This window comes from Rhyacophila brunnea, unplaced genomic scaffold (assembly GCF_057557595.1).
Source record: "Rhyacophila brunnea isolate RB1 unplaced genomic scaffold, BYU_Rbru_1.0 scaffold_20, whole genome shotgun sequence".
Taxonomy (NCBI): Eukaryota; Metazoa; Arthropoda; class Insecta; order Trichoptera; family Rhyacophilidae; genus Rhyacophila; species Rhyacophila brunnea.
Genome location: NW_028232860.1, coordinates 33,754,781 through 33,826,869, shown reverse-complemented (window position 1 = coordinate 33,826,869; position 72,089 = coordinate 33,754,781). Strand labels below are relative to the sequence as shown.

Genomic DNA, 72,089 nt, shown 5'->3' with positions numbered 1-72,089 from the left:
CTCGATATTAATAATGATTATTTGAATGAGGATAAGGTACGCTGCAAACACGACGAATACCGGTATTAATATCGGTATTCAATAAGAAATACCGGTATTGAAATCCCCACGTTTAATAAATGTTCACGCAAATGCTTTGAAAATACCATAAAATCTCCATTTTGACCTACTTTGGGTAGGTGGGCTGAAGATAAAATAATATATATAAAAAGCGTCGCCTTTTTAATAATCGTAGGAAGATTCAGATAGAAATCCATTATTTTTACGTCTTGTTGTTTGAGTTCAGTTTGTGACTGTACAATAAGTAGGTTTACGCTATGGGAAGATTTTTCTGATAATATGCACCTAGATTATTTTGTTGCGTATTTTTTTCTACCCTTTAGATTTCGCATGTCCAACGAGCGATTGATTTTGGTCAATCGTACCATATTCAAATAAGAATTGAATTGTTCAAATGTAAAAAGCGTGGATATTCAGTTCAGGCGATAAAATAATTTGATAACATTGAGATTTTGAAGGGGAAGCACTTACCATTGATATAATTCTGTGGGCGAAAGGAAGAAGGCGATAAGTCTTAAAAATCGAAAAATAAAATGGCAAATGAACCATAATACACAATGCACAAATGAGAAAAAGGATAAGTCAAATCAACACCTCTGAATTACTAAATTACGTATATATAATTACAACATAAAAATAACTTTTTATATACCTACAACGTTTTTAAATTTTCTGTTGAATCATATAAACTTGACTTGACTAGCTTAAACGATCAAAAAAATTGTATTTAATAGAAATATTGAGCAAATATAGAATACTGAAATGCAGTGGCGAAGGCTCCATACTAAGCGATTATTTAAAGCGTACCTTCTATTTTCAAGTCTTTAATTTAAATAAATAAATATCTATATTGTCTAGGACTAGGTAATACGAGTATAATAAAAATATTGGGAGAGAGTGAAATATCTATCGTCAGAATTTAGAGGTAGAGCGTTTAATTTAGTCAAGTTTCGAATAAAAAATAAATGACGGAACGTCACAGACGTGAGTGCTATATTTAGGATTATGTTGAACATAATCCTCGCCGGTTTTTCTACCGCGAGTCCGTCGCCAACTTCATACATGTCTGCATATTTGTTCCAGACTTGTAAGCGCTACAGGACAAGCTTACACTCTATGTTGATTTGTTTATTGTCGATGACTATCTTTTTAAGCAAATAATAAATAATAAGGATGATTCAAAAAAAAAAATACCATTGTGTCCGATCACATATAATTTATAAATTGTTATTAAAAATAAATATTGTACTTCGTGATTATTATTTAGGTTACTTCAGTCATAGACAAACATAACATGCTGTTCACAAATCACAGTTCATGTCATATTGGCATTTCAAAGACGGTGATAAAGTCTTATTTTATACTACAAAATTCAGTGTATTATTACTGTGTTTTGAATTGGATAAATTATCTCATATTGTACCGAAATCATTCGTCAGTGCTTTAAATATATTTAATTTTAAAAGCATTTAATATTTTTATTTAATAGTCTTCTGTTCCGATTGAAGTCGAAAATTGTTGTGCGATCATTCCCGAGTTTGACGTTTCTTCAAAATCAAAAATTATCAAAGCTTGACTTTCCAAGGGTTCAGTTAGATTTGAATACAGCAAAAAAACTTATAGGTATTAGACATTTTCACAACAATTTATATGATAATTATTTGTTTTTAACTGGCAGTTATACATTAAACAAACTTCTTTGTTCGCCATGCGTATTGTTTGCTAACGAAAAGTCTGCGTGAAATTCTACTGCCATAAGTGATTTAAATAAATTGATAAATTCAGCGGTGAAACCTATGACCAGTATGTCGTCATTAGTGTGCACCTATTCATCAGTAGTAATATCGTAAGTATTATCTTCTTATTTCCCGTAAGTTACCTAACAAGTGTGTTCTTTTTCTCTGGTCTTCAAAGCTTACCTCTTTTCAAAAGTCACCCTTCGCCACTGCTGAAATGTCATTTTGACATTTCATAACTGGATAAACAACCACCGGACAAATAAGAATACGACCTAATAAAAACGTTGTAAAAAATTGGAGTTCCCATACAAATTGGTCTGAAAATTAATCTTCTTTTCACTCTCCTGAGAAGTAGTGATTTGAGACTTAACGCCTATTTACTTTCGCACACAGATATTATCTCCTTAATCAGCTTAGGTGGAAGTCGTTTTAAAATTAACTACGAGAAGACTAAGCATGTCAAAGAAATCTTTTATTAAAAATATGATTATAAAAAGGGATTCGATAAAACCCACCAGCGATGATGAGATATTATTCCTTGAAATAAATCTATAATGGGTACTTACAATGAATCCTTCTTAAGACATACTCTAGAAGAGAGAACCCATGTATCAGATAATAAAACTCCACCACAACGTGATAACTTTGGTTCTGAAATAAAATAAGTAAATTGGAATATCATAAAAATATCTATGGAAAGGGAAAAACTGCTCAAGTTGGTTCAACCAGCTGTTGGGCCCATTGGACCGTCCCTGCTCACCACAAGGTTCATACTATAATTTTGCCTTCCCGACACTCTTAACTGAACGTCATGTAAATTCATTAAAAACACATCTAAGTGCATGGCTAGCTCAGTCTTGGCTTACTGCTCCTGAGACATTTCCAGCCATAAAAAATGATGCATTACACCAGCGGTCACCAACCGAGAATTTTGGTGGTCCGCAGAGTAATTTGAATATAATATCCACAATTTTCGTATTTATTAAAAAGTTTCAGTATATTTTTATAATATTTTTCGATAAAATCGATAATTGTAATTTGGTCATTAAAGAAAAAGAAAGCCAAGTGGAAATATAAAAAAAACGAAAAATAAAAAAACACAATCATCAGTAATTGCGCAATCTTAACATTTATCTTAAATTATAATATAATTAATATTTTCACAAAAAATGGGGTTTTGTCTCACTTGTGAAAATTGCGCAATTATTGGTGTTTGCATTTTATTTTTATTTTTCGGGATATCGGCCTTCGGCATTCCGGCCATTCGGGATTTCAGCGTTCGGGATTTCGGTATTCGGGATTTAGGCTTTCGGGATTTCGGCCATTCGGGATTTCAGCATTTGGGATTTCGGCCTTCGGGATTCCGGCCTTCGGGATTTCGACCCAAACCCATCTTTAATCAATTAGCTTTACATTAATGAAACAGCTGATTATAGTTAGACCGTATAACCAGTAATATGGGCAGATGCTCTCCTGCTTCTGATTTATTATCTTGCACTGGAAAAAGATGCGATTATTTTTTTTGAATTAATGTTGCTATCGCTTGCAGCGTGTAGCATGTTACAATTAGGGAATCCAATCCCGAGCCAAAATTCTGATCCCGGGATTTCGGGATTGTCATTTTTTCCATTGTTAATATAAAAATTTTATATTTACAAATAACATTGAAATCAATCGAAATCAATCAATGAAATAGGTCACGAATAAATCTAGTATAATTTATACTATTTAAGACATGTATTGTTAATATTGTATACTGGATTGTATATTGTATAGTTTAATGGAGTAAATAATATTGCAATATAAATAATAATGTGAATTTAATATGAGATTGCTGTTTCTGATAGCAAAGACTTAATGAATGGGTTAGCGAGATTTAAAATAGTAAAGCAAATCAGTGTACTTATGGCCTTTCCGTTTCATAAATCTAATTAGTCAGCCAAAATGAAACTGCCATAAAACGTATGAGATCATGGTGGAATTACTTTGTTAACAGTGCGAAGCATTTCTTTTCCCAAACTTCCTCATTTTTATTAATTTATGTGAAAAAATAAAATGAATCGGCAACTTACACATGGGTATAAATCAAATTTCATTCAAACTCAGTTTATTTCTAATGTAGTTATTTGATATTAAAAGTATTTTTTTCTGTTATATTTTCGTTTTTATTTTATTTTCCATAAAAATTGATAAAAAAAATCAATCCCGAAAGTTTAGGGATTACGTATATCAATCCCGGGAGTCATAGGTATCGAAAATAGCTCGGGATTCCGGGATTGGAATCCCTAGTTACAATCAACATCCTATTGACGAACTGTGATATCGTCTAGTGGTTCTCATGTGCACACTGCGGGATTTATAGTGTAGTGATATCTAACTATTCAAATACCTACATGTAGGTTAATGGTATCTATTATTGACATAACCAAAGAGAAAAATAAATTGCTTACTGTTATAAAGGAGTTTGACCAGCCAGGGAAAAGCTCTCATTCCTCCTTCTGAGTAGCTTTCATTAGGGACTGTCCTTCCGCAAGTTCTAGGCAGTCCATCTGAGTCAAGATCTTCTAATAACGAATAAATAGTTGAACCTGGAAATATAAATAAGTGAAGAAGTGAAAAGTAAATCCCCGGTGGCGATGATGATTTTATTCATTGTGTATTTTACTAGTGGTCGTGAAACCTATTATAGTACGTGTTGGTAATTTTAAATATAGCAACATTAAGCTCTTTTTTATAACTGTCATCTTAGGTAGCTTTTTGACGTTTTGTTATAATGTGCGTATACATCTTCTTCTTTAACCTTGTCACGTTCTAGCATTGGGTCATACGGCAAATAAAAGTTCGCGCCACTTCCCTTTGTCCGTCGCCAACTCTCGCGCTACCCGCCATGTCAGACCTGCTGCAGCAGGTAGTTCACTTTTGAAGCACCGCTGCAGGGAGGCAGGGGAGGCAGGGCTGGCCACGGAGATGGAACCATCTGGGCTGTGCTACAAGCATACGAAGTGTCGCACCCTCCTGCGACATCCGAAACACATGTACCGATATTATGATATAATTGTCCATTGGTGAATTTAAATAAGTAAGTATCAAGTAAACATATTAAAAATATGACTCATGCACACATACTCATGTCATCTTGCGATAACTGCTAGTATAAATGTGTCAGAAAGAGTAGGCACATTATTTAAGATGAAGATGTGACGTTGCACTTAACTCGACTATTTGCTGGAAATTCGTCAAGGGAATATTAACTTGGCTTGCCATTTATTCATTGCGACTGTATTCATCATAGAAGATGTATTGCGTGGAATAACAAGATGGTGAGAAGATCTGTCACAGAGAAGAAGTGGCGGAAGATTAGCAGGCGACAGAGATTCTTCAAGGCACCGCATAGTACCCATAGAGAAGAAGACGATTTGTCCAAATTCCCTCCCGTGTCCTTAAAAATTTATTTATCTCCCGGGCACATTTAATTTAGTGCAAAATCGACCGCCACATATCAACACCAACCATTAGACCTAATTACAAACCATTAAACAATATAATAATACACGGTAACCGCATAGGAGTGAACAAGTAAACCATATATAACATAGAAAGTTTACGAGTGAGTGACCTGCGACCAAGAGTGCTTCAAAAGTTCAAGAAGACTACGTCTGCTCACTAGACCCTAAAGGTTAGTGCCTGGCGTCCCGCAGTCCTCAACTTATACCCAGTCTACGTCAAAATATACAGTCCATTAAAAAATATCGCCACAAAACCGAACAACTCACTTTGGTAACTGGACAATGTTTCTTCTATAAATACTACAAGCAATACAATAATTATTATAGCATTACTTCTGTGAAGGTTGTTGAGCATTATAATTATAAATGATGAACAATGTCACTATAAGTATATTTGTAACTGTTAGATGAGGGTTTGTTTTGTTGAATTATAGTGCACCTACATATTTATATACATTGGGTAATTATTACTGCATTAAGATTTTAATATATGGAAACAATTGATTGGAAATACTTTAAAACAGTTAAAATTTAAATTTTCTATAAAGAATATAAATTACGTATGGTCGTATTAATTTTTTTAACTTAATTTATCAAGTATAAACATTATAAGTATAAATTTCCGATATGAAATCGTAAGAATTGCTATGAAAAAATCGCATTAATCATTAATAATCAGATAGCTATCCCTATTATCATTATTGTTAAGATCATTAAGGCCATTGGACCCGTTTTTTCCTGTCTTCTCAGAATCGTGGAAATGGCAAGGACGTTTAACACGAATTGACACATAATAAACACTTTATTTATTTAAAATCTAATAAATGATATTCAAATAAAACTTTTTGTGTCATTAAAATTTTCTGATTCGCTTTACTTTTTAAAATAAATGACAAATAGTCGGTCCTGTTTTCGAAATTGGCCAAAACGACTGTCACGCCACAGTGAATTTTTGAACTTAATAATAGTTTTGCAGGTATATATTGTATGAAAGAAATGGGTAAAATAATAAATTTGATTGATTAACCCACGTACTTTTTTTAATATCAGAAAAATAAATATTTTAAAGCCATTTTAGTTTGAGTATACATCAGCCAATTTTGAATGATTTTTTCTCACAAAATAATATATACTGCACAATAAAAATATTTTTTTATTATCAAGTAATACTATAAATAATAATTAACAATGAAAAAATAAATAAAACCCTATAAATTCGGTACAATTAGTGACGCTATATTACCAAAACACGTCGTACGTTTTCATGTATTTATCCTATTTTCAGACAATTTAGAAATATAATTATTTTGCAAAATTAACAAAAAGAGACCATTTGATCGATTAATCTATATAATTTTTCTAATTTCTCATTTCTAACCTTAGTACGCTTCTGAATTTCAACGGGTGATGACGTCTTTTTTTTCCAAAATTTTATCCGTCGCGAACAGTATTTTAACTCATAGAAAAATGACCTTTACTCGCATTGCAGTAACAATCAAATTGGCAAGACCACATGACGTAGACCAGGTGTTATAATTTGTGTTGACAAATCAAACATCATAAAATATCACTGAATGTCAAACTGAGAAAAATGTAGTTATATATACTAATGGTTTTATAAATGCGTTTAAAAATTAATAAACGTAAAAAATCTTAACACCACTCCACAGTTATGTACCGAAATATGACTATATTCTGAAACATTAGAGCGAGAGGTTTAAAAGAATACTATTTTATGTAACAAAAATACTTTATGCAGTCATCAAATGTTTAAAATAACTATAAAGGATAATAAGGCTTCAAAATTATATAAATAGTTTATCTACAACGTTTAAGGAGTGTCCAGGATCATGGTTTGAAAATACAATAAAAACTCAATTTTGACATTCGACGAGCATGTCCCCCCTTAAAAAAAAATGTGCTACATATTTATTATTTTAATCGTGTTTTTTCAATTATTCTGCTAACGCCTTCAGTTTTACCAACAGGACGTTTATTAACGATGTATTATTAGGTATTTATTTTGTTTTAAAAAAGTTTTCCATAAACTTTTAAAATTATTCTTTTTGACCCTACAACCCAACATATTAATCATTGAGTAAGAAAGTGATATCGATATAAATACTTGCTATCAGCTAAAATTAATAAATATTGTATGAAAATGAAAATAAAATATACCTACTTATGGGTAAAACTGAATTTATACCTAACTAAAATTAAAAGTCCAAATTAAAACCCACAAGCTTAATTTATTATATTATTTAACAAAATCTGAGACTATAAATAATATTAATTAGGTACCTACAAATAGTTTTAAAAATATCATTGGTCAAAATTCACAGTAGGTACACATTTACATGTACTTCAATATGCATTATATTATTAAATTTGATATAAATAAAACGGATTTCAAGTTACACACAATTATATTTTTTTTTAAAAATCGATGTTTTTTAAAATAAATATAAAAATATTAAAACTATGAATTAGTCAAAAATCTCTTCATGACATTAAAAGAAACTAAATATTTCTAAGAAATATGACCATAAAATAATATGTAATAATAAGATGGAATTTTTAACAAATTCACATTCTTTTTAAATATTTTTTTTTTAATTTTCTTAGTTACTAAGCGCAATGTTAGTCTGGCGGCTGGTGGAAAGGATGGCTGTGTCATCTGCGTACAACAGCGCCAGTGTGCAGTTGGCGGGGTTCGCCATATCACTTATGTAATGATTGAAGAGCGTGGGTCCGGATATCCGACCTTGAAGACTCCGGGCCAAAAAATACCGTAATATTTTCGAAAGTTTGTCAAATGATTTCCTCTTACTCCGCACCCCGAGGTAAAAAAATCCCCTTTGAGCAATATTTTAAAAGACAGTACCAATTCTCCCGCGAAAGTGGAACATACCTAGGACCACGCGCTCGGCGTGGTCCGGCTGGCTCTTTTCAACGCGAAATGCAAAGCTACGCTTGTCTCAATATTATAAATCAGTGAATCCCTTTATTTTATTTTGTTAATAATAATTCATATAACCACCCTTAAAGCGAACCGCGGACTTAATAAAGTGATTCAGTGTTAATACCGGTAATGTGCCCAAAAAAAATAATTAACCCCAGTGTCAGTGTCGAATAAATTAAAAGTAGTAAAACAATGGCTACGGAATAATAATTTGCCTTCTCTATTGTAACCAATAATGTAACGATAATGATAGTTCTCCCCGTATGTTTAATTATCTAACCTCTATAATACTACACCTCTATAATTTAAAAAATAAACCTAGCTCTGCGCGGAGCTTTCAACTCGAAAATCTGTGTTATCAATATATCTATCTGTACCTGTTATAAAATGAGTAAAATGAACCCCTGAAGTGCGATGTCTCCTCAACCCGCCAGAATACCAGGACCTGAACAGAATCATCACACGTGAGTTCATCGTCTTCCCTCGGTATTAGTATGCAGTAGGTAAATATTATTACAATCGATGATTAAATGATATTTAATAAGTCTTAAGATTGAAAATCGGCAATGAACATACCTAATATAATTTTACAAATTATACGACCGCACATAATTTATATTCTTCATAGAAAATTTAAATTTCAACTGTTTCAAAGTATTTCAAATCGATTGTTTCCACATATCGAATTCCTAGTGCAGTAAAAATTTACCAATGTTTAAAAATAGGTACACTATAATTCAGCAAGGCAAACCCTCGTATGACAGTCACAGTAATATACTTATAGTAGGTACCTAACTTAATAGTTTGTTAAGTTTAACTGAATTTTTTTACTTATTGATTGTGATTTATACGATGGTCAACAACCTTTACATAAGTAATGCAATAGTAACTATTGTATTGCTTGTTGTATTTATCGGAGAAGCATTGTCGGCTGACAAAAGTAAGTTATTCTTTTTTAAACGTAGCGATACTTTTTAATGGACTGTATATTTGGATGTTGAGTGTGTATGGGTGAAGTGGACTGCGGGACACAAGCACTTACCTTAAAGGCATAGTGAGCAGACGCAGTCTTCCTGAACTCTTGAAGTAATCTTGATCACGGGTCAATCACTCGCATACATTTATGCTATATATTTGAGTTACTTATTCACTCGCATGGGGTTTACCGTGTATCATTATGTTGGTTATTGGTTGATGTTGATCTGGGTCAATTTTTCACTAAATTAAATTTGGAAGGACACGAGTGGGAATTTGTACATACTATTATCGAAAAACAAATCGTCTTCTTCTCTATGAAGGCTATGCAATATGCGATGCCTTGAAGAATCTCTGTTACTTGCCGAGTTCTCGCCACCTTTTACCACAGATCTTGTAATTCCACGCAATGCGCCTTACACATTATACCTTAATAAAAAGCAGGCCAAATTAATTTTTTGTTGAAGAATGTCCAGCTAATGGTCAAGCTAAGTCCAACACCGCATCTTCATCTTAAATGTGCCTACCTACTCGTCCTAACAAATTTGTACTAGTATTCGCCACGAGCGATTGAGAAGAGGTATTTCGTAGAATTTCATCATATTTCTTTCACTTCTCTATCCATTCTCATCCATTCCACGCTGAATTATAATATGTCAAAAAATCGGTTGAGTGCGTCTGAGACATATTATTACTATCAAGAGCCATTTATTTATTTAGAGTCTCGGGATGATCGACTAGTTTATCCTGTGTTAAAGTTTCTGTTTTTGAAGTTATACTTCTTTTGGAACGTCGGGTGGAGTTAAGAGCTGCGCGCGCACACCGTTACAGTAGTGGAAATGAAGTCAGCCGCTTCGAGGTACGAGTATACCAACATACCAATATTTTGTTGTAAGAACTCAAATGAAGTTTCAAATTCATAGTGTATTCTTCAAGATACACACTGTACGAATAAAACCCAACAATTGGAAAAAACAATGTTTCGCACTTTTAACAGTAATTCTCATACGTTTTACGGTAGTTTCATATTTGGCTGACTAATTAGATTTATGAAGCGGAAAGGCCATAAGTACACCACGAATTTCTTTACTATTAAATCTCGCTAACCCATTCATTAAGTCTTTGCTATCAGAAACAGCAATCTCATATTAAATTCACATTATTATTTATATTACAATATTATTTACTCCATTAAACTTATGTATTTTCCGGATTGAAAGTACACAATATAATAAAAATGTCTTAAATAGTATAAATTATACTAAATATATTTTTGACCGATTTTATCAATGTTATTTGTAAATATAAAAAAAATATATTAATTATGGAAAAAATGCCAATCCCGGGAATGTCAAATTGTTATCCCGAAATCCCGGGATCAAAATTTTGGCTCGGGATTGGATTCCCTACTCGTGACAGCCTATCGATGTCTATTAATTCATTGCCAGTACCATAAAAATAAATCCATTATTTTCCATAGACAAATATTTTTGAAGTTATACTTCTTTTGGGACGTTTGGTAGGGAGTGAAATAATTGAGAGCTGCGCGTGCACACCGTTATGCCGGCGCTCAATTGGCGAGCCAAAAGTCCAAGAACAATAAATCGTCCGATGTGTCTATGCTGTCAATGATGATCTGATACTGATCAACGAACGAATACAAAAGTGGAGCTGTGAAATGTAAAAAAATGCGATTATTGTAATGTCCCGAGAATCTTAATATTTTGTGTTATTTATATGTAGACTTGCATGAAATAATATAACAATGAAAACGACACAAATTTCACGTTTTCTTTTATGAATTTCATAAATACAATTATTAATAAAAAAATAATTGATAAATCTCTCATTTTCTAATAAATATGTAAATTAACAAAAAAATCAATTGTTGTTTTAATTTAATAAAACGAAATTTTTTTGTGGTACTTATTCCACTTTTAATCAATAAATTAGGACCGGTTTCGTCCGCCTCAGAGAGACATTTTCAACTGAATACATTTTTTGTAAACAATATTTATCAAACAAAATCCTAAGCGCTAAAAATTAAGTACTACAAAAAATGCGTTTAATTAAATTAAAACAATAATACAAGCAGTTCCATCATAAATTGACAGTTAACAAAATAAAAGAAATTAAAATAATCAACAATAAAACATTTTTTTTTGTTTTGCTATTTTTGTTTTGTTACGCCAAATAAGTATAACTTCTAACGCGCGTACATACTGATACCGAGAAGAATGGGTGGAGAACTCACATGTATGCTGGCAGCGTTCTTCACGAGTATCACCTTGATTGAGGGTCGTGTGGGCATCAGGACATATAATTCAAGATAAAACACGTCTTTGATTTGACAATTTCCCTGCGCAGGGACGTTTAATTACATTAACTTTCCAGACATTGGTTGGGTTACATTATTAATTACACTTAAAGGAGTCTTAGATTAAGCTATGGCACAGTCACTATGTGGGAGCACGTGTTTGAACACATTGGCCAAACGGGCGCGAAAACGTTTTTGTCGAGGACGCGGCGCGTGGTTTTGAGGTGGTTATAGGGATTATTAATAACACAATGATGGGAAAAGAGATTCACTGATTCACAACATCGAGAAAAGCGCTGTATTTTTGCGTCAAGGAACACCGCCCGGCTATGCCGAGCGCGTAGCCCGTGGCCCGCGGTACTTTCCTCCTTCGCCGGACAATCTCCACTGTCTCCTTTTCACTCACTAGGGAATTGATTAACTTTCGTTGGGTTTTTGCGCGAGTCACCGATTGGTATTACAACGATTACGGGTTATTGACGATTGATTTAAAAATGGACCGGGGACGTCGTTAATTGCGCGGGGGGGCGCGCCTCGCGCCCGCCCGTGAAACTTATTTCATGTTATCGCTTTCGTAGGTAAGTCCGGACTGTGTGCAAAACTATTTTTTCCAAAGGACGCTTCCCCCTCGCGGGGGGGGGGGGGGGTAAGGGGAAGTCGCTTGACAAACTCAACGATACAAATTACGGTGCATTCGCTTGCTGTGTACCTAGGGCAGGCCTTCTGAGAATTCCTCGGCTCCTGTCGCCAGCGAGAGATTTGCCCCGCATCGTCCTGGCCAAAGCGCTTCGCAATAACATTATTTCGTAAATCAGAGGAGGTAAACCCTAATTCAAGGGCGTATGATTAGGTTGTGGATATGTGATTTGAAACTGCGGACCGGGGGTTTTTTCCATCTGGTGACAATACGTAGGTACACACAACGATTTTTTATGTCGTTTAATGAAGTTTTTATGATGAAAAATATCTACTTACTATTTTGTGAAATCTGTGACTGCCAGAATGTATAATATATAATAACCAGTTATAAACAAAAGAGCTTAAAATTTAAATGTTTTAATTTGCCAATACGTAGTAGATTTCACCACACTGCCTGAGTGAACTGAAATGAATGGTATCATCATCGTCACCTGAGATTTATTTTCTCTTTGTATGTGATTTAATTTACTTATACATATTTCCAGTTAGAGTTATTAAACCGTTAGTCGAAAGGCTTGCCGTAGATGGACTACCTCGCGATTGCGGTAAGAGAGCCCTTAATGCAAGCTTCGCAGGAGGAGTGGCACTTTTTCCCTGGCTGGTCAATAATGCTGGTCAATCTGGTTTATAAAAGTAAGTTATTTTTCTTCATTCCGTCTTAGATCTTGTCAATAATTAATAGATACAACCAACCTACCTGTATTTGAATAGAATACCTGTATTTGATTCGATAGAGGAGTTGACCCGAAAGTTTTTAGTTTAAAGTGTCAGCAGTACGAGACGTCAGGGTGCATAAGGGGCTGTGTTTTGAGATGACTCAGATTCTTACAGGTCACGTAGTCATGCGAGCATATCTGCACCGGTTTAAAATAACATCTGATGGAAAGTGTCCATGCGACTACGGAAGCGACCAGGACGTCCTACATTATTTACTCCTAGATTGTCCAATTTTTAGCAAGGAGCGGCACAACCTGAACTTTTTATTACAGATAGCAGATGCGGACATTCGAGACCTTCCGGGGACCATGGCAAACGAGGCTGGAAGAGATGCACTTTTTAATTTCTATGATGATTCATGCCTTTCAAATCCCAGTGATTGCAGTCATATAATGCATATATATGCTCAGAATATCAGTCCTATGTGACATTTCCTTTACCACGGGAAAAACTCGGCTATAAATCGCAGTTCTCAGTTTCCAATGAATACGACAAAATATTCATCAGAATCACCACCGCCTTGCGCTACAAAGAATTTTCCAGGGTTTTTGCAAGGAGGTTTCATAGGCCCTGGCCGAATTCAAATTAGTAATACCCGATGCGGGTAGAAGAATAGTTTTCAATTAGGCATATTTCTCAGCCGGCACAATTTTCATTTGACTAGCATCAAGTAGAGTAGTTTGCGTGCCAAAGTCCTGAAAGAAACTCGATAGCAAATGCGAGGTATCCATAAAGGCATCTAGGAAAAAAGTATACACCGGTTGGCTTTAACAACAGGTAAGCCTGGTTGAAATTTTATTGAGGCATCCGCAACACGTGGCCGAGCCTGGTTCATTGTCGCCTTCCGCTCCATGGGTCGCTCTCATCCGTCGCAAACATCTGTTCTCGAAACTCAGTATACTCAGGAAGCTCAGTCGTAAGACCCAGCTTCCCAATTCAAATAACAAGCTCTCTGGCAGGTAAATTAATACATGTTCACAAATAGCATTATCCATCAAGAAGTGCTGAAAGAGCAGGCAAAATCATTTATTACAACAAGGTTATAAGACCCTCGATTTATATGAATATTTGATTATAATGATATTTGCTTTTTTTTCAGACCCAAAGATAACGCGTTGTGGTGGAGTTTTACTGACTGATGAATGGGTTCTCAGTTCAGAAGCATGTCTTAATAGAGATTTATTGTAAGTATTGTAGACTTATTTCGAGGAATCATAATAAATGTCATCATCTCTGATGGAATCTCTTCGATTCCTTTTTCCAGGGTCCAAAGTATTAAGTAATTTATCTTTTAATGTGCATTCTATAGATTAGATAAAAATATTAGGGAACAATACCCGGGGTTAATAGGAAATGTAAACAACTCCTGAGTTTTTGCACGGATAATTTTTTCACTCTTAGATACTGCAAAATGCGTGCAATTTTTGATGAGGAATTCTCTATTTCGGTTAATTAAATTGTTACCTCTATTGATAATTTTTAAATAGTCTTGCTCTATGTACCATGAAGAGGTACATTTTTGTAATCATTCGTCATGTCATCGTCTTTTGAGGTTCATCCTTTAAATTGATTTTCTAATGTCCGATCAATATGTTCTGAAGTCTCATTTACATCTCTTTCCTGTTACACTTTCCTGTATACCTTTGGTAGCCTTGCCTTTGACGGTTCTCGTAGTATAGTACATAAGGCTCTCGCCTTTGATCCGGGGGCCCCGAGTTTGTATTAATATTAATGGAATGAAGCAACAAGATAATTTGAAACCAGCGGCACTCTATTTCAACTTCCTACCAATAAGAAAAACAAATAATTTGGATAGTTCGATGAAACAAAGAAACACTTTTATTTATTTTATTAAGCTGATTCTAAATCACCATACCAGAGCTAGTCGAAGAATCTAGGTTATCACAAGTTTTGTTTTTGTTTTGTTGCGCCAAAGAAGTATATAACTACTAACGCGCGTACATAAGTACACAGGCCGATTTTTTGTTCAGCAAAATACTGAAGGTGGACAAAATTCAAATTCAAAGTCATGTAAATACGGCTATCTTAGGAGATTTTTTTCAATTATCTACGACAGCCTAACTAGGTATATACCTTCAACATGCACCGTTCACTACTGCCTCAGGTGCAGGACTGGTGTAAATAATAATGCCCGGTGGTCGTGTTTGCGGCGTGCTTTAACCTCATTCACATAAATTATTATTAATAGCGAGTTTTCTCCTACTCTAGGCAAGCAGTAATGTTGGGTTAGTACGATACCAGTGACGATTGGGATCGTGTGACGATAGAATTTGTTCACAAAGGCCAAAGGATACATGTAGGGAATAAAATCATAAACTCAGAATTCGGAATAGGGGTTATCAAGCTTAACTACGCTGCTAGATTTACAAGTAAGTTTTATTTTATCATGTCGTGGTGTTGAGTTAATGCGTGCCAATCAATGGTTGGTAAGTCGACATTTTAGGTATTTTGAGTTAATGATCTATTATAATTATGTACGAAGTTAAATATGTATGCCATATTATTGATAACTGCTGATTTTTCAATATGTGGTCAGGGAAAAGTTTGTAAGTCGATATTTACCAATATATTTCGGTTCAGTCAATAAACCTTTAACGAATATGTACAGCAAAAGAACACTTGCGGTATTTTTACATGAAACTAGGTGTGAAAATATACCATTTTGATTCAAAAAATGTTATGTCCAAAGTGTTGTTATCTAATAAATGCTTTTTTAATTAAAATGCATTTTGCCATCTCTTGAAACATACATTACTAGATTCACTACAGTGGATAAATTGAATTATTATTACATAGTTTACTTAACTTTTTTGAATTAACTACACTGACAACGGGACCATGATGATAAGACTTGGCGTTTTTCTTCCTTGGATGCACAGTAATACAAATATGTAAAATCTTGTCCGCCAAAGATTAGTCAAATGACCGTTTTTAATAAATAACCTTATGTGTTTAATTCTTAGGTATTGTAGAGTATTTTTAACATACTAAAATAATAGAATACACTCCAATCTATTAAAAAACCTTACTGCAATTAAATTTAGAAGAAGACTAGTTTTATAGAAGAAGTCAAACTTTAAAATAACCATAACTCCATAACATGTTTTTGACGACTTGTTCAGATAAATAAACACATACCAAAAATTTGGTGTGTAAAAGTAAAAAAACTCGCTATTTTACTTGGACTATACGATGACTATAATAAATTATGATTAATATAAATAAATGATTATTCACATGTATAAATATTTTCAGTGTGTTGCCACAGTATTTCATTATAAATGATTCCTAGTGCCTACAACTCAATAATTATTCAAGTGAATTTATTTCGGAATTTAAAAAAATGGCTAAAAATACACGTACCTAATATATTTATTTTACCTTGCAAAATCATGGGGTTCCACGGATATCCATTTGAGAACCACTACTGTATAATGTGAGCGATAGGTATGGGTGCCCGTTTTAGGATTTGGGGGGTATGACCGTGAATACAAGAGTTTACTTTTAATAACTTTACTATTGCAGCATGGGTGAATCAAATTTGCTTACCAATCAAGGAAGACAGGATTGTCTCTGGGCGTCGAGGCCAAGTGGGTGGCTGGAGTTACCTTGACAAAAACAAGCAACTATACAATGCGGGACTGAAGACTTCTGAAATGGTTGTCGTAAATAGCACAGAATGCGGCTTGATTTTGAACAAGACAATACCGTCTCACCATTTCTGTGCGAAACCAGTTAAGAGTTACACTCCGTCTGTTGGAATGCCTGGAGGACCTTTAATGATGGTAAGTGATAAATCTCTGTTTCATCAGTGATCCGTCTAATGCTCAACGGACAGCGCATGAAATCTGTTTTGTCTTGTTTTGCAGGCATCGTAGCGTTCGTAAGAAAATAGTGGATAGTACTGTTATGCATACAATCAATAAGTAGATAACAGATTCTAATTAGAGAAACCGCAACTTCCTCTGATAACAATAGCATCCTCTTTCATATCGATAATATTGTTAATTTAAATATTGATTCAATTATTCTAATTAATTCCAGAAAACCACAAACAATAATATAATGTTATTTGTGTTGATAATTAGAAGTTTCTAGAATATTATTTCTTTCCATACATATATTATGAACAATTGCACACGTAATGAATTTTTTAGTTCTCCTTAACCATTGTACCTCTTGTATTGTAAGCTGGCTTTCTGTCAGTTGTAATATTTGTATTACTGTAATTCTTCTCCGTTTAAAAAATCAAACATCTATCAAAACTTCTTCTCTTTCAATTTGATATCTCCTGTGAAGTTTTCCGCTCTCTTTTCGCTATTCCTGACAAAACAAAAGAGACTTTAACAAAGTCCTATTTTCATAGTCCTCTGTATAATAATAAAATAGCAAATAATACCTTTACAAGTATAAAGACTATTTAAATTCGTAATTACGAAATCTAAAAGAACTAGTGAAAGTGATAATCTATTTTACTTAAATTACTCCGTTTTTTGGGGACGTAACAGTACGCTCGCCTTAAAATCTGTAGGTCGCGTGTTTAGTGATGTAAACGTACGACGTACTGACTAAGCAGAAATAAGGCTCGTTTCAGACGGGACACCGGTGTCGCGCTCAATGTAATATAGGAGGCCTTTGTATTCGAATAAAGAGGCCTTTTTATTATGTTTTTGAATGCCCCAGAGCAAATGAGTCAACGCATAATTTCGCGTTATAAATTAGATGATAAAACTGGCTTCGGTGATAAAAACCAGTGTATCGGCGGCTTGAGAATATAGCGGCTGACGGAAAAGTGTACCGGACACGCGTTGACTCATTAGCTGTGGGGCGTTTATAAACATAATACAAAGGCCCCTTTATTCGAATACAAAGGCCTACTTATTATATTCTTAATGCCTCGATTTTGCAAGAACTGCGTATCTCCATCCTCACCGCTGTGCCTTGTTTTGCGTTCATTTGGATATACTGTGCGCCATTCGAAAGCTACGAATGGTTTTGTTGTTCTGGAAAATATGCTTAGCATAAAAGCCTTGATTGAATACCAATGACTAAGAGTAACTAAGTGAAGGAATTTAGAGAAAAAACCGATAGCATCCATTACAAGGTTTGCGACAGGGAAAGCAGGAGAAGACTGATCCACGCGTCATGTGTTACGACGAGGAAGAGAATAAATGTATGACTGGTTTGACTTGTAGGCATCCTTTTTATTTGAATAATCAATTCGGTTAAAGTCGTTAAAGGATATGTATCTACTGCTGGATCACAATTATTGAATATGGTTCCGATCTCGAGTAGGTAATTTAACCGAAATACGTGGCAATGAAAAGTACTAAGGCATGCGGAAATAATTAAAATATTTACAAGATAAAAAGAACTTTTTATATACGTTTTTAAATTTTCTGTTAAATCATATTATAAACTTGACTTGACTAGCTTAAACGATCAAAATTTGTACTTGATAGAAATACTGAATAATGAAATGTCAATTCATAATGATTTCCATAGTATGGCGTATATATTATTTAATAATTTAGTTGCTAGGACCCCCCTAGCAACTAATAATGGTATCGAAATAACTTTTTATTCAAAACAGAATTAACTAAAAATGAATTCAATTCTACTTAAAGATAGAAGTATTTAAAAATGCATTGGCACCGTGTTCTGATATATTCTAAAAGTTTTAAATGTCTAGCTAGTCGAGAAGTTAGTTAAAAATCGATTGCAAGATTTGTACCGGACAAACAACCACCGGACAAATAAGAATACGACCTAACAAAAACGTTGTAAAAAAAAACGTTGTAAAATATATTCTGTTCTTTGTGTGATCATTTAAATATTATAAATTAACAATAATTACACATAAACACAATATAAATTGCGCGACAATTAGTCGGAAATATTCTGAAAAACTGGTAGGTAACGACGAGAGTTTCTTGTTAATATGTTTCAATGTCGGTATATATACATATATATATTATCTACAGAATTATTCTCCGTAATTTGGCGCCAATAGTTTTGATACAATTTATTTACAAAAATGATTATTGGACGGTTAATTTCATATATTCTGACGTTTTAGCAATCCACTTATTTAATCAATGAATATTAATCATGTGGCAGTATGTATAAAAATTAAATTGCACGATAATCATATTATTCAATACTGAATGATATATTAAAAAAAACGAAAAATGCCGGATTAGAATTGAAAAACCATAGTATTAAAAAAAATCAAAAGAAAATGGACCGAGTCGGACTAGAGCTCAATAACATTAAAAACGTTTGCATATTTTGGATTCGATTTTAATTTAGTGTTCTTTTGTTTGACCTTTACTCCTATTAGAATTATTCAGAATTATACAATATATTATACAGATATTTTAAAATTAAAAAAATAATTACCTCTTATTATTCTTTAAATATCGAAGATAAATATAACCACGAAGCGACCCTGTGCGAAGCCGGGTACTTCAGCTAGTGGAATATAAAGTGAATAAATTCAAATGTTGATAATGTATGGGTATCTTCAAAATATGTTCATATCTCGTGAATTAAATTCACAAATAACTAAAAATACTTGCTTTAATCCCAATTTTGGTATTTCTTGGCCAAAGATGTAACAGCAAATTTCACACTATTTAGAAAATTATAATATCCTTTCTTAAAATTTCAGTAGATCTATTTATTATTATTAACAATTTAATTGGGTACTGATCGATTTTAGATAATTTCAATTAATTACAAGTTATTATATTATTAATTGAATTTCCATTTTATATTTTTTTGAATTCGCAATCAGACTGTTTTGTCCATGGCCGCCATAAGGGGGCGGGGCTCTAGCCTAGGGGCCCGGGCTTAGGAGGGCCCGGCGTGGCGGGTCGACCACATAAGTGAGATAAACACACATCTTAAATATGCCCTAATAGTAAAAAAAGTCGCTATTTTAGTTCGGGATTATTACCATTTTAAAATATAAGTATCGTCATGAGATTGTGTGTTGATATTCGACAACTTCATAATTAGATGTGTTAAAAATGGCTAAAATGTGGATAAAAATGGATTTTTTATTGACCTCGAACACCATTTAAAAAACGCCACTGTAGAGCGTCAGACTGCCTTTAACCTTCGTAATAGGTAGGGGGGGGGGCGCCAAATGTTATGTCTGTTATTAACTAATATATGATTTATAAACTAATAATAAAAATATGTTAACGGTCCGCGACATTTTTCTCATATTTTTACCGGTCCAAAGCTAGAAGAAGATTGAGAAAACTGAGTCTAGAGCAGTGGTTCTCACGTGAAATTTAACTGTGGCCGCACAATTGACATTTACATTTCGATGGAAACGTCTGGTGGCCGCACCAAATTTCACTTTTGTTGTGATTAAAGCAAAATTATGTTTACAAAAAAAAAATGGATCAATTTATTTATAGACAAGTACATTTAATAAAAGACATTTCAACGTTTTAATTTCTACATATCTATTTATTTAAAAATATTGCAAATGGAAATTCGCCAATACTCATTTTTTCCAATGCGAGCCGCATGGCGCTTCTAAGTTTACATTTCTGTCAACTGGCTTCGATATTTGTTTTGTATGAAGTGCATTACACTGAATGATCTTTCACAGTATACAGTAATAGTAAAAATCGACGATATTAATAAAGCAATTGTTGCCAATTCTGTGAATTGACTTGATTCTTGGTCAATGTATAATTTCGACCATATCTGGTCCTACATCTAAACAAATGCGTGAAATTGTGTACCGGCAGAAATTTCGTTAAGTCAGAGGGCTGCACATGAGAACCACTGGTCTAGAGCATGCCGTTTTAAAAGCGTTTGATTTCCGAATAAACTTTTATGGTATAGCCGAGTCGTAGTCGAAGTATTAGTCAAATAAATAATTTATCGAATCTTTGCCATTTCATCCATAAGTAGATCGATAGGCTATCTTTTCAACGCGTTCTGTAACCTGTAGTTCTATATGGCAGTGCTCCGCAACCGGTGTGCCGTGAAAGATGCTAGGTGTGCCGAGGTGCATTGATTAAAAAAACACAAATAATTTTGTATTTTATTATACAATACTTACTTAATAGCCAAATTTACGTACATGGCTGGTAATATATTTTAGCACCTGCATGGACTTGATAAAACAATGCAAGGTTAGAATGAAAATATATTGACGTGGTCTGATAAATTAAAAGGAGTTAAGACGAGGATATCTACAAATGTACCAAAGAACCTATCAGACCACCATTGAAAACAAGTAAAAGATTTTGGATCCGTCTCAAAAACATTTAACTTTTCTGCAAAAGAAATTTCATCATTACTTTCATATAATCAATACGACTGGGCTCGAAACTCTTTGGCAACCAATGCCAAAAATTCTATAGAAGCGCTTTCACTATTAATTTGAGAGGAATAGGTTGAATTGAGAAAACGCTAAAACTGAACTTCAACGATGTTCCATTGGCTATTTTCTGGATTTCAGTTAATAAAGAATATCCTCGGATTTCCGATAAGGCTATCGCAGTTCAGTTCCCATTTTCTACGACATATCTAGGTGAGAAAAGTTTTTCAACTCAAGCTATAATTAAAAATTCTTAAACGAGGACTTTGTGTTGCTCTTATCAAGTCAAAATAAATAAAACTTTTACCTTCATTGAAACAAGCTCAGTTAATTACCTAGTTATTATATTGATAATACAAATACATGGAAATTTGTAGTTCTTCGTCGTGTGTTATGTTGTTTGTACCTATATATAATTAGGTATTTATCAAATAAAAAACATAAATTAATGTAATTTTTGTGCATGGCCCCCGCAAGGGGGGGCTGACAGGGCTCTAGCCTGGAGACTCAGGCTCGGAGGAGGCGGCGTGGCAGATCAACCAGATAAGTGAGATACAAATAATTGCTCTAATAGTAAAAAAAATCACCTGCGGCGCTATTTTACAACGCTGGTATTAATATTTTAAAACATGTGATTGTAGGATAAAATTTATTATTATTATGTCAATACTCCTACTACTAACATGATAACTAACCATAATTCAAGTGAATGTGTTAATAAATACAAAAAATCACATACAATCAATACCATTAATTTTACCTCGAACAACATTTGAAAAAACGCCATTTTAGAGTATGTGGGGTCCATGTTTTGGTGTATAAATTGTTTTACGTGTAGTGTGCCGCAGAATTTTGAGAGGACCTTTAGTGTGCCGTGGGTGAGAAAAGGTTGCGGAGTACTGCTATATGGTATCGCACGTTAAGAAGGCACAAAGTTCTCGACTTTTGAAAGCTTAAGAAAAGCGATGACGTTTCCACGCATCAATATTAGGGTGCACTGACGTGACCAAACACTTAAGTAATTCGCATGGTTTGAATATGACGTATTCCGGATACCGTCAAAAGGTGCAATACTTCACACCCTTTTGGCACAGTTCTAACGATTCCGTTGTTGGCCCTGTCGCTTTCTGCAGCGGTGCCACGAAAAATTTTAAGCGCTGTAGATTCACATGTCTGGAGATATGGGACCTGGCGATATGGATAGACCAAGGAATGTGCTGAAACATGACCAAATGAACTTATTTGTATGTAAATATATATATACCAGTGTCCAGCGAGTAAATGTGCCTAATACATATTTATGTTTTTTAATATTGCAGCACTGGACTGGCGACAGATATTATGTGTCAGGATTGATGGTGGAAGAGGCTTTAGAGTGTGATAATAGAAAACCGATGATCTTCGCAGACATAAGACTGAGTCGCCTTTGGGTGATGAGTGTCGTCGAAGGTCCTATTTATGAAAGTAGTGTTCGCGGTTAAATTAGGTTTGCTCCATCTGGAAATTTAAAAAAAATTGAGCCACTTTGGCACTATTGTATGCGCAAATCCATATCCTGTAAATAGATAGGTACTATTTTTAATGTTATAATTATTACACAACCAGACTTGCAGTTTCTAACGATCGTCGTGAGTAGGGATTCCAATCCCGGGATCTCGAACTATTTTTGATACCTATGAATCCAGGGATTGATAAACATAATCCCGAAACTTTCGGGATTGATTTTTTTATCAATTTTTATGGAAAATAAAATAAAAACGAAAATATAACAGAAAAAATACTTTTAATAACAAATAACTACATTAGAAATAAACTGAGTTTGAATGAAGTTTGATTTATACCCATGTGTAAGTTGCCGATTCATTTTATTTTTTCATATAAATTAATAAAAATGAGAAAGAAAGATTGGGAAAAAATAATGCTTCGCACTATTAACAAAGTTATTCCACCATGATCTCATACGTTTTACGGCAGTTTCATATTTGACTGACTAATTAGATTTATGAAGCGGAAGTACACCATGATTTGCTTTACTATTTTAAATCTCGCCAACCCATTCATTATGTCTTTACTATCAGAAACAGCAATCTCATATTAAATTCATATTATTATTTATATTACAATATTATTTACTCCATTAAACTTATGTATTTCCAAGATTGAGCGTATACAATATTAACAATAAATGTTTTAAATAGTATAAATTATTATACTAGATTTATTTTTGGCCGATTTTATCAATGTTATTTGTAAATATAAAATTATTATATTAACAATGGAAAAAATGCCAATCCCGGGACCAGTCCCGGGATTGTCAAATTGTAATCCCTAAATCCCGGGATCAGAATTTTGACTCGGGATTGGATTCCCTAGTCGTGAGCAATCGGATAGCAATTAGATGATAATATGACGTTGTGACGTTGGATTTCTAGTGTCAAATTAAATATTATAAGTAAAATCAATATTGATATAATATAATACTATTCGGCTTGATGGCTATACTAAAGGTTATCGTCCCGATCATTTTTAATCAATTACGATTTATTTATTTAAATATTTAAGATATTATTGTCAATGTGAAAAGCAACAAATCTAAAATATACGCCTACGATGGCCGAGCGGTTACCGCAATAGTAGGGATTGCAATAACGGTATTTCAAAACCAGTATCTTAGTATTTGTCGATACCGAAATACCGGTTTTAAAAATCAGACTACCCTGATATATCAGGTATTGAAAGTGGAAACAAATGTATAAATAACATAAAGAGTTCAACAAGACTGTAAACTTTTGTCGAATTACGCGAAGATTAATTTACTTCAATTGCAATTCGATGTGTTTTGTGACTCTCACTTGTTTCTATGATTTATTCAGTATCCATGTTGCTGAAGATTTTCCAAGCTATATTGTTCAATTGAGAATGCAACGTCCCTAATATCCTGAATTATAGTCAGTATTAAATAAAAAACAGACAAACAGAAATAATTAATTTTTTTTTTCAAAAAATGTCTCGACCTTCCATCTACTGAATAGAATTTTCTTGTCACTAAAATAAAAAGTTACACCAATCAAAAACCTGTGAAAAGTACTAATAATGATTTTAACATCACTTTTGATCATTTGAGATATTTTTTTTTTTATAAAAAGCTTCAAATTAGGTACTTAAATTTACAGATCCGTACACTACGGGAGCGAAAAATAAAATAATAAATTTTAGGGCGTTCCTCATTTGCGATTAGCTGCACTGGAGCGGATTGTTAGTTCACAGTTTTACTACGTGAACAAGAAGTTCTTATTTGACAGGAGTTAGTTAAACTTGTGGCATTCTATGATATATTAACATTTGGTAATTGTGATCTTTGACGTCACAATTACAAAATTAAAGGATTATTATATAATCAAGTAAAGTAGAATAGTACTCCGAATTACTTTAGAAATCTCGCAACTGACAACTATAATTTGAATATTAAAAAAAGGGAATCACACGGCTGGAGGCTCGCGCAATCCATGGTTTAGGATGTACATAATTAATTTCTGGACGCCACACGATCTTCGACCGTGAAGGATAATAAATATTTAAACAGTGTGGAATATAGAATTGGGAACAATAAATAAAAGAGCGATTTATATACTTGACAGAAACTTTATTATCACAAAGACAATAATTTAGAATACATTAAAAAGTTATTAAGCGGCTCGATACTGAAATTTGAAATACTAACTTTAAATACAAACAGCTAAGTTTGAAAAGAAACATTGGAAGAATGGTGAATAAAATAATAGTTTTAAAATACCCAAAACGGAACACGACTGTACTAGACGACAGACAGAATCAAAAAGCCATTTATCTACTCTCACACCACGCGACCTGACAATGTCTCCGGAAATTCCAACAGCGCCAAATTAGTCCACACGACTCGCGAAGACAGCTCGTTCAAAGCCAAGTCGGTGTGAACAGTTGAATTAATTAATATTGTAGGTGATGTTTATTTTAAACATATAATTAACATATATCATTAATGTTTGTGAAACGACGCACCGAGGCACATAATGCTTTCATTCGGCACCATCACATTTATCTCCATTAAGCCCTAAATCCACTAGCTATAAGATGTAATAAATATGTTGTTACATCTTATAGCTAAGTACATATTATTACCATTTTTATAAAATTCAATTCATACTTTGTTTACTATCTTACTTCCATGCCTTGTGGTGCCAGCCTCGACACACAAGACACAGGACATCTGAAATAAACCGTCTGACAGCTGACCAAGGAATTCGACTACATGTTTTGTTAAGCCGTTTTATTTGTGAGACCAGGATTATGTTTATAACTCTCAAAAGCTAGTAATTTATGTGCAAAGGTTGAAGACCATGTGCTAGAGTGTGTCATTACCAAATAAGCAATACCGCGCAAAAGTGATAAGTTACAATCAGACCATGGAGCCAGCCTCAACAGCATAAAAGGTCAGTACCTGGCATCCTATGAACACCCCCCTCTAGCATCCAAATCATTCCGTCACAATTTACAGTCCACTGATAAGTCATTTTGCAGGCCCCGTGTTTTTTTCCGAAACCCAAATATCAAATTATTTACAATCTATAATTATTCTACCTACGGATTATGTCATGATAAAACAATTATCCAATTCTCGTTGGATTTAAGGACGAAAGTTCGATATTAAAAAAACATCCTGAGCAGTAGAGCAATTAGCCAATTGTTGCATCGCAAACAAATCGACTTAGGTCATACAAGAAAATAAATTCGCAGATTTGTAAACTACAAAACAGATTTATTACAGTTTCTCGGACAGGACAAAAGAAACCTCAATATTAAACAATTTTACCACCTAAACTAACATTGAGAATATACTCCCATTAACATTTTTTTGTTTTATTTAAATCAATACTTATGTCTTAATAAAACACAAATCTAAAGAATGTAACATTACTACTTATATATCATGTTTATTTTGAATATTATAAAATTAACAAATTAATACTTTATGTTCTCAAAACAAATAATTTCCTATGTTTTATCTCCTTCCACCATGTTTGCCGAATTTTGAGAACGCTGATAGTTATAGTAGATACTAATATCACCCTCAATAATGTAGTTGACTAGCTCAGTAGTTTATGGGTATAATATCAAAAATTAAAATTAATTGTTTATTTGTTTGGAATTTTTATTTGAATATTGTAGTGTTATAAATGATAGTTAATGTTCGTTGTAAATTATTAATTATATCAGTGGTTCCCAAAGTTGACTGGGCTCCGACCCATCTAACAAAAATTTTCAATCTTGGGACCCACCTCTTAGCTGTCTTAGAGAAAAGAGTGCATGAATATTGGTAATGCTCAGATTCCCTAGTGGCGAGTCGTGAAACTCTTATTTGTTCCAATTGAAATAAAAAAAATATTTTTTATAAGTGTTACCAATATGAATGAAAGACTGTTGAAATAAGAAACACAACTTAAATAAAAAAAATATTACTTAAATACCTACACCTGCAAGGTTTGTTTACAAAGTTATTTCAATGGGAAGGATGTATTTGTTTCTTATTTTTCTTCATTATAGTTTTAGCATCAACTTCAACTTTAGTTACTTTTAATCGCAGTGAGTTTGATATATCAAATTTATTTCGGTATTTAGTTTTAATGTTAACCATAGCCGAAAATCCGACCTCACATAGATATGAGGTAGTAAAGAGGAGGAAGATTTTCATAGCTTCATTGAACAGGCAAGGATAATTATCAGCAACTGAGAGCCAGAATTTCGTTAACTGTTTACGATTGAAACTATTTTTCAGTGACGTATCTTCTGATAAATCAATGAGTTCTTCACATGCTTTTATTGGCATAATAGTTGGTAAGTCGTCTTGAAATGGGTTACAAATCCAACGCAACGAATCAAGCCATCTGTAGTGCATTGGCAATTCAAATTATTATTATTTTATCACAATATTTTTCGTAACTTAAGTTTATTTCAATTTTTTAGAATTATAAATAGCTGAATGAAATATCAAATTTATCACTTTCTATTTTTTTAAATTCATGTTTACAGTGGCGAGGGCCCACTCAATATTCGCTCGCGACCCATAGTTTGGGAAACCATGTAATAAATGATAGTTAATGTTCGTTGTAAATTATTAATTATATCATAGATGAAAATTACGTACACACTAACTTATATTAAACTTACTTAGTTTAACTTATTATCAATTAACTTATTTCACTAGCTTAGTTACGCCTCTCAATTTATTTTATTTTAGGCGTTTATTTGTTTTTTTTTTGTTTGTTTATTTTATCGGACAATTTTAAAGTTATTATTTTGTATCTCGATGCCGTATCAGTTATGACCTTTTTTATAATGAAACTAAAATTTCGAATTATTAAATAACTTTCACGTTGATAACAATCGCGGAGTAACGGTATTCTCGATCTTGACGAAGAACCCGGACTCAATTAATTTCGTTAAGAGGCCATCCAGAGAGGCTAAGCACCTGTATGGCCCCTAAATTTTAGAACCAGACTCCGAACGTGCTTTCAAGTTGACAGAATATTCCAGACTGCCTCTCACACCCCGGCCTCTTATCTTACATACTCCTGGGACGAGATTTCGTCATACATGGCGTCTTAGCCAAATTAAAACATTACATATCTAATGTGTGTGAATCAATAGTCCACGTGCTCGAAGATTAGTAAATCACAACATTTCTACACCTACTTAATATTAAAAGGGTTATATACTTTAATCTTATAACTAAACATAGTTATATACATAATGCAACTTATTTTATTCTAATTGTTTAATTTCATTAATCATCATTCATACTTTGTTCGGTTATCTATCGTATTTATGAAATCAGGCCTGTGCTTACGACTAATAATAAAGTAATTGGGACTATTGGGAGAAGCCCAATAATCAGGGATGTAACAACCGCCCCTTCTTCTTTTAGACGCAAGCGTCCGCCTGACTTCAACGTCCACACACCTTATTCCTTGATTAACCGTCAATACAAAATATCATAGTGAAATTATGACATAAATTTTACATATTAATTGGACGGTAATTGGATGCAGTAACCAGTTATCCACCAAAATGGAGTTTTGAGTTACAAGCATTTGAAGTTAAAATGTACACCATTTAGTCAAGATAATGAATAGAGTTATATTTTGTTTTGTAAATTATTACTTGAAAATGTACCTTGTGATTGTATAAAGACTTTTTTAATAATATGATCCGCTGTTTATAATTTATTAGGTAAATGGTTATTGAAAAATTGTAATCGTTCGAAAAAAAAATATATTAGTTTTGTTGTATTCCACCATGCACCAAAAGTGTGACTTAACTGATTTTCCATTAACATATCAATTATTTACGAATTTGGTTTTGCTTATTAAAAAAACAATATGAATATAGAATATGTATTACAAAATTATGTGTTTAATACAATATAGTAAGAATAACTGAATAAACTAAGTACTATTCTAAATAAAATATTACTACAGTAAGAGTGATAATAAAAAAGGAAGCAGTAAAAATAAATGTAAATGTTATGCGTTAACCGATGAATAAAACTTAAAATTAGTGTCAAAATATGAATTCTATTCGATTTCAAAATCTAAAGATAATCCCAACCCTTCTACATCATCAGTATAATCAGCATCGTCATTATTGAGGAATTGGTAGAAGGGTTTGGCATCTTTGAGTACAAAGCTCAGTATTTTTTTTAGATCAGTTATTTTTTCTGCTGATAATTTTTCGATTTAATGTATAATTTTGATGTGCCTCCAAAACTAAGAACGGTATCTTCAACAAAATTGACAATATTATCAATATTATCATCTACTGATAATACTCGTACAACACTATTTTCTTCAATCATTGCCGAGCTGGTAATGTCTCTTCTATTTTTCAAAGGCATTTCATTTCTTGCCATATCAATCATGAGTTTGCCTCTATTCATATTGGAAATAAGGGAAAAAATATATTACCAAGAATAATCCCCATTTACATATAAATAAAATTATTTTTATAGAAAAATTTCTTATAATACACTTATAAATTGTTAAAGACAATATGTTTATTTTTAAGGCAATATTTATGTATCAACCAAATATTTCAATAAATCATTTTGCAACTACCTGTTAAGCACCAAATAAAATGAAAAACATGAATCACATTTCGCAATAATCAGTTAAGCAACTGATTATGCACCATAAAAGTGGGAACATAAATTTTGCAATAATTAGTTTATTGAAGGCTGAAAGTGGCACATCCTAAAAAACCCTTTTTTATTATTCAATTCAGCTTATCTTAGCCTTGTATTTCCACTGTAACTTATAAAACAATAGGAATTATAATGAATTTAAGTAAGTGGGGCGACGATAACTAGGCAGATATTGTAAGAAAATGCAAAAAATGACAACGTTTAACATCTCAGTTTCACAACAGCAGCCATGTTATTTGGTGGATGACTGTTTACTGCAAAATGGATTTGTTTATTAATGTATACACACATTTTTAAAAGTCTCATATATGGCAATACAGTCCGAATTTGACCACGATCTTTTTTGCAAAACGTAGAAAGCATATTCATATTGTCGTTGAAACGAAAAACGCAAAAACACAAAAGTGTCGCTTAACTGATTACTGCATAACACTGTCCAATTATTAGTTATAAAAAATCTAGTTCTGGAATTTCTAGCCTATTTATCAATCCCCAATCCCGACATGTCATCAGGAGGACTGGTTATATGTTTTGTTAAGCCAGCTATCATGTGATCAGGTGACTTGTCTAACCATCTGAATTGAATATGTAGGCACCAACAATAGGCCAATGTGGGGATGGCAAGCTAATTTGTCCCCCTGTCTACGGATTCGACGTACACCCTGACCACACCACCATATGCCTTATTCCCTGATAATCCGTCCGGTACATATTATAATAATTAAAGCTGAGTCTACAGGAGAGAAATCTTTGCCGCCGCCGGGTTGAAGAGAGGTTGTGTGGCACAAGTATGAACCCCTGTCTATGGACACCGGATCAGAGCTTTCGACCCCCTGGACAGAAAGAACCTAAGAAAATACATTTGTATGCCTATTGATCGTGCCAAGTTCGTGGCAGCGAGGGATGGCTCTGCATTGAGAGATCATCCCCCTCAAGGTTGGGGAGCGATCGACAGGAGGTTTTTGTTTCACCCCTTTTCGGTCCGTGAACCAAGAAGTCGGACGACCTACCATTTCGGCCCGCACACACAATCGATACCTACGATTGAGACGGTGTCTACAGGAGAGAAATGTTTTCTGCCGCCCGGTCGAAGAGAGATTGGGTGGCCTAGAGATGGGCCTCTGTCTATGGACACTGGAACGGAGCTTCCAACCTACCTGGACATCAGCTAAAGAAATACATATGTTATATCTATCCTAAACCTATCATAAAAGAATACACATTTACTATTCTCTTCAGTGTAACGTCATCTTCTAGTTTACTTCCTGTCTATTCGAATTCAATTTTTAATGATAATTTTACTCTTCTGTAGTCCACGTAAATATCGTATTACGATATATCACGTGGGTCCGTATTAAATCTTTATATCTATTAGAATAAAAAGAAATAATTTAAAAAAATCATTTTTATTATTTTTCCTTGTCTCGTCTCCTTAATTTATTTGATTCTGACAATATGTCAGAATCGAAGGCGATAGAAGGTCGCATTTCTGCAGTACGATGCTTCTTTGTCTAGTACTTCGAGGTGTCATTATCCGCAGATATTTAACAATGCCCGAATTTATTTAGACTCTTTTTCCCACTGGTCCAATAAATGCGCGTCTTTTTCGGCGTCACTACCTTTGCTACCAAGGCGTTATAGTGGCGACTCAATGGCTTCGGGCCCCGTTAGAGTTATGGCCCCCACATCCTGAAGCGGGGATCTTTGGGGATCCCCAGGCTAGGATCTTTGGCGGGCCCCCCTTGTGGAGGCCATGGTTGGAGTAGTGAACGAGCTTCTCTTGAAGGCGTCGGACGCAATTTTTCGACCACCGAGAGCCACTTTAGGGTCAGATGTAGAGGCAACTTCTGACTATATATCTATTTTCCTCTTCCTCTTCGTCGGGGCAACGCTTTAAGTGCATCTCAGGTATTGTACGACACTTCCAAAGAGACGGCACGACCCCAGACTCCCCATGACACGGCGATGGAGTTGAAAGTAATCAGCTTTCAGACTTTATCAAGCCAGGTATCACAAGTCATCCGGCTGCACTGCTCCTTCGCCTGTCTGATATATATCCGTACGTCGAGAGTTCCGTTGGTAACTTTGAGAGTTGGTTGCGGCCGTTGTTGCTTTATCTCAATTCGCGTGTACGCACAAAATACATTGAATTCACTATTCGACAAATATTATGTCGGTTCATACATTGCCCAGCAACTAGGCAATAGTTTTAACATTTTTTGGCGATTTTATCGGCAACTACAATTTTTGATGCTCGTTTACGGGCCCCTTTTGATATTAGATAAATCGAAAAACAATGCTGCAAGAATGCATGGGCAATAAATGGAAAGTTTCGGCAACGTAGTCTACTATTTTCGTGTTTTAGGAAACTATAAACGGCAACACAATTGTCGTATCATTTTATCGACGTAAAAAGTTTACGAGCACTTTTACGATTTAATATCGGTAATTATTATCATTGTTGATTTTATAAGTTATACGACCGTACGTAATTTATATTCTTCATAGAAAATTTAAATTTCATCTGTTTTAAAGTATTTCAAATCAATTGTTTCCACATAATAAAATCTTAACCAAGTAATAATTTGCCAATGTATATAAATTGGTACACTACTTTTTAACAAGGCAAACCCTCGTATTTCAGGGACAAATATACTGCTTATAGTGACTAAGTAGTTGGTTAAATTAAACTACTTTGCATTATTATATTGTTAATCATTTATATAATGTTCAACAACCTTCACAGAAGTAATGCAATAATTATTATTGTATTGCTTGTTGTATTTATCGGAGAAGCATTGTCGCTTACAAAAAGTGAGTTATTCTTTTTTAATCATGGCGATATTTTTTAATTAACTGTATATTTTGACTTTGAATTTGGTGCCTTTTATAACTTCTTATGTTTGTCAAACGATTGTCCGCATGGTGTAAAATTCAGTTATAGTAGACGTTTTGTAAGTATTGCAGATATAAACATTAGGTACTCCTCGTTTTTGTGCATACAAAGTGAAATTTGACCTTAATATTTATCCTTCTGGAAGACTGCTGAGTAAAGGTAAAATTATTTTATAAATTTTATTGAAAACTATGATATCGCGAGTTTTCATCAGCTGGAGTGGAGACTACTATTGTTCAATCGCTGATCTCTTGCCAAGAGATGAAGATACAGCTTATATTCATCCGGTATCTCTGGCAATGGTGGCAGGATCTGAACGGCCGCTAGTGACAACAAATGTTTCCATTGGCGCGAGTAGGTAGTTGGCTGTAAAAATTTCTGTGTTCCTCTTAGGGTAAAAGAAAAACATTTATCAGAGGCGGATGACACCGATAAACATGAATATGAAGAGATATGTCCGATATCTTGGTTGAAAGTCACGGTATCTTGGATTTAACGGCTTTCATGCGGTTGTTTCGTGTGAGGCGGTCTGTAACAAAGACTGTGGTGATTTTACCAGCTAGAACCGAGTTATCGGAAATGATTCTTATGTAACATTGTACTGAACATCTTTTTGTATCCTCAGAATTGTCGGAAGTCATTTTCATTGAGTTTTATCGCTTCTGCAAGCTTCTCCATGCCAGTGAGGATTTTCAGCTCTGGATTTTGGCATTCTTTGGCGAGTCGACTTGCTATTTTTTTTGATTGCAGCAGGTTAGCGGTGACCATTTTGGGATCGGTCGGGTACAAACCGATGTGAATTGGCCGGGTCTGTTAGGGGCTGGCGGAAAAAAGGTTGTCGGAGGTAGGTATGTTTGACAGAATTATTATTAGGCGGCGAAACATTTCTTATAATATTTGCGATTCTATTATTGTCAGGCTGTATGTTGATGATTCGGCGTGGATCGCCCTTGGAGGGGAAAGTAAACTTTAGGGCCGTGCTTTATTGGTAACAACCACCACTGCTTGAGTGAACTATGATGAATGGTATCAACATCGTCACCGTGGATTTTTTTTCTCTTTGGATTTTATTTAATTTACTTATGCATATTTCCAGCTGGATATGCTCAACCGTTATCCGAAGACCTTGACTCAAATGGATTGACTCAGAATTGTGGAAATAGAGCCCCTATTACAAGCTACTCTGGAGGAGGAAGGGCAACTTTTCCCTGGCTAGTCAAACTTCTTTATAAAAGTAAGCTTTTTTGTTCACTCTAATGATTTGCACCCTTAGTGTGAGGCCTCAGTGCCAGCGTTCGGCGCAGCGTTGAGCGTTCTGCACAACTCAAACGTATAACCGTATAAATGTATAACCAAAAAAAGACATTGTCTACGAACATTTTCACACACGGTTATACGTTTGAGTTGCGCAAAATGCTCAACGCTGCGCCAAACGCTGCCACTCAGGACGTACACTTAGGCCGCGGATAGCGTACATACGCTCATGCGACTCGCGATGAAGTCTAGACTAATTATCCGCTCCAAATGCTTGGCCTGTCCAATTTAGGAGCGTCTTTTACCAGCGGTTTGAGCCAGTAGTCGTCGCTATAGGATTTTTTTCCTGAATAAACCAAATGTCAATTTTACAGGAGACGAAAAACAAATTTTATTGTCGTGTATTTGAATATCAGTAGATGTATCATTCATTTTTTCTACACTGTATGATTGCAACATTATCTAAGAATAGATTCCAAGAATAATATACTGGTATAAATCATTAAATGCACCGAAAATGCGTTTTATTTACAAGTACTCGTTGTGGATATTCGGGAAATTTTTAGCGCTCTCTCAGAATAATGTATGTTCGAGACAAAACAAGGACGTTCGGCATTTAAGACCATAGCGTATTGCTGCACGGCCCACGGATTACTGAGTGATCAAAAAATACGCACCTCAAATGTTATATTTATTTACACGATATTTGTTAATAATTACTTTTACTATTTAAATACTTAATGATCGTAATTACCCAAGTTCGAAGGTAATAATAACATGCGGCATTTGCCTTTTTCGTTTTTTTTCGGAATAATTAATAAAATAGTGTTTCATTAATGCATTCGCTGCTGACTATATAATGAGATTTTAATTGCTCCCTTTAAAATTCACGTTAATTACATCGATCGGCCGCCTGGCCATTACGCGCCGTGTGCGTCTTCCGCGTCCAAAGTATTTACTAATTTTTTTATTCAACGAATAAGTCAAAAGATTTAAGAATGTAGGTACCATTCTAATTATTGAACATACATAATTTTGAAAATCACTTCTGAGAAAATACATTATAACCAAGAGAAAAAATCTTTTTGAAAAAAGTAAGACACCCGGCAGGAATCAAACCTAGATCTCCTGGGCTTACGTCCCAATCCGCGCATTATCCACTATGAGGTGACATACTAATGACGACAAACTTTAACTATTGGCCTTTTAATACCTGCTCATCAGCGTTCTTCCAAATAAAGCTACTATTGGCGATTCTGTTTCGATGTTCGATTTTGTTTATTAAATAAAACTAGGTACCTACTAGTGCTACTACTTCAATTACTAACTGACGTCACGTATTTCTCCAATATTTTATGATGTAACTTACTCGTAATTGCTAATAATTTTATATTATAAATTTTTTCAAAAATATTTTATCTATATATATCTACATATTTCTATAATTAACAATTAAAATTATTACAAACTACCAAATAAATATTATATATTTACTATTGTAAGGAATAAGAACACAAAATAATAGCATGTATAAATTAATTACCATTGGTTGCTAATATTAGGTAGGTACCTACCTATATCCTAAGTATATAATATTCACTAAATAAATAGTTACTAACATACATATTAAATTAAATTAACTATCAGCGCATTCTAAAATAAATATGTAATGGCATCGCCTTTATTTTCATAGAAATACCTACATTAAAAGTAAAATAAAGACAAACATTGTTTGATTAATAATAAATTGAAATAATAATTATTTTTTACGTCATATTAGTTGCCAGGTCACACTGGAGAATTCATATAACCGTTGGTATTTTGTGTCTATTTATCAGAACAAAGTGCAGTTATTTAGGTTAAAATACTCATTTCCATAACTCTACTGTAAGTTCAGGGTGAACTGGTGACGTATCAGCTATGATTGATCTCTTCAAATTTGATGAATTCACTATTAAAACAATAGTAACTTTAAAAACAATATTAATAGAACGAAATTTGAAAGAGGACTCCGGATGGCCGAAAAATATGATAGTGGGCGTGATTGTTTTAGAGCTAGACAGCGTGAATGTGGGAGCCAGATGCACGGCGCCAGCGCGGTTTATACGGGAAATAAAAACTCAGCCAGAGATCTATTTCGATTCAGGTACGAATAGTTGGACGCTCGGGAGTACACCACGGAGTAATTGTAGCTTAACATGGCGTATTCGGGTTTTTAAAAAAATTATCTCTGTTCCTAGATAAAAATACATTGTTTTTATAAATGATTTCGGTAGAGTTTGATAAAAGAAATCAAACTGCATTAAAATGTCGATTTCGACAAAAATGGATATTCGGGAAACAAATCCTATAGCGACGCAGTGGGACTTCACCTTTATATATATATTTAATGAAATTGAGAACCTGAACAGAGTTGTTTGGATTATAACCAGAAGGTATTGTATGATCTTTTTGTAGAATACCCACTCCACTCCAAGATAATTTGTCCGGAAATAAGTTATATAATTGTTTGTAAACTTATATCACTCAACAAATGCATGTCTCAAACATTTGGAAACCTACGCACGTCTTCGCCTGCACACATTGTTATCAATCTAAATGTAGTCTGGACAGTCCAGATAAAAATTTGTGAGATTTAATCAAGACAACATTCGTCGAGATCACACGGCGCCACTTTTGATAAAACAAAAAAGAAATATCAGTAAACACATCCACACTCGCTTGTTTTTTTGTTCGTTTGCATACGTTTTCCATCCGTTGCCAAATACGAAAAAAAGTGCACATTTGTTTAAAATGGTATGAATTGTTTTTGTACAAATGTTTGCAAAAAATTGATATGCATCTTTAAAACAGCGTTTATACAATGTTTTTTTTTATTTACGGCAAGACTTATCTTGATTTGGGACTTGGCATAACACTTGATGGCAATTCCACAACGTTTTTATTGTAGGTATATTTGTATTCATGTAATAATTGACATTATGTAGGCATATTGAAAGATCTCGGCTACACACGCCTACGTAAACAACGTTAAAATATTTGTGTAAATTAATAAACTGTTCATTTTATTATACACGCGAAGTAAATATCGAAAATATTGTGCAATTAAACATAAATAATACGCAGTCCGATAGTCGCAAAATTAACAGTGATTTAAATAATTCCCCACAAAGAAGCCGGATTTTCTTTCATTTTATATGTAAAAATCCCGTAGTTCACAAAAACTGTGAATTTTCATCATAAAAGATTAACCTGAGAAAAAATGGCCAACTACTTAAAAAAAAAAACAATAATCGAAAACTTTGAAATGAGGCGTCTAATTACAAAAAGCGACAAGTCCACAATTCAATATTTTCGGGAAACAACGTTTTTATGTTTCAAGTTTCAATAATTTGTTTTAACGTGAGATTATTTTTTCCGTTGTATTCTATGTCAAAATTAGAACCAAATGGCAATTTGTTTCAGCCGATAGACTCTTAAATGTAATAAATATAGGCAACATAAAATTGGACGTAGCGCTATTTGTAGCTCACTTTTTAATTTACTCCGCATAAGGCACATATTTCCGTGGCACTGTCATGGGTTTACCAGATGCTACAGCATGGGAGACGCCCTTTTCAATATTTAACATTACCTTATTGGTTGACTTAAACACGCGCGAAATCAACCAAGCTTTAAATAATATGAAACATGGACATTGCGCTTTTTGTAATAAATCTATACTTAAAAAAAAATCGTACGGTTATGTCGCGTTTTGGAAATTATAGATCAATACATATTGTGTAAAATTATAAAAAGAATACGTGCGTATTTTTTTCTCGATTTGACCAAATGTTGACTTATCGCTTTTTATAATTAGACGCCTCAAATGTTTAGTAACGCAGAAGCGCATTTTTTTGAAATGTTAATTATAATATTATATAAGTACATGCATGTATTAAAAAATCTGGTAAAAGTTTATTACATATTATTTTTATTCATAATCTCCATGATATATAAAATAATAAAAGGTGTCGAAGCACTGATCGCGTAAGTATGACGTGATTTTGAAAATTCGGCATCGTAATAAAAGATTATATTTATTGCAAGTCGGAATTATTATGTATGGCTAAAAATAATTTCGTCGAGAATATTTATGTATTTGATTTATGTTCTACATAATTAAATGTGGAACATTATAGTGTATGACTTCATAATTAGTATAAACAAAGTAAATGATTATAGTATATACTTACCTACTTTGCACCAAATTATGATAGGTATGATATATTCTGAAATTTTGTACTTTTGGTGTAGGTATTTTAAAATGTAGAAAATGAACTTTTCCCGGTATTCTAAATTACAGTATTTTGGACGCGCATGCGTCGTACGTACATACCTATAGGTATACACTTTTTTTTATATCATACAATGTACGCGGACCAAAAGCATAATTCAAATAGTACGATCGGCTCACTTTCGCGAATACCATCTGTAAGGGATCTTGGCATTACGTTTGACAGTAAGCTGTCATTTAGTGGTCATATAGCTATCATTTGTAAAAAGGCGCTACAAATGTTGGGCTTCGTCTTGCGTACTTCCCGGGTCTTTTCGGATGTTACTGTATTAAAAATTCTTTATAATTCCTTAGTGAGAAGCCGGCTTGAAAGTGGGTCGATTGTTTGGGCCCCGCATCAGTTGAAATATGACCTTATGGTGGAGCGAGTTCAAAAGAAATTTTTGAGACTCCTTTATTTGAGGTTATATGGATACTATCCGTGGCTTTATCCAACTGACTTTCTCTTAGGTATGCTAACATACTGTAGTTTAAGTGCTAGAAGATATCAATATTTGGCCACGTATTTTTTTCGACTAATACGTGGTGTGAATGAGAACTCTGCCATTCTTGGTAATATTGACTTGTGTGTCCCTGATAACTATCTTAGAAATCGGGAGCATCAGTTGTTTGTTCTCCCGAGGAGCAGAACTAACCTGCCTTTGGTGATGCCAATTGGTAGAGCAATAACTCTGTTCAACCAAATTGCTTCGGATGTTGATATATTCCATCTACGTGAGAATGAGTATAGGTGGACGTTATTTTATAAATTCTTAAAATAGGGTCTGCCTAACTCATCCGGTGTACTTCCTTGTACCTATATACTTCATATTTTTTTGTATTTACACATTTATACTATAGAATAACTTAATATTGCATAATTACAATATTACATAATACTTTTTTAATAATATTTATTTGTTTCTAAATGTCATGTTGTGAACGTCTTAAACTTATAATTTGTAATGTCCACAATATGTAAAATAAATTAAAATTGAAATTTAAATTGAAAATATTAAGAAACTTGGTTACCTGCGAGGATTGGTTATCAGCCATTCGCCGAATTCATTTGGACCTTGGTTTGTTACAAGTTTTTCTTATTATCAGCTCGCACCCAATCATAAATATTTAAGTTACTAGTAGTTAATTATTTTTCATTCTATTTCTCTTGGAATAGGTAATGTTTTGGAAGATTTTTTTGAACAAGTCAGTTGCCAGATATGAATCTAAAAAACAATAGTACGATTATGATAGAGACTTGAAGGGCCGAGTCACTGACTGATGTTGAGGCCCCCTATAATAAAGAATAAAATAAAAACCACAAATTCACAAACTAAAAATAACAATGTATCTATTCCCTATTCAATAAATATTGAAGATTTGAGTGATGACACATAATATTAGTATAGACATAATACTTATGTTATTGTTTTTAAATTTGACTACCTGTTGTTTAGCAGCAGGAGGGGTGAGGTGAGGTGCGGAACGAATGGCGTACGTCTATATTCAACCATTGTCGAATAACACACTTGTATATATTGTTACTCACGAATATGTCGGTATAGTAGTCCTACATCAGTGGTGGAGTGACGTGGTGTGGTGCGGGTAATGAGTCGAGAACCTTTATCTAATTGCTGTTTATCTCATCGATTTCAACAAATAAAAATCGAATCAGTTTTCATTCCATATGTCCGTATTTCACACAGATGAAGTCACAGGTGATCGCTAGTTTATAACATCGTTAATGAAAGAAATGGAGTAAAATGCTGCGGCACACTGTCTTCTCAATTGCTTCTGGCAGACCGGTTGGTAAGCGTAGCGCTGTTCCGATGAACCTAGATAATTATTATTAACATCTCTATCCATTATCCATCTCTTATCTCAAAATGAATTATTTGTTTCTCACGTTGGTTTGTGACGAATTATACCATATATTATATACCTACTAATTGAAGGACCGTTGCTAATATTTTTTATAACTATTTGTACCTAGGTACTTATAATTATTTACTCGCCTATTTTAAAAATACGTAGGTATTCATAATGACTTAATCAAATAATAGAATATATAACTAAATAGCTAACATTCCGAGTAGATATCTCGTAAATAATTAATGAAACTAGGTACTCGTAGATAAAATCAAATAATAAATTATTATAAAGGTTTTATATGAATATGTACATATTTGTGAATAATTCATGTAATGAATGTATATTTATGTTCCAATATCGCCAATCCTTCATTATTTTTAATATTCTTAATTCAGATGTATTAAAATAAATAAGAAAATATAATATTTTCAGTGAGTCCCCACGTTTTATTTTGAAAATGACATAAGTATTATGATACATATGTACAACCAACAATTATTTAAGTATATTATTAATAATATCGACCGAGGGTACTTGATGGAATTTGAATTAAAATTCTAATGGATTTCAGTTTTTCACTATTCCATTTTAGTCGTTTTTTACTACCCGGTTTCGCATTTCGACATCTTCAGGCAATATGCAGGTAATAAGCTTTTACCTAGTTTATTGCACTAATTTTATTATAATTAACTGCATTTGTTGACTGTGTGTGTTTACCATTGGTGAGTGTTCATAGTGCCTGAAGATGCCGAAAGGCAAAACCCGGGTCGCAAAAAACGACTCAAATGGAATACATAGTAAAAAACTTAAATGCATTTGATTATTTATACCTATACATATTTAAAAAAAACTTAAAGTATAGGTTAATGCTAGTGTAATTTATAATATTATGGGTTAAGTAGGTATTTTCCTTCAAATAAAAATGAATAGCAAACTAAGACGCGCGTGAAACACAAAATGTTTTGTGATCCGAATGAAATATAGCAGCGGCTGCCCAACGCTACCGATTGCAGACGTTTTTCGAAGTCGGGCAAACGAAGGGCGAGGGAAAAGTCAATTTTGTTTGACACACCGCTAGCTAGCCACTCAAAACGCTGCAAATTCGACGAGCGGCCAGACTGTCTACCGCTCACTCTCCGCGCTTTCATGGTGGTCCCCATACATTTTTTGGCTCCGCTCGACCTGGCCGCCCGTACGCTGGCCACAGGCTTAGATCGACGTTTAAGGGAGGTGAAAAGGCCTGTTTTATCCCGAGGTCACTAATGCTTTCCTTAAATTGACCAGTGTCAAGTTTCTCATGAAAAAGTTATATGATTCGGCTAAGAACATTACTGCCTTTGATTATACGTGTACTTTAAACGTACCTGTTATTCAATTAGCGGTAATTGTAAAACAGAGATATTTTGTTGTCGACCTAGCCACGTGAAAACTCCACTTACACGAGAGTGTGAGGTATCCAGCGATTTGTCTTGCATATGCCTCTAAAAGGCTTTAAACATATCACTCCTGTGGTGAGGCCTTCCTGGACGTCCTAATGGCTGAGGAAAAGAAGGCGCGTGGATCCGCCTGTTTTCAGGCCGCGTTCGCGTGTCTTACGTTGTATCACCATGAAACAAAAATATTATGATATGTATTTATTGTACCTAGCTACCTTGTTAATTAAAAGAATGTAAGTTATGTAAGTATAGGTAAATGGCGTAACTCAGTAAATAGTAATTTAGTTAGCGAGCTGATATTACAGGTAATTTGGTTTGCAAAATTACGAGTGATCGCAGTTTTAGTGCAACATGTCTGGTTAGGGAACGATGCTCTCACAGCACACGGCCAAAATATCGAAGTATGAAAATTACGTTCGAAATTGGCAATTCCGTTTACATTCACAATTGCATCATATATTTCGATTATATTCAATATTTGTAATTATCATGACCCTGGTGGCCGACTTCTCTTCCACGCTCACCCTGAGGGGTCGTTTGGGTCTGTCAGAGTAAACTATGGGGTTGTTACATATTATAAAAATGTGCAACGTATAAATAAATATAAAATTAACAGCTTAACATTATCTTAATGCTAACAATCTATATAACGCCCGTCCATATTTTCCCCTCTCTTGAATACTGTCTTATAAAACAAAATTACATTTCCATCACATACATAAAATACATCAATAATAGCAATCATTATTCATATAATTACTAGCAGAGCCAGCTGGCGGTCGCCACTAGATGGCCTTTAGATATAATTAGCATGTTATTTAAATGTGCTAATTAATAATAGTAATTAAATACTCCGCAGCGAATGAGTTGTAAAAATCCAAAATGATGTATGATTTAATGGCATTATTTTAAATATTTTGTAGACAGATGCGTATTATGGCTTGGTTTTCCCAAGGTTTAATTGAGTTTTAAAAACTAACTGACAACATCTGTAAATTGTATTCTTATTTCAATGTAAACAAATATGTATAATTGACAAAGCTTAGTGAATCCACCCTACCTCCACCCTACCTCCACCCATCGCCACAGCAGGATAGTCTAATTTTTCATACATTTAGATTATTGCGTTACAATTCGTTTTATTTATTCAATGGGGGAAGATCCCATTAGATTGAAAAAAATGTAAAAACTAACTCTCATAATAAGTATTTTAAGATAATTATTACCACTCTAAAGAGATGTATCAACATGCTTTGCTTAGGATCAAAAATGGTATTTTATTTTAATATTAGTAGGTTCTTAATAATACTACTGAATAAATTCCAACATGCTTAATTTTTATTATTTGACAAATTATCTGGGTGAGAAAAATGATATTATTTTTATCACGTACAAAAATGGAAAAGTAGTAACTACTTAATAATAGTACCTACCTAATTATGGCGTAAAATAGTAATAATTGACTTTTATTATAAATAATTTTATTATATTAATTATAAATAATTAGTATTATTTGCCAATTACCGATATTACAGGTGATAAAGAATAAATGATACGTAATGTCATTTTTTCCAATATTCATAATTTGCAATAACATAATTATCTTACAATAAATGTCTTGATTGAAATTGATTATTTATGGGTAGGTACTAATAGAAATGTGAAATTTTTTCGATTATTCTGGAAATTCTAAATTTGAATTCTGACACGTCAAATGAAAACGTTCGCAAAAGAAAACAAATGACAATCATTAGTCTATTAGTTTGACAGATAAAAAGCAGTGTCGTCTTCTTAGATTATATTTTCGTAGTATTTACTGAGGAAATATTCATGTATGTCTTGTTAAAACTCATAGTACGCCAATTTTTCTTTTACAGATTTGAATAGTTTTGTGGAATATTAATTTAGATTTGTGAAATATCGATTATATAGAAATTATTAAGCGACATTATAATTAATTTACAGTAGATGGACGGCAAGATGTGAAAATGTATGGTGACGGATATAAAACGCGATTTAAAAATGATATTATCTGTGTCGAGTTTTATCAGATTGTGCCGGATTCAAATTGAAGTTAAAAGCTAAAAAATGAATTGAAATAGTTTAAAAATCAACAAAATGATATTTAATAATACTTTTAAAAAAAGGTGCGTTTTTGAAAATCTCTTAGGATAATAATATATAGGAGACTAGCAGAGCCAGCTGGCGGTCACCAGACTGTCTCGCTAGATCTTTTAGACGGCTTGGCGGTATTGGATGTTAATATAATTGTGAAGTATGCATAGACAGCGCCATAGTTTTCCCTTTGGGATGGATTTCTATTCACCTCAGACAGTTTGACATTTCCAATTATCTTGCTTTCAAAAAAATTGCGGCGTCTTACTACGGGCGTGAAGATCTCTTCACATAAATTTTGCTGCCTGTATGTTCATTTTCTTATTAGTAATTTCCATGTGCTTTTTCTCTCCCTGGCACTTTGCATTGGAGTAAACTCAGTAAACTCAGTCAGAGCTCACTTTAAGCGTAGCAATCTAAGTCTTGGGCATCTTCTCCCAGGACACTCCCAGGCAAATTTTTAGATGCTTCACATCACCAATTGACGGGTCCCGTGATACTCTCGATTAAGACTGAGGGTGGTACGGGGCGGGTTTGGTGGAGGGACTTTAACTTCAAGTTTGACATTTCGCTGATTTGTCAGATTTGCAAGTCGTCACTGCCAATATAAATTTGGGGTCATATGCGTAGTCTATTCTGGAGTCTGGGCTTCACAAAATCGTCTGACGCCACCTCAGGCTGATAGGCCTAGCAGAACAGCTGACAATCACCTCTCTTGTTACCACTGACATTTTAATAGGATCCACCTTACCTCCACTTATCGCCACTGCAGGATAGTTTAATAATTTTTCATACATTTAGAGTATTGCGTTATAATACTTTTTATTTATTCAATGGAGGAAGATCCCATTAGATTGAAAAATGTAAAAACTATTCCTCATAATGTCTTTTAAGATACTCCTAATCACCACCCAGAAGAGGTGTGTTCATATCGTCGGTCCCTATTAAAAAAGTAGGATCTGAAATTTTGTCATTTTCGGATTATTACGTAAAAGTTATTTAAACATTTATACCACAATCACAGTTTTTTTTTGTTTGTTTGAAAAATTCCAAGATACTCAAGTTAAAAATGACGGATTTACCGACAGTGTCCGAATAACAATGTCGGTTCTTACCAACCGACATTGTTGGCTGGGCGCAGGAGAGCAAAATGCGTTGGATCTGACAGTTGCTGCTATTTTCACCGGACATGCGGATGTTTTTATAAACGTTTAGAAAAGTTTCTACAATCCGTATTTTTATTCATTATGGCAAGCCATTAAGTCACAAAGGATATTAAAGACTGCTTTAGCCACAAAGTATAGTGACAAATTCCCGGAGAAAAAGAAAGAAATGAACACTAGAAATTAAAATCTCAACGGTCATTCTGACAGGAAAGGTATGTTAAGTAAAATATTACTAAAATATTATTTTTAACTGGCTTTCTTATAAAATTAAATAAGTAGACATTTTATGATTGTCATATTTTTACATTTACTAAAAATAGTAAAGTTGATAACAAAGTGTTTCCAAGTAATAATGTCGGTTGTGGAAGATATGACTATTTTAACCTACAATTTAATAAGATCTCTGTCGAATATGGGACATCCGACATTTTTAATTGGACAAAACTTTATTCCTAATGTCATAAGTGGTACAACCGACTTTTTTCACTGTACATCAACAATTCTGTTTTGTGTTAAGTGGTAGAACCGACAATTTTAATGGGACTGGTGTTTTCAAAATATTGTAGTAGGTACCGACAATGTTCCTCGATTAAAATGTTTTTTTATTATAATATTTTCTCTAACTTTTGAGGATTACGGGCAATATCTATAAAATGGCTGATTTACATATTATTTTGTTTAGTATATCATTAAGAATGACTATTTTTATTTTTCAGCTAGTGAAAAATGTTTGAAGAATCCATACCAAAATGGCGCCTTAAGTGCAATAATTTTTTTTCTGAAGAGCAACGCTTACACATGTTTCACAAATTTTGGTCCTAGACGTAAAATATACCGAGAAAATTCCGAAATTTCGTCAAACATCTGAAGTCACCAAGCATGATCGTCGAAACATATTTGTTTATTATCTGCCTATTGAGGATAACAAAAAAAGAAATGTTTGTAAGACTATGTTTCTGAATACTATTTCATCTGGAAAACGTAAGTACTATTATAAGCACTGCTTGGAAGAAATATCATGAAGATAATAATATTGAGCCTGATCGACATTGTAAATATGACCATAAAAAACCGTCATAGTTAACGAGATGGTGAAAAGCATATGCGATCACGCAAACTGTTTTCCTCTGGTAAAATCGCACCATATTCGAAAAGATTCTAAAAAACTCTAGACTAAGTGACTGTCGAATGTTCAATTTGTATCGCGAGTGGTTTGATTTGAAAAAATATTCTATTAAGGCACTAACTAAAGGCTAATACAGAGATATTGTGAATGAAAAGTTCAATATAGTATTTCATCGGCCAAAAAAGATTGCTTTTGTCATGCATTTTCGAGCAAGTCCGGCCCAACAAACGAAGACATAGAAAGACAGGAGAAACATTTAGCCCTCGGGAAGACAGCTCGCACACTTAAAAATGAAGATAAAAACGAGGCTTTACAGAGTAAAAGTATTTTAGTTGCTACATTTGATTTTCAAAAAGTACTAACGACTCTTCATGGGGAAGTGTGTATTTTTTATTACAAACGATAATTACCAACTTTGAATGTTACTGTGTATAATATGGCAATGGAAATCGGAACTTGATATATGTGACACGAAAGAATTGGAAAATTGGGAGCAATTTAGGTTTCTAGTAAGTTGTTTGTACAATTTTATAAAAGAACCGCATTAATTATCGGTGTGAAAGAATTTAGATTTTGGTCCGACAATTGTGGTGGTAAGAATAGAAACCGCATCGTATTTACCCTTTATATGCTTGCAGCTAAGGAATTCAATGTCACCATTATTCATAGATTTATGAAAAAGGGTCTCAATCAGAATGAGGGTGACAGCGTCCACTCAACCATTGAAAGAGCTAGTGATCACAAAATGATTTTATGTTCCTAAGAAGTGGTAGGTATTACTTAGTCCGTTGGGAAAAAGCTGGAGGTGAACCATATATAGTAAAGAAAATTTTTACGATGATTTGTATATCATTTTAAATCATTACTCGCAAACAAAAAATATTACTAATCAAAAAATGCTTTGAAATCGTGTAACAGAACTATAGGTAAATGCACAACTATGTGACACGATTGAATATAAATATTATTTAAGTGAACCTGCAAAAGCTATAGTTGTGATAAGTGTGCAACACGAAACACTTAAAGATTTTCAAGAGAATTTGATCTGAAGGAAGCTTATGATGGCCCATTTCCTGTGAGTTACTAAAAATATAAAGATTTGCAGGATATGTGTAAGAGTAATCTTATTCCAGAAAAATATCACAACTTTTACATGGAGCTCGCCCATATTTAAAGATTCTAAAAAATACAAGCGGAAGATGTCATTGATAGTAATAGTGACAAAGAACAAAGTTAAGTATTACTAATTATAGTTTTTGAGAACTTAGGTTAAAAAAGATACTTAAATATATAGGAATTTTATTTAGCTACAACGATGTCCAGTTTGAATGATTATAAGGTATATTTTTATGTTTACAATGTAAATTTTATGATTATCTTTTCTTTCTTTGTAAGTAACTACTTTTATGTCTATTTGTGATTTCTATTTTATACATACATTTTTTAAATTAAGCACTTCGAATTGCTTTATTCGACAGATCCAACATTATATTTACATCAAATTGCAGTTAAAATTGTCGGATCTGACACATTAGACATATTAATTTTAACATAGTCCCATTAAAATTATCATAACTGACACTTCCGACAGAATTGGTTAATTTATTCCAGTTAAAAATGTCGCATGTGACTTTCGGGGTTTTATAAGTAATTGTCAAAAATTGTAATATATATTTTTGAACCACTTAAAAATAAGTGTTTTTGCCAAATTTGGTAACAATATTTCATTAATAAACGATTTTATGGATAAAAACATCTTTGATTGCTCGTACTGAAAAGTTGCATTTTGCAGATCCGACTTTTTTAATAGCAACCGACGATATGCTTTGCTTAGGCGCAAAAATAGTATTTTATTTTGAAATTCGTAAGTACTTAATATACTAATGAATAAATTCCAACATGCTAAATTTATTATTTAACAAATTATCTGGGTGGGGAAATAAAAAAAAATACTATTTTTATCATGTATAAAAATGGAAAAAGTAGCGCAGGTAGGTACTTACTTATTGTACCTAATTGTGTGGTAAAAATGTCATAATATAATATATTTATAGTCAAATATAATCAATTTGACTATAAATATATTATATTTCACTTAGAAGAACTAAAAATAAAACAGCAAACAACATGCATAATGTCTTTATTAAGAAATATTATTGCATAATATATTATATATTATGAGTAGGTATTAATAGTTACTAATGATATAAAAGAAGAAGAAAGGTTACTGTAATTTTATATAAAATATATAATATAAAATATAATATATATACCTAATCATCATTAATGTTTAATTACTTGTATTAAGCGTCACATGAATTTCATTTACTTACCGAGATGTAAAAATAATACAATTATTACTGAATCACGATTACAACCTATCTATTTTATATGGAAGTATGTGATACTGACTATAATATTGAGATGAACGTAATAAATGTATAATATAATGTAGTTTCTTATATCACTCGTAATTCTGAATTTTTTTAATTTATTGATAGCAGTATTAAAATTATTTTCATCTTACAATAAATGTCCTGATTGAAATTGATTATTTATGCATGCTAATAGAAATGTCACATTTTTTCGTCACTTGTCGTTTGTCACACGTCAAATGAACTTATTATAGGTGGTTCCAGAAAGAAAACAAATGACAATCATTAGTCTATTAGTTTGACAGCAAAATGCAATCGTTCGCACATCTTCGATCGGGACATATTTGAATCACACGATTTAATAAATACTTATATATTTAAAGCACTGGCGAATGATTTCGGTACAATATGAGATAATTTATCCACATTCAAATAACAGTAACATACTGAATTTTGTATTATAAAATAAAACTTTGTCACCGCTTTGAAATGACAATATGACATGAACTGTGAATAACATGTTATGTTTGTCTATGACTGAAGTAACCTAAATAATAATCGCGAATTAATACAATATTTATTTTTAACAACAATTTATAAATTATATGTGATCGAACACAATAGTTTTTTTTTATCATCCTTATTATTTATTATTTGCTTAAAAAGATAATCATAGACAATAAACAAATCAACATAGCGCGTAAGCTTGTCCTGTAACGCTTGCAAGTCTGGAACAAAAACGTAGACATATATGAAGTTGGCAACTGAATTGTGGTAGAAAATTTGGCTTCGATTATGGTCGACATAGTTCTAAAAATAGCACTCACGTTGTGAAGTTCCGTCATTTATTTTTGATTCGAAACTTGGATAAATTAAACGCTCTACTTCTAAATACCGACGATAGATGACAATCGATATTTTTATTATAACCTAGTCCTAAACAATATAGATATTTATTTATTTAAATTAAATACTTGAAAATAGAAGGCCTTCGCCACTGAATTATTTCCAATCCTAACTAAATAAATAATAATACACGATGTTTTCATTGAATTGTAATTATCAGTATAAGTAAATAATATATAGGTACTATCACTTCCCTCCATTTTGGATGTGAATTTCTCAACTGTCACTTTTATTTTTAGTATCTGGTTTATCGTCTGCGTTTTAGGATTTGGAGGTACATAATTGACACACCGGAATTATGATGGAAAACGGCGAGTTTATTTACGTTAATATTATAATCGTTACATTTTTATAATCTAATTTTGCGGAGGACGCAATCGACGTGTCCGCGATTTGCCCAGCAGGCAGCTTCTCCCGCTCAAACAAAAACGGTTACCTTTCTGAGCCGTGCCAAATGCGACGTTGCCATTCGTATTTTTTTTTTGGACAATGTTGCCGGTCAGATATTTATTAGTGGTATTAAACATTGTTCAATTATTTTCGCAATCAGACGTTATTGTTTGTTGGCTTCGATACTGATTCGGGCCTCTCAAAATACACAAAGACATCCCCAAATGGGGACCATACGGGGCTGTCACAGTACCTATGTTCTAATGTACGCATTTTTATTCCATATTTTATTAAAACAATAAGTCATAAAAATATGCTTATTTACCGTAATTCTTCATGCACACCCTGTGTCAATACTACCAAAGAACACCAACACAACTGCAAATCGTTTTTAGCGTACAACAGTGTCGCTGTAGAACGAAAAGCCTATACCTAGTAAGATGAAACATTATTTACACACTTAATAAAATAATTTTACTTATTTTATTTCAGACCCAAAGATATCACGTTGTGGTGGAGTTTTACTAAGTGAGCTATGGGTTCTCAGTTCTAAAGCATGTCTTGAGATGGATTCATTGTAAGTACTTATTATAGATTTATTTCAAGGAATAATATCTCATCATTGCTGGTGGATCTCATCAATTGCCTTTTTATAATTATATTTTATAATATAAAAGATTTAAATCTTTTTATTATGCTGTACTAACCCATGGTGGCCGCACGTCTTAGGCGTTGACCTATCGTGTCGTGGGTCCCATGTTTGAATCCTGGATCTGGCAAGTACACATATTGTTTTTTAATTTATGTATGAGTCAGTGTATGGACCTAATAGGTTGAGCAAATGGCTGACATCCATTTTTCGTAAAAACAAAATCTGTTAATACAAACCTTTACTCGTAGTTACTTGTAGAGGCCCATATAATCCTATTAGGATCAGATACAGATATGGAGGGAAATATGCTCACTCTTCCCGTAGTTAATTTTAAAACGACTTTTACGTAAGATGATTAAGGAAAAAAAATATAAATATTTCCCCTTCAGAAGCTCAATGCAACCAAATTATTATATTACAACGAATGTGACGCTTTATCAAATCAAAATCGACTCGTTCGACGTGTTGGACATGCCAACTCTAAATAGTAGAATAAATTCACAACAAAATAATGTAAATATCAGAAAAAATCTTCCCATGATGTGTACCTATTTCATTGCATACAGTCACAAACTGAACTCAGGCAACAATATATAAAAATAACGGATTTCCATCTGAATTTTCCTCCTATTATAAAAAAGACGCCGCTCTTTAGCTTTATTATTTTATGTTTCACATATATCGCATAGAAATACACACGTTTTGCTCCAGTGATAAGCCAGTGTTATATTATCGTGTGGCCTGAGGCTGTAAGTATTTTAGTCTAACGTACTTAACGTAAAGCTTACAGCGATGTAATTTTTGTAAATATATTGATTAGTTTACGCGTGCCGGACTGCATATTTCATATTATATCCCCCATAACTGAACGGTTTTCCATTTTCACTGTCTGCCAGAATTAAGCTCCACCAAGTTTTTGTTTCATATTTGGTACAGTCATTTTTGTGGGTAGCAATAAAATGATTTACTGTAAATTGTAATTTATTATTTAGTTTGGTTCTTTACGCATAAACTGACACCAGAATTTCTCCGATCCGATGAGGCATTCTCTCATTACAGTGATCTCAAGCATTATAAATAGATCAAAATCAGAGGTACGTGGCGCGGCTTCCCCGCCACTTGAGGTCAGTGACTGATGGTATGTGACGGGACCGACATGTGCAATTATATATTTATATTAAACATAGTGCTTATTCTTGAAGCGTATCTGCGTGGTATTTTTTTATACAATTCGACTGTCATTTATGCACAGGTTTCGTCGCTTCCGTTTACGCATCGATTGGTTAAAATAATATTAAAACCGAAGAAAATACGCATGGCTATGTCATTTTTTTTTAAAAATTATTATAGGTATATTTTTTTTCTTCACTGACTCAAGTGGAGGAACTCGTGGAGACAGTCGGCGCGTGAGGTGTGTTAAGGTGTAAATACTAATGTCTGGTGTCTTGTTTCCGGCGTGCTTTATCCTCATTTAAATAATTAATGGGGATCCTATATGCCAACAGAGGACCTAGCGGAAAATACGAAGCTTGCAATTTGAGATTTCTTTTTGATTATTTATAATTTCAACTGTATTAATAATTAATAAATATGTATTGTTGTTTTATTAAATCAAAAATTATTGACAGTTAACAAAATAAAAATAAAAATATGTACTTATCTAAAAACATTAAAAAGATTTTTTTTAAGTCAAAGATAAAATTACAATAATTGTAAAAAAAATGTGAATTTGTTACATATTTGGTACATATGTTACGTTATTATTACATTATTTTTATCGTTATACCTTTTATTTTTTTCTCGGCATTTCCTAGTAGCTAAGCTACAACATACGGCCGTAGCCATAAATTGACAAACGATAAATAAAATAGGGAGTAAGATCATGTTAACGCGTGTGTTTGCAAATGTACCTATGAAATGCAAAATAACCCAAAATGCTCCATTTTGACATACGCTGAGCATGTGGGCCCTTAAGTTAAATTTTTTTATCGTTTAGATTTTTGATTAATTCATAGTTTTTAAATTTTTTTATATCTATTTTAAAAAACATCGATTTTTATAAAAAAATATAAATGTAAAGGATTTCAAGTTATACACATTTATATTTTTTATAAAAATCTATGTTTTTTAAAATAGATATAACTATGAATTAGTCAAAAATCCAAACGGTAAAAAATTGAGAAAACATAATAAACTAAATTTTTATAATAAATATAACCATAAAAATAATGTAATAATAACGTAACCCATGTACCAAATATGTAACAAATTCACATTTTTTTTACAATTGTAAGTTTATCTTTGACTTAAAAAAAATATTTTTAATCTTTTCAGATATATATTTATTAATTAATACAGTTGAAAATGGAAATTATCTCAAATTGCAAGCTTCGTATTTTTCCGCTACGTTCTCTGTAGACATATAGGATCCCCCTTAAATAGCGTGTTTCTTCCTACTCTAGGCAAGCAGTAATGTTGGGTGAGTACAATACGAGTGATGATTGGGATCGTCTGACTATAGAATTTGTTCATAAAGCCCAAAGGATACGTGTCGGAGAGATATTTACTAGGGATTATCCTGAAATCGGGGTTGCCAATCTTCACAATCCTGCTAGTTTTACACGTAAGTTTTATTTTATCATATTATGTTGTCGGAAATCGTTATTCCGCTATAGGATTGGTTTGTCGAATAGACCAAATGTTAGATGTACAGGAGAAGAAATACAAATTTTATTATCCGATATTTAAATCCATGGAGGTATTTTCATTGTTTTTTTACAGCATATGAATGCTGTATTCATTACAATGTAATTTAAAGAAAATGATGGTTCTGGTCCATTTAGATACAAAAAATCATTCTGCATTAAAAGGTCGATTTCGACAAAAATGGAATTCGACAAACCAATCCTGTAGCGATGAATATATGAAGCGCTGATTGTGATAAAGCGTGTTATGGTTAAGGATGAGTGATGATATAATAAGGATTGAGTTGAGATTAAAAAGTTAGGAATTTAAGAGGATGTTGACGCATTATGTTTAAGGAGAGAGGTTATAAATAGGAAACATGACACGAGGAATGGGACGTGAGTTACCTGATTCTCAAAGCACATCTAACATCTCCCCAAGGCCACGCAAGACCGGCGGTAAATCATATGCTACGATTTGTGTGAATGTTATTATTATCTTAAGGCGATACTTCAGTGAAACGGCAAATAATTGACAACTATCGGCGCGAAAAAATTTTGGACTCACTAGCAGTCTGAGAGCAAACGTCGAGATGTCAATACGTCAATTTGTTTCGTGATGGCGACGGGGGTATTAATTCTTAAATCGTGTAAAGATGACTAAAAACGTTACCCATTTACTTTCAAAAGAAAACATGTCAAAGAATATATTATTATTGCACCGAAGTGCAAATGCATGATATTAATTTATATGGCAACTATCAGAGTGACTTTAATTAGAAGAGTCGCAAGGGGAGTCGAGAGTGTCCCGCTGCCCGTATGCTCTGGCGAATTACATAAAGACCGCAAAATTGGCTTCAGTTGCCACCATATCCGCGTGTCCTATTGGGCCCGAATGGAGTCAGACCCGGGCAAACAACTCCGCTCGTTTGAAACCCATAAGTAGACAGTCCCACAAGACGTGCTCTGCGTCCTACTGGTCGTATCCACATGAGCAACCCGACCCATGTCTTGATAAAACCAAACCCCTGCAGTTTGGCCGCAAAGTTTCTATGGCCAGTCATGAATTGACTAGTCCAGTGGGTCGGCACCATTCTCCTCGTCATGTGTCTCACCGAGACATCTGGAAAGTATAGAAAAATCTGGCGGCCCTTAGGGGAGGCCACCCATCATGCCTGCCATGCCGCATATGCGGTCTTGTAGACCAGCTCAGATACAGTCTTTCTGTAGCTCACGCCCTCTACTCTCGATGGCGGTGTCAGAGGGACACCGACAAGAGTTGTATTGATCCTCTTCATAAAGAGAGTGATCGATCCTCTAATTTGAACGTGCAAGTTGAGGGGAAAGACCCCGCAAGGAGCGCCAGGGCATCCGTAGATGTGGTCCTATAGGCCTTAGTAAGGCCAATCAGAGCAGCCCTTTGTCCGCTAAGCAGAGCCCTCTTCACAATTGTCAGAGAGGCTTTGGTATGCTACATGCTGCAGGCATAGCCAGCGAAGCCCATGAATATAGCCTCGTAGGCGATTCTCAGGGCCCGAGGCTTTAGGCCCCAATTGTTGCCCGCCAGGCGAGCAACCTTCTGATAGGCTGAGTTGGCCTTAGCCACAATTACTTTAGCATGCTTCGAAAAGGTCTGCTTCTCGTCCAGAACGACCCCCAAGTAGGTCACCTCTCGAGAAAACCTTATAGCAGAGTCGCCAAAGCGCACTGCGGGTGATCGCTTATTTATGTTTATCCTTGAGCTGCTCTTGAGGAGGATAGCTTCCGTTTTGCCAGGTGCAAATGCAAGCTTTTTAAGCTTACCCCAGTTTAGGATTCTCGATAATGCGTCTTTAGCTACGCGCATGAGTGTCGGACGGCTCGACGAGCCAACTAGTAAAAGAAGGTCGTCAGCGAATGCGACGAGCGCGCAGCTCGGTGGCAGAGGTTAATGTCAAAAAATCGTCAAAAAGTATATTCCATGGCAAGGGGCCAAGCACCGAACCCTGCGGACACCCCATGGTGGTCTTCCTGTAAATCAATTCAGTGATAGAGTCGTATATAACTTTCCTTTTATTAAAATAGCTTTGCACTAGGGCAAAGAGGTCCCCCGGGATCTGTCGGAGCCGAAGCTTAGACAGAATTCATGGTCACTATGCGGTGTTGAAAGCACCGGCTATGTCCAAAAAGAAGCCTGCCACAATGACTCCTTCTGAGTCATCAACAAATTTCTGTGCAAATCTGATGGCGTCGTTAGTAGACTTGCCGGGTCTAAAGACAAAATAGCCTATCCAAGATAGGGTAGATTCTCTCAAGGTAGTCCTCCAGCCTTCTGCTGATTAACCACTCCAATATCTTACCCAGCACTGGCAGAAGAGTAATTGGACGGTACGCTTTTGGGTCATGCGGTGGTCGTGTGCTCATCTTAGGTATAATCCTAAGGAGACCCTTCTTCCAACAGTACGGGAAGATGCCCCTGTTCATGCAGTCAGCATATAGCCTGACTATCTCATGAGGCGCTCGAAGCCACGCCCTTCTGGTAATCACATTGCTGATCCCATCAGTTCCGGGGGCTTTGCCCGCCATCAAAAATTAATCCCACCTCCAACTGGGTAAGCTCAGGAGAATGCTGAGTCTCCAACGGCAAGATTGCAGATAGTCTTAGTTGACAGGCTCTGTCATCCTCATGTGCCGTAGGTATGTCCTGTGGAATTAGAGCTACCAGCAGTATGAATGCAGACTCTGCGCTGTCCATTGCAAAGGTGCCATCGGGGCGCCGCATAGCCGCCATGACTTTACCAGGCTTGAGCCCAGCTTTATCACACGGAATGGCGGTCCCCACGGATTATAGCCCCCCATTTCAGAGACAAAATCCCGCCAGTGGTTTTTCTTGGCTTTATTTAACTCTTTTTTGAATTTTGCCCTTGCGGATTTATAAGCAATCTCCGTAGGTTCGTCATTTCTGGATAATTCGTTCTGAGATCTTCTAGCTCTTTGCAATTTTCTTTGGGCAAGTCTCATGGTCATTCTCAATGACGTCAATTTTGGTATCCACCTAATAGAACAATAAACAGAACATTAAATGGACGCATGTTGGATTTATATGACAAATTATATTTTGGTCGGCATGCGTCATTTGCACTCGTGACCCGCAATCCACGCATCACCTAGCCAATCTTTTTAGACCATGCCTCAACTGAGGTATAGCCTAAACGGAAATCTCACGGCGAAAGGCACGTAGAAATAAAATAGAAAAAGGCTACTATAATAAATTTTATTATAAGGTTGCCACCCTGTCCTATAAAACAGACATATATAACAGGAAAACAATAAGAAATGCAAGACTATTAAAAATTCAACAAGTGTATATTATAATAATTATTATTAGCAAGCAACAAACAACAATTTACAAGGTAGGGATATAGAACAAACGTTAATAAACTGTGACGACAACGCCAGTATTTATTAAATAGTATCTAATTTTATGAAACGTCATTTATCACAAGAAAAGAGAAAGAGTGCGATGGATCTGTACTAATTATAAATAAAGAAATGATACGACTTGATGCCGCCGGCTCCATAAAGGGAGACGTCCTTCGGAGACGTCCTTCTAAGGGATCCTGGAGACGTCCATCTCGTGGGGCAGTGGGTACTAAGACAGCTTCTTCCTTCAAAGCCAACGCTTTTAACATCTTCGCGCCATCTGCCGGTGTAAACCATTAATATAAAGTGTTGACACTTTCGGATAGCAGAATAATTGGTTATAATATTTGAATATAACAAGCGATTCTTTTTTGCAATCGCCAATTTTCCTAAAACAACCCGCCATTAACAGTAATGGTCATTTTATTATGGTGAGAAAATATAATAAAAATACCTTTAAGATGAAATCCTACACGTGGATTATCATTTGATTATATCAATAACTTATTGTTAATCTTTGGTCATGTAACATTCTTTTAATGTGGATATTTATGGTTCATAATTTTGCAATATTGTGACGTTTACATAGATATCTATTTTGGGTATGACCCTATTCTCAGACGAGAGAATAAAACAAAAAAACGAAAGGACGAAAACATAATTAATTGTATGATTCGTATGGCTACAAAACAAACCAATGAACATAAAAACACATAATGTTTTTAGCATTGAACATGCTTTATTCGTCATCACTAGGGATTCCAATTCCGGAATCCCGAACTATTTTCGATACCTGTAAATCCCAGGATTGGTAAACATAATCCCGAAACTTTCGGGATTGATTTTTTTATCAATTTTTATGGAAAATCAAATAAAAACGAAAATATAACAGAAAAAGTACTTTTAATAAATTATAGCTACATAAGAAATAAACTGAGTTTGAATGAAGTTTGAATTATCACGCGTTTTATTGCATTTTATTTGTGTTGCAAATTCATTTTATTTTTTCACATGAATTAATAAAACTGAGAAAGATTGGAAAAAACAAGGCTTCGCACTTTTAACAAAGTGATTCCACCATGATTTCATACGTTTGACGACAGTTTCATATTTGGCTGACTAATTAGATTTATGAAGCGGAAAGGTCATAAACCACGATTTATTTATTTTAAATTTCGCTAACCACCGCCATCTTTATATTATAAAGCCTGAGCATAACTTTTTGCAGAAGCAACGAGTGGTCCACTTTTCAGCTGTCAAAATCAGATCCCAGATTACTTGACATATTGATTCGCCTTTTCTCGTTTCGAATTATAAAAAATTCTCACATCAAATATAACTATTAACTATCAGTGTAATTAATAAATAAAATGCATTCCTGTTATTCATCAGCTGTCAAAGGCAGACTAGTCCTTCACACAAAAACCGGTGGTAATATCGATTTCCAAAAAATATGTAGGATTGATCTATGCATTACATTTGTAGAAGGTGTGTTAATGCTAGTGTATTATTTATCATGTAATTCATATGTCCAAATCAAACCATTCCCTGTGTCAACACGACGGACGCGTCAGTATGAGCACTATATATAACAATGACAGGCAATGACAGGTCATCCATCGATAACAACGGGAGGGGCGGAAAAAGTAGGACCATTCGTTGTGAATGTATCGGCTTTCTACTTGAGTCGGCAATGCGCTAACCATTACGTCTTTACGATATTTTATAAATGAAAGTCGTTTAGACTTTTAAATAGTTTAACATACATTAAAAATTCCACATAATATTATTATGTAGGTACGATGCAGGTAACATCCGTGAGGTGAATTTGAGAAATGAATAAATAAATCAAGCAATATTTAGTTGGACGTTTCACCCATTTACACCTAAGCTGTCTTCTTTTAATAAAAAGTAAATCATTGCGCATAACCAAAAAATGCTATTCTGGAGACCCACGACTGGTCACAGAGGGATTTACCAGATAATAAATAACCATTTTTTGCTTGCTTACGCTATCGTAATAACATCAGACAAAATAAATAATAAATCAGTTTATTTAAATGAATTTAGAGACGAAAAATATTAAAAATAAAAAGTAGAGCTCGTTTAAGGTGATACATAATGTTTTAGGGAGGTTATTGGGAGGTGAAGCCCTCCCCCCCCCCACGTGGCGCAATGCGAGTTTTTTTGTATGGTTTTATGTTGTCGGTACCGGCATCTCATTTAAACGAACTTCCCTAAAAGTATTTTTCGATATAATCTCTGTATATTAACACAATGCTTACAGGCCCTTTTAATTAATTTTGTAATTAACGTGTTAATTTGCATTTGAAAAGCAATTAGCAAAACACATTTTTGTGCTCCCCGTAAACATTGGGTTAATATCAAACTGCTTTATTTTTTTAAGATGATGCGATAATCGAAGGAGAAAGTTATTATCAATAAAAATTGTCTCTCAGCCGATGGCTGGAATAGCATACTCGGTAGCGTGCGTACTTGCTAATTAAATGCTCTATGGATTGATCCCACCCGCTGTCTTTATTATTAATTTCGGTCATAGAGCCTAGAGGAGTTTTTGGTGACTTTCACCTTGCCCCGCCTCCTCGGCTTGTTGTTAATAACGAGTAGTAACGACTAGTTGCGAGTAACCTCGTTGAAGCAGACAATACGTCTCATGACGCTTGACCTGGCGTGGAAGACCTGGCAGCGACGGTGGGATGAATCAACCGAGGGCCGGTACACATATGGAGATAACCAAATATCTGACTCCTGACCATCATACCAGTCAATTTGTGACTGGACACGGTGGGTTCGATGAAAAGCTCTTTGTGGTTGGTCTTGTAAGCCGCCCGACATGTCCATGCGGAGGGAGTATTCAGGATGCCAACCACATCCTCTGGGTATATCTTAAAATGTGCTCCGAACAGGAGGAGATGCTCAGGTTGGTCCAACCAGCTGTTGGGCCTATCGGGCCGTCCGACTTTTTTGCTACTAAGGCCAATTATCTTGCATTAAAGAATTTGCGGCATCTTACTGTGGGCGTGAAGATCTCTTCACATAAATTTGCTGTCCGTATGATAAGCTTCATTATTTTTTTTATATATACACTAGAATCTTTTTTTTAAATTTTATAATTTCCTTGTGCTCTTCTCTCCCCGGCACTTTGCAACAGAAAGTAACTTCATTAAACTCAGTCAGAGCTCACTTTGAGCGTAGCAACCTTAGTCTTGAGTATCTTCTCCTACGGCATTCTCGGCCTAAAACTGAACTAGATGCTTCACACGCCAATGTAGGGCCACGCTCGATTAAGACCGAGTGTGATGCGTGGCGGGTTTTGGTTTGGAGGGATTAACTTCAATGGTCATAGAGCAGCGAGAATCACCGTATACCATGCAGTGCGTTAAATGGTTTAATTTTAATAACTTTAATATTGCAGCATGGGTGAATCAAATCTGCATTCCATTCCCGCAAAACAGTACTGTTGCTGGACGCCAAGGCCAAGTGGGTGGCTGGAGTTACCTTGACAAAAACAAGAAACTATACAATGCAGCACTGAAGACTGCTGATATGGTTGTCATAAATAGCATAGAATGCGGCTTGATTTTGAACAAGACAATACCGTCTCACAGTTTCTGTGCGAAGTCAGTTAATAAACAAAATCCGTGTATTGGAATGCCTGGAGGACCTTTAATGATGGTAAGTGATAAATCCCCAATTCATCAGTGATCGATCTAGTGCGCAACGGACATTATCGCATGCGTATAAAATCGTTTTAATTTGTTTGCAGGCATAGGACGCTCGCATTATAATCTGTAGGTCACTCAGTGAGGGCTTAGTGGTGGTGGATGTAAGAAAATTTATTTTCTTATTCCACTAAATGTTGGATATTTCGCGTAGGCGTCGCACTTTATAATTTTCAGCCACCCCATAGTTCCCTGCATGGCCCCCACATCCTGAAGCGGGCCTCCAGGCCAGGATATGACGCCCCCTATCTATCGCCAAGTTTAAGAGCGGCGTGCTTTTCTACAGTAATGTTCCCCAAATGGTTTCCGCGGAACCCATTGGTAAGGTTATTCCGTATAATTCTAGCAATTTTTAAATAAATCCAGTTGGTTTATTGAGTTGTCGGCACTCAGCATCATATTTTGAAGCACTAATAGATTTTTTTTTTTTTACTATTGGAGCAAATTTTTGGTGTGTGTTTTTCTAATTTAACTAGTCGATCCGCCACGCTAGCCCCCCTAAACCCGGGCTCCCAGGCTAGAGCTCTGCCAGCCTTCCTACGTGTGGGGGCTACGGTTCCCTGTCCCTTGAACATTCACATTTTCAAAATACATTTAGAATTTATGATCTATTCTGTTCTATCGGATTTAGCTGCGCAACTTTTATTCAAGATAATATTAAAACGGTAAAGGATTTTAGATTGGATTTGCATAATGTGTTGGTTGGACAAATGGCTATGCCAACATGTCTGGTCATCTAGGTAGAATTCAAAAAATAATACGGGATTTACAACCAAAAGCCATGTTCTTTCATTGAACAAGTCACCGTTTGCAAAATGTTTTAATTAAATTAGTTTTTCTACTTACTCTTAAAATGATTTTTTATTTATAGAACTTGCTTCAATAAATAATATTGCTAAATTTATATATCATACAATATTTTAAACAAAATTAAACCAAAGGTGGCGTGCTTGCACCACCTTGCACCACGCTGACGATACCCATGCCGATGAGGTAGATAGTTATTTACTGATGACTGTGTATTTTGCACTCTTATGAGTAATTTAAGTAACCCATTAAGGCCATGCATTAGTTGAGGCACGGTCTAAAAAGATCGTTGCTAGGCGATGTGCGGATTGCGGGTCGCGGGTGAAAATGACGCCTGTCAAACGAAATATTATTTCTCATATAAATCCAACATACGTCCATTTTATGTTCTGTTTATTATTCTATTAGTATCAATAATAATATATTCATTGACATGTTTGCTTTTTAAAGTAAATGGGTAAAGTTTTTAGTCATCTTTACACGATTTTAGAATTAATTGGCCCGTCGCCATCACGCAGCAAAGTGACGTGCGTCCGACTCCACGTTTTCTCAATGAATGCGAAGCAAGTACAAATTTTCGTCGCGCGTACAGTTGAACATTATTTGGCGTTTCACTGATGCGTCACCTTAACATTTTCCACTTTTCCGAAAAGTCTCCATTGAGTGATTAAATATGTATGAAGGTGAGCATTTTTTGACAAAGTAAATACAGTAATAATTGCAAGATAAAAAGAACTTTTTGTATACAACGTTTTTAATTTTTCTGTTGAATCATATAATAAACTTGACTTGACTAGCTTAAACGATCAAAAAATTTGTACTTGATAGAAATAATACTGAAATATCATCTTGACATTTCATATTGATTTCCATAGTAACGCACGTATATATTAATAATTTAGTTGCTAGGACCCTAGACCCCTAGCAACTAATAATAGTGGATTGGATTACGGATTACTTTCGAAATAACTTTTCATACAAAACAGAATTAACTAAAAATGAATTCAATTATACTTAAAGATGGCTAAAAGTATTAAAAACTGCATTGGCATCGTGTTATGATATATTATAAAATTTTCAAGTGTCTAGCTAGTCGGGAAGTTAGTTCGATTGCAAGATTTGTACTGGATAAACAACTACCGGATAAATAAGAATACGACCTAATAAAAACGTTGTAAAAATGTGGGTACATACCAAGGTTACCGATTAGTAAAGAAATATAAAATGAATAATATCTAATACTTATATAAAAATCAATATTTGTTTGTTTGTTTGGTCGTATTTTATGCGCTGCCATACCGTTCATCTGATTGCGATAAAACTTTGTCAATTTATTGCTTGCACTTGCGCGAAGAGTATAGGTTATATCTTAAATATACAAATAAATGTCTGTATGTCTGTCTGTCTGTCCCGTGTATGCGTTCCTATACCATTTATCTGATTGCGATGAAATTTTGTTAAGTGGTTGTATGCACACTCGCGAAGGTGTCTTCTTTTTCTTCTTCTTCTTCATTCTATTTTCTTTTATTCGTATGGTGTATACACAAATAGCCTTAAATACATAGAAGTAGAAGAAAATTCAGTAACAATTTTAGCACTCTCGACCGTGACGTTTTAAGAACTTTTGATTTCCGAATACATTTTTATAGTATATAGGCGAGTCGAAGTACGTTTCGGAAATATGCCCGTCTCCATTGTCAGATTAAATATATTACATTAATGTGAGCCTTTTTTTAACAAAGTAATACAGTAAAAAATATAAAGACATATTTATCATTGGTAAGCTTTTCCAGTTCTTTCTTCCGTTCTTCAAATGAGCTAGATTCCTTGAATTTCGAGGATATCGTCATCCATTCATACTTGATTATATGAAGATATTTCGTAGATACTATGATTACGGTTAACTGTATCTGGAAGGAATCGAATCGATCAAAACAAGCTTTTCATTTCCATATAAACTTTTATATTATAGTATCTACGAGTCAAATAAAAGATTTATAGAAGATTCTTTGCCACTACATCCATGAGTAGATCAACAAGTTATCTGTTTAACGCGTGCTGTCGCCTACGTTAAAGTTCCCACCACCACGTGTCATGTATGTACAGCAGTGAATATGCACGGCCGCCTTCCATGACGCTTTAAACGTGTCTGAAAGAAATAATTTTTAGTGCTCATTCCGTCCCAAAACCCCTGGTAAACAGTTCCACTCGTTTGGGTTCCATAAGCGTCCCGTCTGCTATCAAGCCAAACTCGTGGAGTCTGACGCCAAAGTTGCCGTGGCCGGTGAGGAACTGGTTAAACCAGTGCGAAGGTTGGAGTCTTGAGTTTGGTGCCTATTGAATTAATAAAAGACAAAGTTCTCAACTCTCGAGCTTTCAAAAGCTTAATAGAATCGATTTTTAAGCCGAATGTTAGGGTACACTGATATGACAGCATTATAAACATTTAATTACGTAGGCTGAGCCGGGAGTCATCGATCACAAATTTAATGCAAGCACTAGGAGACACTTCACGTGGTTTGAACATGACGTGCTCCAGATACTGGCAAAAAGTGCAATACTCCACACCCACTCTCCCCGACACTTTGCTTAAGAGTAACTCTTTAAACTCAGTCAAAACTCACTTAGAGCGTGGCAACCTCAGTCTTGGGTATCTGCTCCTGGGACATTATCACACACTACAGATGCCTCACATCGCTAACGTAATATGGCTCGTGATACGCTCGACTTAGCCCGAGTGTGGTGCGAGCGGGTTGGTTTGGAGGGCCCTTCTTTTTTTGTTACTTCACACCCTTGTAGAATAATAATATCACTGATTTTGTCGTCGACCCTGTGTCTTTTCCTGCAGCGGCGCTAAGCGCGCAGATACACGGAATTGCAGGCAATGTGCCTAGACGTGCGTCGACGCAGGTCTTATTTGATTCTATTCGGATGTAATTGGAATCAAATAAGACCCTGCGTCCACACACGTCTACATACGTTGACTACAATGCCGCGTGTCGTGAAGAAATTTAAGGACTGTAGATTGTACATGTCGGGAGATACATATGGGATGTGGCGATAGAGATAGACCAAGGGGTGTGCTCATAGATAACATACGTATGTGCTGGAACATGATAAGATGAAGTTAATCATTTAAATTTTTTGATTTTTTTTATAAATATAGAAGACGGAACCGACTGAATTTGCTCGTTATTAGCATTATTCGTTATATCGTTATAAAACATTTCGCGCCAAGTTCTATTGAAGCATAGAACATAAAAAATCTTAAAACCATCGTAAAAATCCCCGAAACAAGCAAGGCATTCATAAACTACAAAATAAGTTGTTTATTGTAATGAAGTCTTGTGCCACCGGCGCTGGTAGGTACCTACTGATTTCACAAAGCTTGGATTTTTTACATGCAATTTCAACCATATGCGTGGATACTTTTTCAATGTTGTCGGCGAAAATACACATTAGGTACTTAGACACTTGACTAGTGGCATAAACGTACTCCGATCCCGGTGGCATCGGTCTAGTTAAATGCGCGGTCGGATTTTATTGCTTAGGGTCGAAAATTATGCTTTTTAAATGATCGATACATTAACAGTTTTGCTCGGAATAATTGAGAAGTAGCTCGCTATAAAAGTGAATAAATGTATGGTGAATAAATGAAATGTCAACGAATTTTTCCTCATTATATCCGAGATTTCGCTATTTCCGTGATCGTAATAACCAAGATCGACTGTAGGTACTTGAAATATTCAAGGTCTTTGGAGGTTCTAACACCAGTGTCTAACGAGGAAATATGCTTAATAAAATGTTTTTGTTTCTTTATATTACAGCACTGGAAGTTACCCAATGGCGACAGATATTATGTGTCAGGAGTGATGGTGGGAGAAGCTTCAGAGTGTAATAATACAGAGCCGATGATCTTTGCAGACATTAGGAAGAATCTCAACTGGTTGAATAATGTCGTCGTTGATCCTGTTTATGAAGCAAATCCAACCGAAATTACGGAAATCAAAACGACTTTTGAACCACGTCTTTGCAAGTGTCCCTGAGCAAATCCAAAACAGGGCAGGTTCTCCTGTAAATACTATTTAATTTTATAATCACACGACCAGATTCCCACGTCATTCTAACGATCGTAGTGAGTAATCGGTTAGCAATTAGACGCAACTATTCATACGTTGTACCTACTGCTAGTGTTAAATATTATAATTAAATCAATATTCTTATAATATCTACAGGGGCGGCTCTACGTTCAGGGTTCTTAGGGACCATCCCCATATCGTTATGATGTCAAAAATACACCTCCGATATGTTTATCATTGTCATAATATACTTACTTAAATACATGATTAAATGAACTTTTTTTATTTATTTAATCCATTTAAACCCGTCGCAGTTTCATAGAGATATTTATTATTATTACCTATATAAATAACGAACGCAATGATTGTAAAATTATGTAGTAACATAATGATGATTACGCGGTATTAAAATAATTAATTAAACTAAATACGCCATATTTCACGGTGATACCCATGTACAAATTAAGAAAGCTATGGCGTCTATTTTTTCAGTGCTGGGCAATGTATGACCCATCATCAGTGTCGGGCAAGTGAGGCTGATGTATGTTGTACGTACACGTGACAACACCGGCCGGCAATGAAGTTTCTGCACCATATGTCATCCTAAATAAACACATAAACAAATCCAAAATAAAATAAGGATTTGGATCGGGTCCTACTTATAAAAACGTTAAAAAATAAGTAATATAAACCAGAAATTAGTTATTGATAATTATTTATTTAAAAACTTTACAAGAATGACAAAAATTGACTTGTAGTAGGTTATTGTTAAGTACAATTATGCGAAGAAAAAGAAAGTAGATACAGTTATGAAGAAAGCAACACTGATTACTATTATACTGCTAGTCACTCTTCGATTTTTGCCAACTAGACATACAGGAGTTAAATGTATTTATTCAGGGTGTTCAACTCTTCGATTGCTCACATTGTTCCAGATCCAGACGATTGTGCAGCTTTGATAATTAATTGGCCTTTTCATATTTTGATCATTATATAGTTTGACTTCCACGTTCCATAGTTCAAGACGTAAAGAAACCTCGTTAATAAGCTTCAATACCATGTTGTTTGTTCATTTTTTCATTGTACGTAGTGTCAATTGACGATTAGTAATAACACCATAATAATATTAATGACGGCACAGCGAAAAATTAAAATAATGTGTTGTCAAATCGGCTGTCACTATATAATGTTTTTATTGTTGCTAGGAGTGAGGTCAAACAGAGATGCATACATGGAGCAGAGCGAGAATGAAATATATTTATCTAGCAATTATTGCCGTATTTTCGATTGCGTTTGATATTATATATATCGACCAACCATGTTGCCAGAGAGCATGGGCAATACATGCAAAGTTTTGGCAACGTAGACTACTACTGTCGTGTTTTGGGGAACTATTAACGGCGACACAATTGCCGTAAAAAGTGGCGTTTACGGGCCCCTTTTGAGACAAAAAACTTATCTCAAATGAGCAACATGGTTTTCGAGCCAGCCATTCTACTAATTATCAGTTACCACGGGTTACTGAATAAATTACTGATGGATTCAATCACCACAATTTCACAACTGGTCTCTTATTAGAATTTTCAAAAGCTTTCGATAATGCATGGATTGAAGGCACTATAAGTAAAAATTTTCGAAGCTCGTCTCGAACCTCAGATAATAAAAATTCTATACTCTTTCCTTAGTGACAGACAATCCAAAGTAAAAATAAGCAATGTCAAATCAACTCCACGGATCCCCTTTGCTGGTGTTCAACAAGACTCAATGCCCGGGCCACTCTTGTATAATTTGTATACCCACGACATTCTGATCCCCAAATCCAGTTTTGGCTCCCAGATTATCGTTGTGTAATATTATGCTGATGATACCGCTATCCTTGCGCGATTAGTAAACCGTAATCGTTCAATAGATCTTGTCGAAGCTGCGTCTAACCAAATCGCTACCGATTTGATGTGACAAATGGCGGATAATAATAAAAAGATCTGGCCGATACAACCATAAAGTCAAGAGCATCAGGATGCACGGCACCAATATTCCTTGAACTCCTACAGTCAAATACCTAGACTTAACTTTAGATGAACATCTAACATTTAATACACATTTGGAAATCAAAAAGCGCTAAGCTCAAGTCACGAGCGCCAGACTAGGCCCTATAAATCAAATTTTATTTTAGGTGTGGTCCCAATATTGAATGTGATATAAATAAAAATGATTTCAAGTTATACACATTTATATTTTTATAAAAATTAATGTTTTTTGGAATAAATGTAGATAATTACAAGATAAAAAGAGCTTTTTATATACAATGTTTTTTAAATTTTCTGTTGAATCATCCAAACTTAACTTGACTTGACTAGCTTAAACGATCAAAAAAATGTACTTGATAGAAATAATACTGAAATGTCATTTTGATTTCCATAGTAACACTCGTATATATTAATAATTTAGTTGCTAGGACCATCCGCTTAGCAACCAATAATGGTGTCGAAATAACTTTTCATACAAAACAGAATTAACTGAAAATGAATTCAATTCTACTTAAAGATGGTTAAAAGTGTGTGCTTCCATTTGAAATGCTGAGTATGTTGACTATCCATGATAGCTATGCCAACAAATCCTACCTCTTACCTCTCCGTTGGGTCCCTAGTCAATGCAGCATGCTGTAGCAGATAGAGGAAAGTGCAAGGCGAATCACCAGCGCCTAAAAACTGGTACATTCTGGCTACGGGAAGGAAAACCCCTACAGAAAACCAGGGCATGTTCACGGGCCCTAAGGTGGCAACCCCCAGTAAACTCGGGTGCTGTGGGATGAACACCTGCACACCCTAAAACAACAGATTAATCCAAGCACAGGGAAGCCTCGGACCCCCGTTTCCATCTTAACGACCTCGCCTGAATTCGGTAAACGATTTTGTTTTGGAACCTACAATTGATATCCGTACTCTAAATGTCCCTGGAAAGGCCGAGCATCTAACAAAAATACTTTCTCAATACAAGTTAGATGTTTTCGGGATCAGTGAGTGTCGACTCACTGGCATTGGCGAGAAGTTTATTTGTGGGTTTCGTCTATTGTACTCCGGACACGCCACAATAGGACGTGGTGGAGTCGGATTGCTGATGTCCAAGGAAGCTTGCAAGTGCCTCACTAGCTGGGAACCTATCTCCGAACGTCTACTCCATGCTATTTTCAAGACCAAGTCGGGCTTCATCACTTTTCTGCAGTGCTATGCTCCCACAGAGGCTGCTAGCGATGCAGATAAGGATACATTCCACGAAAGTTTGGCGGAAGCCGCTGGAAATATCCCCAGCTGTGATCATGCAGTTATCCTTGGTGATCTAAATGCCAAAGTAGGATCTGACCCCTCGCGTGGACCCTTTGTGCTGGGAAAACATGGCCTTAGCCAAATTAACGAAAATGGTTCCCGTCTGGTAGATTTTGCCTCAATGAATGGTCTTGTGATTGGTGGTAGTCTTTTCCCTCATAAGACCATCAACAAATATACATGGACATTGCCAGACGGTAATACAAGAAACCAGATCGACCACATTTTGGTCAAAGCGAAATACCGGCGTGAACTGCTAGACGTGCGGACATATAGAGGTGCAGACATCCACAGTGACCACGAACTCTTGGTCGGGAAATCCCGTAAAAACCTCAAATGAGTCCCAAAACCCAAAAGAACGGTCAGACTCAATGTGGAAAAACTGAAAAGTACCCGTGTGCGTGCAACCTATGATCTGGAGCTGCGGAAGCGCTTATATGATGCTCGAACTCTCACGTTTTTCATCGACTCGGATCCCTTGGAAGGAAAATATATATTATTCCGGGATGCTATAATGAGCTCCGTAACTACTGCCTTAGGAGACCGGCATACGCACAGGCCGGACTGGATGTCACCTCATACATGGGAGATGATTGAGAAGAGGAAGCTCCTGAAACAATTGCGAGACAATGGTACACACGACCCACAGCCAGCCAGCCAGACAATGGACCGCGTGGTAAAGCGTTCTGCCCGCCGCGATAAGCGCCGACGCCTGGATGACCTCATTCGGGATGCGGAATCTGCTGCCTGCAAGAATAATCCAAGTGCTCTCTTCCGCATCACTAGAGCAATTTGCGGTAGAAAACGTCCAGTGGTCACTGCATTACGCAACTCTGACGGAGTGACAGTCACTGAACCTGCAAAGGTCCAGGAGCTATGGCACCAAGATTTCAGTGATGTCCTGAATCACCCACCTCCATTGCATCCCTTCGATATTCCGTCGGAGATCACCGCCTTCGGAATTACTACTGCATCGGGATTCTGCAAAGATCCTCCGACAACTGCTGAAGTTAAAGAGGCTGCCAAAAGACTGAAGCGCAGGAAAGCTCCTGGAGATGATGGCATCCATGCAAAATTTCTGCTCTGCGGACTGAGCGCTGTATTGCCGTCCTTGTGTGATCTTCTGCACGAGGTGTGGGAAAGGGAACAGTGCCCAAAAGCCTGGAAAGCGCACAACTTCTACTGACGCGCTTGCCGTACTCGCGGGGGTGCTACCCCTCGATCTGCACGTCCAAGTCAGAGGATCGATCACCCTCCTCTTGAGGGGGATCAGCAAAACACTCGCCGGTGTCCATCTGACACCACCGCAGAGATCCGAAGACGTTCCTTACAGGAAGACTGTAAGTGACATTGTGTACAAGACCGCATTTGCGGCATGGCAGGCGAGGTGGACCGCCTCCCCCAAGGGGCGGCACACTTACCGTTTTTTTCCAGACGTATTCTGCAGGCACCAAACTAGAAGACTCCAACCTTCGCACTGGATTAGCCAGTTCCTCACCGGCCATGGCAACTTCGCCGCCAGACTCCACGAGTTTGGCTTGATAGTAGATGGGCCGGGTTGTACCTGCGGGCATGACCACCAAGATGTTAAACACATCCTCTGGGATTGCCCGCTTATGGAATTCGAACGAGCGTAGCTGTTTGCCAGGGTCCGTCCTCACACGGGCCCAATTGGTCATGGAGATCTGGTAGCAACCGAGGCCAACTTTGCAGCATTTGAGAAATTTGCAGTGTCGTATGGGGAGCGGGATAGTCCCGACTCTTCTGTAGACTCATCCATTTCAATTCGTGACACTCAGTATGCGGGTACACAAAGCGCTTAACGTCAGCGGACAGCAGAGCCATTCCAAAAAACAAAAAAAATTCTTTCTTAACTTTCTTCTTTAAGCACTACGGTGCATGGTTGCAGCATCAGTCCCGTGCGGCTCCGTCTCGGGACGGAATGAGCACTTAAAATCACTTCTTTCAGATACGTTTAAAGCGTCATAGAAAGCGGCCGTGCATATCCACGGTTGTGCATATATGACGGGTGGTGGTGGGCACTTTAAACTGGTACCGTTGTTACTCTGCACAAAAAAGGTAACCCACAAGACTGTAATAATTACAGAGGAATCACTCTCCTCAGCGTTCCCGGGAAGGTGTTGGCGCAGATTCTCCTGTACAGGATTAGAAGTCCCATGCTGGACATTTTGCGTACGCAGCAGAGTGGATTTGTCCCGGGAAAGTCCTGCTCAGAGCATATTTCAACTCTCCGACACCTCTTGCAACAGTACCAAGAGATGAATATACCTGTCGCCTGCTGCTTCGTGGACTATGAAAAGGCATTTGACAGTCCTCATCGTGAATCTCTCTGGCAAATTCTTCTAGGCTATGGTGTCCCACGGAAACTGGTCGCCGTGATAAGTGCTCTCTACACCAATACAGAGTGTCGCGTGAGAGCAGCCGGAACATCCTCTGGCCTCTTTGAAATCACGTCAGGAGTCAAGCAAGGATGTGTACTTGCGCCCTTTCTTTTTATCATCATGATGGATTTCATAATGCGTAAGATGGTTTGCCCCGACAGTGGGATACGCCTACATCATGATGACATAACCGATCTATGCAAAGAAAGACTGTGCGACTTGGAGTATGCAGACGACGCAGTCGTGTTTGACTTGACGATCGAAAGGTTGGAGGTAACCGTGAACAGGCTAGCCGCGAACTCGATGCGTGTGGGTCTTCATCTGAATGCCGCTAAGACCAAATCCATGTGTAGTGCTGCATGCATCGACGCTGAAACTCCTCTTCGGGTTTCTGGTCTGCCCGTCGAGCTGGTGTCCAGATTCAAATACTTGAGTGCCACGGTTGCCGATGATTGTGGTATTTCAAGTGAGCTTGGAATCCGCATGGGTGTGGCGGCCTCTGCGTTCAACCAACTTGGAGTCGCATGGGGTCAAGGCTGTATTCTGTGTGGACCAAATGTCGTTTGTTTAACGCGTGCGTACTACCTGTGCTCCTGTATGGCTGTGAGACATGTCATCTTACTAAGCTTAAAGAGTCTCGGCTTTTGAGCTTTGAGAATCGATGTCTCCGCCGAATCTTAGGGGCACATTTGTACGACCACGTTACAAACACCCGAGTTTGTGAGCAGACACAACAGCCTTCGGTGATTGAAGTTATCACGAAGAGAAGATTTACGTGGTTGGGACATGTATTCCGGATGCCGCCAAAGAGTGCGGCATTTCGTACCCTTGTGGCACAGCCTCAAGGGTTCCGTCACCGTGGCCGACCCTCCCTCACCCTGCAGCGATGCTACAAAAGCGACCTACGTGCTGCAGGTCTGACATGGCGGGAGGCGCAGGAGTTGGCGATGGACCGAGGGAAGTGGCGCCAACTTGTGCTTGCCCTATGCCACAACGTTGGGACGTGACAGAGTGAAAGAAGAAGAAGAAGAAAAGTATTAAATAAATGTATTGGCATCGTGTTCTGATAGGTATATTCTAATAGTTTCAAATGTCTTGTTAGTCGGGAAGTTAATTAAAAATCGATTGGAAGATTTGTACTGGACAAAGAACCACCGGACAAACAAGAATACGAGCTAAGAAAAACATTGTAAAATATTAAAACGATGAATTTGTCAAAAATCTATACGGTAAAAATTGAAAGCAAATTTCAATAATAAATATGATCATAAAAAATATAATGTAATAATAAGAAGTTTATATTTAACATAAAAAAAATCTTTTTAATGTTTTCTGATACATATTTATTATAAATTATCAAAAACATGTCTCAAATTGCAAGCTTCGTATTTTCCGCTAGGTGCCTCTGTTGGCATAAGCATCGCTCTTAATGTTGTAGTACAGTAGATCGTTGCTCGATGAAAACACGACCAATCAACTGCGATGCGCGTCAGCTAAGGTCAATCTGAAAGAGATACCAAACAATATACAAAAACAAGTGTCACATTAATTTATAAGGTAGGTT

The 72,089-nt window shown here is 35.2% G+C and overlaps 1 protein-coding gene across 3 annotated transcripts; it reads left to right on the top strand.

Annotated features, from left to right (window-relative positions):
• Nucleotides 1-13,651: 13,651 nt before the first annotated feature.
• LOC147071566 (chymotrypsinogen B2-like) lies at nt 13,652-64,917 on the top strand. 3 transcript variants are annotated; one of them, XM_085948365.1, is made up of 8 exons: nt 13,652-14,159; nt 15,205-15,365; nt 16,554-16,781; nt 33,575-33,712; nt 49,926-50,010; nt 52,548-52,708; nt 59,608-59,867; nt 64,549-64,917. In XM_085948365.1, the coding sequence occupies exons 5-8, from the start codon at nt 50,000-50,002 to the stop codon at nt 64,765-64,767; spliced, it is 651 nt and encodes a 216-aa protein (XP_085804491.1). In that variant the 5' UTR covers nt 13,652-14,159; nt 15,205-15,365; nt 16,554-16,781; nt 33,575-33,712; nt 49,926-49,999; the 3' UTR covers nt 64,768-64,917. The 3 variants fall into 3 exon arrangements, with proteins under 3 accessions (XP_085804491.1, XP_085804490.1, XP_085804489.1); XM_085948364.1 differs by having other exon boundaries at nt 16,522-16,781; XM_085948363.1 differs by lacking the exons at nt 13,652-14,159; nt 15,205-15,365; nt 16,554-16,781 and having other exon boundaries at nt 33,333-33,712.
• Nucleotides 64,918-72,089: the final 7,172 nt, after the last annotated feature.

Bases quoted from the DNA above. Each gene is read 5' to 3' on its own strand.
- LOC147071566 (XM_085948363.1), top strand. From the start codon at position 33,502: ATGGTATCAACATCGTCACCGTGGATTTTTTTTCTCTTTGGATTTTAT. The intron at 50,011-52,547 runs GTAAGTACTTAT...TTCCTACTCTAG, and splicing joins TGTCTTGAGATGGATTCATT to GCAAGCAGTAATGTTGGGTG. The intron at 52,709-59,607 runs GTAAGTTTTATT...TTAATATTGCAG, and splicing joins CAATCCTGCTAGTTTTACAC to CATGGGTGAATCAAATCTGC.